At 44.4% G+C, this 71,756-nt stretch overlaps 2 protein-coding genes across 2 annotated transcripts; one reads left to right on the top strand and one right to left on the bottom strand.

Annotated features, from left to right (window-relative positions):
* Window positions 1-29,275: 29,275 nt before the first annotated feature.
* B3gat1 (beta-1,3-glucuronyltransferase 1) lies at window positions 29,276-35,587 on the top strand. Its single transcript, XM_026394684.2, has 4 exons — window positions 29,276-29,417; window positions 33,410-33,918; window positions 34,621-34,917; window positions 35,501-35,587. The coding sequence occupies exons 1-4, from the start codon at window positions 29,306-29,308 to the stop codon at window positions 35,585-35,587; spliced, it is 1,005 nt and encodes a 334-aa protein (XP_026250469.2). The 5' UTR covers window positions 29,276-29,305.
* Window positions 35,588-42,408: 6,821 nt separating this feature from the next.
* LOC113187045 (beta-galactosidase-1-like protein 2) lies at window positions 42,409-68,849 on the bottom strand. The gene is made up of 20 exons (XM_026394680.2): window positions 68,832-68,849; window positions 68,514-68,635; window positions 68,147-68,344; window positions 66,362-66,430; window positions 65,612-65,707; window positions 63,500-63,608; window positions 60,254-60,346; window positions 56,893-56,974; window positions 53,238-53,308; window positions 50,120-50,204; window positions 48,715-48,852; window positions 48,029-48,109; window positions 47,496-47,602; window positions 46,730-46,870; window positions 46,388-46,459; window positions 46,041-46,119; window positions 43,931-44,018; window positions 43,483-43,594; window positions 42,741-42,857; window positions 42,409-42,495 (listed from the first exon to the last, which is right to left on the bottom strand). Exons 1-20 carry the CDS (start codon window positions 68,847-68,849, stop codon window positions 42,409-42,411), a joined length of 1,965 nt encoding a protein of 654 aa, XP_026250465.2.
* Window positions 68,850-71,756: the final 2,907 nt, after the last annotated feature.

Raw genomic sequence — 71,756 nt, 5'->3', positions numbered from 1 at the left:
AACAATGACCTGTGCTACCCTTCTAACTCTGAGACATGAAGTTTCTTTAATTCTATGACTGTTGCCTTGGTTTTATCCAGGGTGCCACTGAAGCCAAAATACATGGTCACTACTATACATGGCTGGTCTTGAGAGAATGTTGCCAAGTACAGATGTAATGGTGGGAGTGGGCAAAGTGAGGCATAATGGCCCGATGTGTTATATTGCTTTCTCCTTCTCCAGAGGTTGTTTCTGAGAAGATCATTGAGCTTATTGCAGTCTTGGAACCCTCCTCTCCCACTCAACTTCACAAGGGCCCTTTTTCCTTTCCTGGTCAAGGGCCTGAATTCTCAATTTAGAAGCTAATTCTCGTTCAAATTAGTCCATCTCGCAGATAGAATTAGAAGCTGGGCGATGATTTGGAAAATACAATCAATTTAGTCCAATTGTTCTTGCATGTCAGCTCCATCCAATAATGAAGAATTTGCTCCTCAGGCTCTAGTATGACAAGGAGCCATTATTCATGGGAGTGAGATTTGTCTGACAGAACACAGGGGACAAATGGGTGGAGGGCTGTTTTCAACCCTAGGACAAGCACCAAGACTAGGACCAGGAGGGAGGAGGGAAGAGAAAATGGTGATTCAGTTCTGCCTACGAAGGAAAGTTTAATCAGGTTAAGTCACAAGATGGGATCCATGACTTAAAAATGCATCTATCTGTGCTTCTGATTCCTTAGGTAGAACCAAGTGGTATTGATACCTTCCTGCCCATTTCAATGAGGTTATACTTACGAACAAAGAAACAATACAACTTACATGCAACCCCATTCATTTCTCATTATTTTCAATAAACATGTACAATATCTGATATTCATTAGACATCAGGCATGTACCCAACTTTGTGATAGGTGAAAGAGCTGCTTTGCTGAAAAAGGTGTCTAAACCTCCACAAAATTTATCTGAAATTATACACTGACTACCACTATTAGAAATGATGAGGATGCTATTGGTTGTGATGAGGATGGTGATAATAATGATGATAGTGGTAGGCATTCACCACTGTTGGCTGGCAACTGTTTTTAATGTGCAGTGAAAGATTGTTCCTCTCTTTGCTCATCTGGGCTATGAGCTAAGAAAGATTAAAATGCTTTTGTATGAAGCAAACAATATGCATATTTTATGAAATGCATTTCTCTGCCTGTTTAATTGTAGAATCTTCAAGAGGCAGGGAGATTCACCATTCACCACTGGGATAAATGAACAGGGCTTCAGTCTCAGTCCTGGGAGGCGCCTGACCACTGCCACGTCCTGGTTCCAGGCCTGCTGCAGTCAGTACCTGCAGTCTTCTGTCACATTGACTGCGTAATGTGACTCTGGCAGCTTACTTTCCTCTCTGGGCCCCAGTGTGTCTAACTGTGGAGCTCAAAGTGTCCACTTTCCCATTGCTTAAAACTTCTAGTGACTGCTTTGTTAGAGATAACTTTGCCAAGGTCTACAAAGATAATGGTTTGGGACCAGAGAATGAAGAGAAAGTTATTGGAAACAGCTATCCTAGGGACACCAAGGATGTCCTAGAAACACCACGATGGCTTTCTAGAAGCATTTCCAATAATCTTACCAAGCACTCACATGTCAGGACATTCCAGTGCTTTCCCCCTAAGTCTTTTTTTTTTTCCCCTAAGTCTTAGTTTAGAATGTGGATTTTGCAGTTCCCCTTTTCATCCCCCAGATATTTGCAGCTCAAAGTTGGGTTCAAACTGGGGACATGCTGGGCCTTCCCATACAGCAACTATGGAGCTCTACTGAGGAGGTGTGTCTGTTTGTGTCCTCATCTAGGCAGGCCTAGGAGAGGGCTTTATGATCACCCAGGCTGCACTAGTTGGCAAATGACATTTAACAAAGTCCTTATCAAAACATTGGTTACCCAGAGCCCAGGTTCTTCTTTCTGGACACCAGAGTTTAACTCTTGAAAATCCCATTTTCAAGTTCTGCCAATTGGGTTGCCATTATATAGAGATCATCATAATGTGATATGGGGAACACATTGGGCCAGGACTTTATCATACCTTCTCTACCTGCAAAGATATATCATCAATCCCACAGAATATTGTCTTTATGCCACTGTTTTGCGTCTCTCTAATTGTTCCTTTTGCCTATTAAACTTTAAGTTTCCTGAACATAAGTAAAATTTACTGGCCAGTAAATCAAGCACTTAATAAATGCTAATTAAATGAATAAGTGAACAAAAGGAGGAAGAATTGAGAGACTACACAGAATTGTTGATTTTTAAAGACATGTAATTCTAGAAATTAAAGAGATCTTATAGATATTTAGTATCATCTAGTTACCAGAAATGGCTCAATCTCTCTCTGAACACACACACACACACACACACACACACACACACACATATACACATAAACACACACACACACACAAAATATCCTACTAGTCTACCACCCATTCAAGGCAGACATCACTAACTGGTCATGGTGCTCTGTCCCATTTACCACAGATGTAGCTTCAGAATATTTCACAGCACTTCACACATCCACAAACAATTTCCTGAAATTGGCATGCAAGACAAAATTGATTTGCTATTCCTGATCTAGTTCAGTCCCCTCATTTGAAATATAGGCACTCTCAGCCTTCTCCAATCCTCCCCTGAATATCCCTTTTTTGCTCATATGTCTTGTCTAGCTGTCACTTTAAAGAAGATCCTGTCTTTTTCAAATAAAAGCACCTCCCACTCTGGAAATAGGCTCCACCGTGTGGGTGTCAGCCTGGCTTCCATAATGTGATGTCCTCCTGCCAAACCCAAGCGGGGTTTCCAGAGTCCTGACACTGCTTCTATCCAGATGTAAGAACATATGCCTCTCATGAGTGGTGCTGGCCTCGGTGCTGAAACAGACATGTATATATGAGACTGTAAAACCTACATGATTGAGGATTTAGGGTGTTTGCTTTGCTGAATGAGGGATTAGAGACCAGAAAGCCCAAAATGACCATCCGTTTGCTGAAAACAGAGCTAGAGAACATGAACTGTCAGATGTGTGCTCAAACTCAGGGGGCCCTTTTAAAGTTATCCCTAACTCCACAGACACTTTCTCACTAGGCCATGTGAGGACAGATCACCAGTTTCCCTTCTGAGACTCTAAATCCTTTTGGCCAGGAAATAGCCATCAGACGAAAATGCAGTTTTCCCAGCTCCAGGCATAGGTATAGCTGCAGAGGAGGTCTGGCCGTCGACCCAAGACTACTATCTTTGGAATCCCAATGACAGCCAATAGCTACATAATTTGTTGAGAAGTACCCAGACTATCAAGTGTCCTTGTCCCATCATATCTTCCTGATATCTGAGGGGGAAAAAAACCAGCTTTGCCCCCAGTATTCAACATGTTTTTCCTTCATGGGTCCATATCTCCTCTTTCTTATTTCTCAGAAATCCCGACAGACTCATGTTTGTCTTATAAAGTTGACAGAGAAATAAATGTTCTTTGGTTCTGTCAGTTTTCCATGATCATAGAGTCTATAAGGGAGTATTTAGTGTGAGTTCTCTCTTCCTATCTGGCATAACACATAGTTCAGGCTGCATGCAATTTGCACTAAGAATTTTAAGGCCCACTTATTCTGAGTATTCTTTTCCCCAACTTCTTACCCTGCCTCATACGCAGAAAAAAAGAAATTATGGGCCTAATGAACCTTGAGAAGGAGAAGAGAGATTTGCTTCCATGACACTGTTTTTTCCTCAAACCATTTGGTACCTTTTTTGTTTGTTCATTTGGTTTTGTTTTGCTTTGTTTTCAGAATATGCCTAGTCAAAAATCACTCCTGGGGAGGCTGAGGATATAATTCAGTTGGTAGAATGCTTGCCTAGCATGCATGAAGCTCTGGGTTTGATCCCTAGTATCAAAAAAAATCATTATTAATTTCTGAACCTTATGTACAACTGTTATAGGTTTCTCTTTCTCCTCTAACCTCTCCAAAGTCATTGTGCCCTGAAAAATCACAAGAAGAATTTGGAGAAAGCTTCCCACTACTTGCTGCACAGCCCCTGCCCAAGTCACCATCACACCTCCACACTCCCCCCCAAAGAAAATCCCTGTGCTCTGCCCTCTTCTCTCTCAGTAGTACAGCACATGGGGAAAGGCAGATGGCGAACCTGAAATAGAGAAACCTCAGGCTTGCAAGACTGGAAACAGGAGCTGGTCTTTAATTTCTGTGTTTTCAGCACCTAGTAAAGCTCCAGGCTGAGTAAATAGCTTTCAAGTATTGGGATGTATTAATGAAATCAAAGCACCCTTAGAGACTCCTAGTTCCTTCTTTGTGTCTTCCAAATTCCAAAATGACAGTATGAGGAGTAATTTCTGCAGAAGCTCTGCTAACACCCAAAGGTCTAGGATCTTTGCCCATCACCCCAGCTGTGAAGAGGAGCTTAGGCAAGAAATTAAACAACTACATCCATCATATTTATTGAACAGCTTCTTTCTGGAAGACGACAGTGTGGGAGGTCAGTCATGCACTTGAATCCTCAAACTCCAAAAAGAGTATCCTTCTCGCCTCACAAGGTTCTCTCTTTCCTTGCTCACCATGCTTCAGCTTTGCTTGCCTTGCTTGGTTTATTCCCTAAATACACCAAACCTCTTCAAAAACCTGGTTTGGATTATCACTGTTCCTCTGGCTGGATTCCCCATTCTTCCAGTGCTGCACATAGATGGCCCTTCTCCAATCTCTGTAAGGAGCCTTTCCCTGATCCTCCCCTCCCAGGATCCTCTCTAGCCAGTGATCCTGGCAATATCTGGACATCCTGTGTATAAATATACATTCTTGATAAACCCTTTCATGATAAAGAGTTGAGTCTTAGTTTTGGTTCGGATAGGAAGAGTTCCTCCAAAGCTCTATGTTAAGGTAAGAGGTGAAAAGATAAGATTTTGAAAGCCATAACCCAATCATTGAATTGATCCATTTGATGAATTAATAATTTGAACAGGCTACTGGGTGATAACTGTAGGCAGGTGGGGGTGGCTGGAGGAGGTAGGTCACTGGGAACATGACTTCAGAGTTTATACTTTAATCCTCAGCTCCTCCTGCTTCTGCTTCCTGGATACCATGAGATGAGGTGTTTTCTTCAGCTACAGCCTTCTGCCATGATGTTCTGCCTTACCTCAGGACCAGAGCAATGGAACTGACCAACCAGGTAGTGAAACTCTTGAAACTGTGAGCCTAAAATAAATGTTTCCTCTTTTAAGTTGTTCTTGTCAGGTAATTTGGTCATTGTGACAAAAAGCAGACTAACACAGTCCTGCAACTTAACCACCTGATCAAAGGCCAATTTTGTCACTTACCAAGCTTATGATATTTGATTAAATTACCTAAATATGCTCCAGTTTTCTGGCCTATAAAGTGTAAACTCTAATAGTACCTCATCATAAATGGCACCTCATAAATAACACCTAATGTCATGAAATTAGTTAAGGCACATGAAGACTTAGAACCTTACCTGGTGTGTGTGTGTGTGTGTGTGTGTGTGTGTGTGTATTTATTTATTTATTTTCTAGTGGTTATCATTCACCATGCTATCTCTGTTTTCTGACATATGATAGTAACTCAATAAATATTTAAGGAATAGACAAAAGCATGCACACACAAATAAGAGTCTCCAGAGAAATCCTGGAAAAGTGCTATGGGACTCAGAGGAAAGGCAGTTGACAGCCTGAAGTCCATCAGAATCAGGACAGGCTGTAGAGAAAAAGTGATAGCCTCAATGTCCATATTGGGAGGAGTTTCAAGGGAGAGAAAGAGTGGTCTCTGCATAACAGTCAGGTTCTTCTTGTTTCCCCAAGAGGACAGAGAACTATCCCATCCTTACTTTAGAAAGATGCTCCCACAAGACGCAGGCCTCTGCTCACATTGCCTCTCAGGCTTCCCTCAGCCACGGAAGAAACCAAAGCACAACAAATTTTGAATAGCAGAAGCATTCCCGTGGGTACAGGAATATGAGAGGCAGCAGCCAGGGAAGAAGAAGAGGGGGAACCTGAGAGTCCTTGTGATCAAAGATCATTTCCAATTTGCTATGGGGAATCAAGGATACCCAAGATCTAAAGATGGGACCAAAGAACTTTTAATAAAATGGAAAAGTTAAAAGGGCTACTCCTCTCTCTCTCTCTCTCTCTCTCTCTCTCTTTCTCTGAACCATGAACTCAACTACTCCAAAGAGCACGTATTCACAACCAGCATGGAGCCACTGAAGGAACATTTCATGAGCCTGCCACACTTTGTAAGGGATGAGAAGGTCCCCAGGGAATTCACCCTGCCTGCTGAAGCAAAGGGCAGCTTTTCTGCCTCTCACTGCTGTCACTCCCTTGTGGAACCTGGATATTCACATGCAAGTGCATGTGCACTGTGCCCCTTGTCTGGGCAATGACAGGTGAGTGTGTATACCATGGGATATGGGACTCCTTATTGGGCTTTACCACTCAGATCGGCGAAATCACTGCTGTAGATTACCAGTGAAAAAGAGGGGATATTGTATGGCTCTCTAAAACTGGAGTCCCAGCAATTAGACAACCAAGATGGCAGAGCCAGGACCTGGGGCTGCTGTAAGGGCAAAAAACAGCTCAGCTGTGTGAGCTCTCTGGAGCCCTTAGCTGAAAAGGAAAGACTGGCCTGAAAAGAAAGCTTTGGTGACAAGTCTGAAGCAGACCAAAGCACTGGATGAAAGAGAGGAGTAGGCTGAGAGAGCCCACTAGGGGAACAATTAACTGATAAGAGTAAACTAATTGTTATTCATATTAAATTAGGGCACAGGTGATTTGAAGAAAACCTACAGACCCTTCCAGATGTTTGAAGGTTTTGCATTGCAGATGATGCTTTTATGGGACCCTTCAGGGATTCAGATTATGGGAACTGGTCCAGGACCAGAGCAGGGGCAGGACTCTTGTCCTGCTTAACTACACAATAAACACATAAAGGCTTGTCCCAGAGGACAGATTGGAGCTTTGCATACTAAGCATTCTCATGGTAAGCTTTGGGGTCTTCTGAGAAGAGAGGCTCACTCCTGGCAGAGATTGAAAAAAGAGGAAAAGATAAGTCATTGAGGAAGACCTGGAGGCTGCTCCAGATGTTTGGAGCAAGGGCCAAGATTCAGGGATGCACTAAATTCAGAAGTAGATTGGGAGGATTTTCATAAACCCTCAGAGGCCAAGCAGGAAGACAGAGAACAGTTGTAGAAAGGTGGCAGCTAGGGTTCATGCTAATTGGTGGAGACTGGTGTCTGGGCAAGTGCAGGTACTTATATGTACGCATGAGGAATGAGAGGATATTTGTCTATTCATTTTGGCACATTCATATGCCTCTGTGCATGTTTTGTATCTACATAGATGTTTGTGTATGTGTGTGGCCATACACTTGGGTGTTGCCCAAATTTCCCACTGAAAAAAAAAATGGCAGGCTGTTGTCTCTTTGCCAAGTCTTCTTGTGCTAATTTTAATCTCATGTTATTGCCTTAAGTTGGCTTTAAAAATTAATATTAAAATTCCATAATCATAGCCTAGGGCTAAATTGCAAGACAGGTCCCTAGAAAGGGGTTTTATGATCACTATTGTTCTTACAAGAATGGTAAGATAAAGCTTGTCATCCTTCTTGTTCCCGCTGGTTGAGTTCCCATGAACTAGAGGGAAGGCACCCTGCAGAACACCTGCAGAAAGCATCCAACAGGCCACAGGGTCTCAGGACCAAATGGAACTCCTGACCACTTAATACAACTCCCTGTTTTATTACCAAAAAAGAGAGGAAAGTCCTTTGCCAGGTCACCTAAGTGCCTTTTGAATTGGCCTGAAACTCGGGCCTCCTCATTGCCATTGCCCCGAGCTCAGCACTTGGGGGCTGGGACCCATCCTGGGGAAAGAGACAAGAAGTGGGTATGAACCCACACACTGAGGAGATTCTAATTTCCCCATTGGTAAAATGCAGGGCTGGAGCTAGATAATCTCCAAGGTCATTTCTCCTGCTATTTGGTGATTCTGTGGCTGGTTCCAGTTGGCTCTGGGAGGAAGACTGAAAGGTATATCCTGCACTTGCCTGTGCTCCTCTTTCCTGCTTCTGTAACTGTCCTCAAGTAGATGAAAATATTAGAAAGAAAATATCATCTTTTAAAAGCTTGGTAGAGTCTAAGTCGGATGCTTTCTGCAGGTGTTCTGCAGGGTGCCCTCCCTCTAGTTCATGGGAGCAAGGGTTATTCCAATAGAGAAAAGAAAAGCACAGCAGGATTTGTGGTAATGATCCTGCACTACAGCAAGAGGTACTCAGGTTAGATTTAATGGAACTTCCTTGCTGGTAAGGAAGGCAGTTGTGCAAGGAGGACAGTTGTGTATGGTAATGGACAAAAGAGTGAGAGGAATGGTCAGCTGTTCCTAGAGACAGTAATTGATTATATTTTAAAGTTTGTAGGATGGTGTGGATGGTGGGACCCCTTCTTTCCATCCAGGTCTTGACCAAAGTGAGTGCTTCTGGAGCCAGTATCCTTCCACTCCTACCACACATACCCAATGGAAGGGCCAAGGTCTGTGAATGTGAATGGAATGTGATCTCAGCCTGGGTCCACAGTCATTGGCAGTACAACTTGGATTCAGTAAAGCCTAGCTGTAGGTCACTGGATCAGTAAAGGAGGTGGCAGATCCTAAGGGTAAGCACTGACTTCCTACAGAAGCCGGTCATCTGGGGGGAGAAACCAGCCCTGACTACAGGTGTTCTGGAGGACCAGCAGGGAATATAAATCTTTGAGTCCAAGGATAGCTCCTAAGTCTCTGGCAAGTAGAAGAAAGATCGTTCGTTTAGAAACCTCTCCACAGCTGCATGCTGCTTCCTCTGTACTTGCACACTTTTGCACATATACACGCTGACTCATCGGCCACACAATCCCCCCAGCCCACCAGCTCACACCAGCAGGACAGCCTGGGAAATTCCTAGATGGAATGCCCTCCCCACCTCTCCACCTCCTCCACAATTCTTGGTTCCTTGCACCCCTGCAGTACTCTTTGTAATTTCCAATGCACTATTCTGGACCAGAGTGGGGGACACTGACAGTTGTTTGACATGCCCTTCGACTAGACAGCAGGTGGGGTCGCCCCACTGATCAGCGCCTCAGGACCCTCTACTAATGTCTCATACAAGCGGCCCTGTGTCCTGGCAAAATATCACCTGCCCCACTAGCCTCCTTCCACTCCTGGGCACCCGAAGCTAAGGAGGGGGCCTCACGCTCCCGGCTCTCCAGCTCGGTCTCTTGGTCCCAGAGAACCGCCCCCCAACAGACCAGCCCGGAAACAATCACCCTTTGAGAAAGGCTGCCAAGCTGGGCGCCAGGAGCAGCCAGGATGGAGGCGGGGTGGGATGGGGGTGCAAGCAGGGGACCCAGCGCGCTTTAACTCTAGAGAGCCAAGGCCCCGAGTACGTTGGGCCCCGCCCGCAGCCCCTGCTCCAGAGCCTAAAGCTGGAGCCGCCTCCGCTGGCGAGGGTGTGTGTGTCGCGGGTAGGGGATGGGGGTAGGTGATACCAATCTCGGGGGGTGGGGGTCTCCTCGTTCGCCTCCCTCCTCGCGCCCCCACTTCAGCTGGCGAGGTTGGTACCGACCATTAGTGGCGCGGGTCCCGCCGGCTCACTGGGGGCGGGGGGAGTGGGGGTGGGGAGCAGGGGTGGGGGCGGGGCGGGAGGCGCTGTCAGTGCCGTGGCTGCACCGGCGCATAGCCGCCACCACCGCTGCCGAGGGGACTGCGCGCCGGCCCGGTCGGCTCGGCTCCGGCCGCGCGCCCGGCCACCTCGCACTTCCCCCTCCGTCTCCTGGGCCTCCGCTCCGCTCCCCTCCACTCCCCTCCCCACCTCTGTCTCCGGCTCCCCGCCCCCCACCGCGACTCCCTGCCTGCGCCCTCCCGCGCGCTCCCAGGCTCTGGCCGCCGCCTCGTTGAGCCCAGAAGGAGCCGGGCCGGGGCAGCTGGACCGGACCGGGGCTGCAGGCAGGCGCAAGGACCCTGAGGCTATGAAGTGGCCCCCGGGGGCCCGAAGCGCGAGAGCTCCCGGAGAGGGACGCGCTCGCGGCCCAAGGCAGCAGCCTGGGGGCGCCGGGGCCGGGGCGTAGGGAGCCGCCGCCCGGGATGGAACGCGCCGGGGACGATCCCGACTCGTCGCCGCAGGTCAGTGTCCCCCCAAGCCCTGCGTTCCCGCGGGAGCCGCTGCCACTCATAGAGCCCCTTTATGCGTCCCCATTTGTACCCACGCCATGTCCTCCCGGGTGCGCGCGTGGTGTGAATGTGTGTGTGTGTGTGTGTGTGTGTGTGTGTGTGAGAGAGAGAGAGAGAGAGAGAGAGAGAGAGAGAGAGAGAGAGAGAGAGAGAGAGAGATGCATGCGCCCAGGTGGGCTGCCGGAAAGGGGACCGGGACTGGAAGGCCCTGCGCTCCAAAGGCTGCGAAACAAAATCTGAGCACCGCTTGCCCTCTTCGGACCCGGATAAAAGGAAGAGCAGGTTTTCAACAGCTTCTAACAATTGAACCGGCTTTTAGCCCATCAATCCCTTGCCATCTCAGCAGGTGGTTCCAGCTGACCCAGAGTCAGGGGCCAACACCCCCACCCTCTACTCCACCCCTGCTCTCCAACAGTCACTCTCAACCGCTCTGCAGCTCAGGGCATTGACAAGTTAACTCTTTTCAGAGGACCAGAGCTGGCAGCTCTGCTGGGGATATTGAGGGGCTAAGAGATGGCAAGGGTAGCAAAGGGTCCTTAAGACCCTCTATTTAGCAAGCAGGAAGGAGGCAGGACTAGTTCATCTCTAGTCCTCTGCACCTGGGCTCAGGCCTGATGTCCTGATCCTCCAGAGCCAGAACATATAACTTCAAAAAACGAAGCTGAGAGTTAAGGCAGGAAAAAAGAAAGAAAGAAGACACCAGATCCAACAGTGCCAGGGAAAGGGAGTGACAGCTTTCTACCAAGCAGCTAAGGTCAAGAGACCAACCCCTCCCCCCCCCCACATACATAAACCTGCTCTTGACCATCTTCCCCTTCCACTTACTCCAGCCCCCTCTCCCCCAGATCTAATCTCAGCCATACACTAGCTAAAGGGTTTGTTGTAGAAATTGGAGCTGAATAACTCTTGAGGTATCTATTGCACAGTAGCCTAGAAAGGGCCTTTTGCTGACAGTGGCTACCCATAACCCAGTCTGCAATGGATGCCAGTCTGGTTGCAGTACTCAGTTACTTTAACCTGGGGTATGTAGTATCCACTGTTAAAATAATTGGAGGTGGATATACAAGTGCATAGCACTGTGACATTACTGTATGAAAATGGCAGGCACACAGCTTCATAAGTTACTGGGCTCAAGGAAGCCGGTGACTGTGTAAGACTTTAACCCTAGGATTTTCTAATAGTTGTTTTCTGCTCTTATATATCCCTGCTTCTGTCAAGAGCCACTACAGAGTTGACACATTTTCTCCCTGAACCTGTGTAGTTGGTGACCATTATTGACCTTATTAGACCAAACATCAAGCCCTTCCTTCTTATGGAATAAAGACCATCCCCCACAGGAAGATTTCCCTTTCTTCCCAGTCCATGCCCAGCACTCTCAAATGTTATGGAGCTGCAATGCCATTTCCTCTGTTCCTTTTTGATGGAAGAAAAATGCTTGCTAGTATTAAATAAAGAGGGAAAGTTAATGTATTTGTGCTCCATTCAGCACTGGAGCCAATGCCTTCCTGTTTGCATTTCTGTAGTTAAACCCTAGGTGCTTGGGAATCAGTTGTGTTCAAACATGTTAGAAGCTCCTGTGTTCTGGATTGAATATGCACATGTATATTCCTGGGTGAGCGGGGCTGTTTCACCTGAATTCTGGGACAGGTAAATCACTGAGGGGGAACAGCTCCAGTGAAGAATGAAAGTCCATGGCAGAGACCAAGGGCTCCAGAAGAGAAGCCCATTTCTTCCTCTCAGCCTTCTGGATAGACTTAGATTTTCCCGTAGTAGTTTTTAAGGGAGAGGAAACCAAGTCAACTATGTTTTCCATAGTTCTGGGGCACAGGCTGATGAGGCAGGTCAGGAGATTTGCTTTCCTGACTGGGAAGCCCAGGCTCTGAGGGAGCCTGGTGGTCCAGTGTGGCTGGAAGAGAGGAATGAGCTGGCACACCGATGTCTGAGCACTCCTGTTTTTTGAGAACTGCCTGGAGAAGAAATCTGAGAGTCTGAGACAGGCAGAGAGAAGGAGACAGAGTGAGACCACAGATAAAGATTATGGAGGGAGGCACACAGGCAGAAGGCAGGGCAGGCAAAGTGGGAAATGGGTTGGGCCAGGTAGGGTCTCTTCTTCCCAAGCCCCCAACATCTGGACATTGGCAGTCATCCTCCCCTGTAGGAGGTCCCTCAGAGTAGACCCAGGGATATTCTACTGAGGAAGGCTCTGATGAATATAGGGGTTCAGAGGGAGGCTCCAAGGCAGAGAGAAAACAGGCCAAGAGCATCGAGAGTGTATGTAAACCCTCAAGGAGACCCTGCAGCTGTGCCTTCTCCCAGTGTTGAGTGCTCTTCTCTACCTTCTGTCCCTGCCCACCTCTTCTGGTCCTGGAATACAGGATGATGGGGGGAAGGATGTGGGTCTGGGCAAGCCTGGGGAGGAGAAAGAGAAGCCTCCTTTATGTATCACTTTTCCTACCCAGACCTCCAGGAAAGAAGATCTCTGGAGATTCTTTTGAAGGCCAGCAAGAGGACATGAGCAGAAGGGTCAGACCAAAGCCAGGCTATCTGACATCCCATTCAGTCCATCTCTGACCACTGACCAGTTGAGTGGACTTTGGAAAAAATCTGATTCCCTCTAAGTTCTTGTTTCTGAATATCTATAAATTGGGGAACCTCTTTCTCACCAGATTTTTTTTTAGGGAAAGTGCTAGACAAATATTTATTCATTTTACACTCTTTCTTTTTCCCCATTCTCCCAGGATCTGGATAGCTCTAGAATTTAGAGTAGCAATTCTATGTCCAAACCAGCCCTGGGAAGATACATTCTGTCCCACATCCAGCCCTCACCACATTTGACTGGCCATACCTCCAGCCCTTCATTATCTAGGACCAAAGAACCCCAAACATTTCTTAGGTAAATAACAACAATAATATTATTTTCATGTCTACTAATTATTAAGTATAGTCATCCTACTTTATCAGCCAATGCTTATCTTAAAAAAAAAAAACCTAAGAAAATTTACAAAAACTCCAAATCTGTGACTGCTTATCATCCATGCTTAAACATGAAAGGATGGTCAAAGATCACTCAAAACTCTCCACTTTCATTGTCACTGATTGAACATATACTGTGTTCTGGCTTCCACGCCCAGTTCTGGGGACATAAAGCGTCAAACCATCCAAAATTAGTGTTTTCTATTTAGCTTTGGAGGGTTATATGAGTTTCTTTCTCTCTCTTTCTCTCTTTCCCACCCCCTCCCTCCCTCTGCAGCTACAGCAAATTTACTTTTCTAATGAGGTTTGGCTCCAGCCAATATTAAAATGAGTCTGTGCTCCTTGCGTACACACCAGCTGACAGCAAGGCAGAAGGCGGCCTCTGCGCCAAGTGCCTGGCAGGGATTAAGGCTTTGCCACCACTGATAAGCCCAGAGTGGAGAGTCTAAGTCTGGATCAAGAGTTGACTAGATTTGAGGACTCACCTTGCCCAAGGGGCTTGTGGGTCCCACAGCTCAGTGTACAGAACCATGGCAGGATATGAGTTTCTAATATGAGCCTTCATCTGTGCACATGAAAAAGAGGGGAAAGGGATGGCAGAAAAGAGAGAGCAGAGACAAGAAGCTATGGTGATGGGATGAGTGTGACCATGGTGAGAGACCAGGCTATGCTTTCCCCACTGGCTTGCTATATGGCACAGGGTGAGCTCCTTCACCTCTTCCCATCTTGCTTCCTTCTTTCTAGGGCAGGTCAGCAATCTGTCCCCTGAGGCCAGGAGTCATACTTTAGGCTCTGGGCTTTTGGCTCTGGGCTATTCATTTGACCATTAATCTGTTAGATTAACACTAGGTTAAATCCCTTACTCTAAGCAGTCCCCAGCCACTCCAGTGTCCATTTTGAAACATTCTCAATAGTGCAGAAAGTTCTAGTGCATGGAGCTGCTGTAGCCCTTTGTCTTCATAGATGGTTTACCATGGTGACTAAGAGTGTAGCTATTATAGCCATACTGACTGGACTCAAATCCCTACTCTGCTGCTTACTAGCTGTGTGGCTTTGGGACTTGCTTAAACTCTGCCTCCAATTTCTCATCTCTAAAATGGGGATAATAATAGGATGTTGATGAGGAGGGAATGAGTCATTACAGTTAATCATGCTCATCGCTCAGAACATATAATAGCAGGTACTTTTAAATTTTTTATTTGAAAATAGAAAGCAATTTGTATTATTCATTTATTTAGCAATTCATTGACTTACTGAACAGTCTACTCTGTGCCAGGCTTTCCTCCATTAGCATGTGACCTTGCTTCTTGTAACTCTGCCCATTTCTGAACCTCAGTTTCCCCCACCCATGACAAGAATGTGACAAATAAAATGAGACTAGGAATGTGTCCTCATTTGTAAATTAAAAGGGTTGGTCATTGGAAGGTAGACACTATGAAAACTGTATTTTATTGGAAATGTAGTCATCAAAAAATATTTCTTAAGTCCCAGAGTTGAAAGAAGCAAGGTAAGTGCCAATCAGATGCCATGACTTCTTGCTGAGTAGAGGTGAAGGAAGGGATTTGAGGGCACTGTTTAGGCTCATCCCTTCTGGTCTTGAGGAGAAGAAAACCAGGAGGCTATGGCCCTGAGCTCAGCAGTGGGAAGCAGCAGGGGGAGGCCCTCGGCTGGACAGAACTTAGAGCTGTCACAGGCCCAGCTGACTGTGCAGCTGGAGCCCCAGGTTATGGTCCCTGCTGTGTCAGCAGCTCATTGTGTGACAGAACCTATGAAGCTTTGGTTTTTTCATCTAAAATATGAAAGGTATGGACCAGTGAATATTTCCACACCCAAGTAAATTATACCGCTGAGCTTCTTCATAAAACACCTCAGGAGCAAGAAGCAAGAGACAAGCTGCCAGAGGTGAAAGGGAGGGGAAAAAATGGATGTAAGGAGCAGGTACTGGTCATGGGGGGCCACGGACTGTGGAATGGACACCCCAGAGTAACTGGTCTGTCAGACTTTTCCCAGAAGTAAAAATCTTTGACTCAAAGTTGCTCCCTTATTTTCATAGATAAGGGAACAGATGCTTAGAGTGGTCCACAGAGCACCCAGACTGTGCCCTGAGTTTCCTGACTCCCTGCTTCTCCCTCTCTAACAGGCACCCTTTTATCTTCTGCCATGGTCAGGGGCCCCTTTTGTCCAGGGGTAGGTTAGGGACAAGAGTGGATCAGGATATGGTGTAAACTCTATCTGACAGGCCCCTAGGGAAGGTCAGCTCCTGCAGGCCACAAACAATGAATCAAAAATACATACAAAACTTTAATTGAGTCAGTGAATCACTAGCCTGCTATGAAATAGCCATGCACACTCTGACCGAGGCAATAAGGTCGGCCTGAAAGAGTCAGGTTGGATGAGCTGTTGGGGTCCCTCAGTGGTTTAAGACTTGGATTTGGGGCCACTTAACTCCCGCTTAGCCTAGACCCAAAGTCCCCTGATTGGGGGTGGTGTCTTCCTGAGCCTGAGGAAATCTGGGGACAATCCTCAGCCACCTCCGCCATGATCACTGTCCTGACACCCTTGCAGAGCTGTCAGTATTATGCCCCCTGGGAGGCACAGTGAATAGAATAACAGGGCCTTATTAGGAACAGGGACATTGTCATCTCGGAGATGCCACCTTCTAGTGGCTATTCTGGGTGTGTATTTCATTGTCCTGACTCAATGCCCCTTGCCCTTTCCTCCTCAGTTCTCTCCCTGTCCTTCACCTTCCCATTATCCACGGACCACAAAGTAGAAGAGACATTGCTTGTTCCAGAGAGAACACTGAGCCTAAGGAAGCCAAAGGATGGGGCCAATTGGCACCCACATTGTGATCTACATTACAGGCCCAGGACCCTTCGCTCTGCTGGCAGCTTGGGGTGACATAGAGCCTCTGGGTGTATGATTCTCTCCCACTATCAGAGAGTTTCTGAACCTAGATGAAGTATTACTCTCCTAACTCTTCACTTGTCGATATTAATTTCTTTTCCTACTCATAAATCTCCTCCTCTCTCTCTCTCTCTCTCTGAGAGCAAGTAAGCCCACTGCTTGTTGTCTCTGCTACTGCCCAGGCACCAGTATGGGAGACAACCAAAGGCTGCCTTGCGTGGGTACACATTCCTCCTAGCGACACATCTGAAACCTCTGAAGGGTGCTTCCTACAGGCATGCCTTGTGCCTGATTTTTCATGAAGATTTTTCCAAATGACAACTCAAGAAGGTACACAGGCAATCTACCTGTGACCAAACACAGGCATTCAGCCCAGCTCTGGGCAGGGAAAGTATCTCCCCTCCAGAATCCAGGCCCTGAGAGGTGTTGTTGACCCTGTCTAAGAAGATTTTCTGGATGACAGGCTTTTTTGTTTTTAATTGTGGTCAAAAAATATATAACATAAAATTTACCATCCTAATCATTGTAAGTGTACAGTTCTGTAGTATTAGCTATATTCACATTGTTGTGAAACAGATGTCCAGAACTTTTTCATCTTTCAAATTGGAAACTCTGTACTTTTTAAACCGCTTCCCAACTCCTCCTTTCCCTGGCCCCTGGCAACCACTGCTCTAGTTTCTCTCTCTATGAGCATGATAACTCCATTTAGCTCATATTTTCAGAATCATGTGATATTTGTTCTAAATGGCTAGCTTGTTTTACTTAGCATATGCCCTCAAGGTTCATCCATTTTGCAGCAGGTGTCAGAATTCCCTCCATTTTAATTGTGTGTATGTACCACATTTTGTTTATCCACTCAGACAGTCGACAGTTTCTTTGATGATAAGTTTATGGAGCAAGAACTGCTCAATCTTTGGTCTCTCTTATCCTTCCCAGTTGGGGGATGTCTAAACAGAGGTGAATCAGAGGAGACTTCTGTGCTTAGAGTGAAGCCCCGCAACAAAAGTCATGGGAGCAGAAAGGAACTCATTTTTATTTGTTATCTGATTGGTACCTCTGGTTGCTCCCTTAATCCGTCCTATGCTGCCTAAATGTCCTCAGGTACCAGGTCCATGTATGACAGCCCTCAGAATGAGTGTATCCTGCCTCAGAAGGTAGAGGACAATGAAGGAGGTAAGACATGACACACTGACCAGTGGAGGGATGCTTGGATCAAACCCTCTCTACCCCGCCACCTTCCTGGGACCCTGAGAGGGAAATCTGTCCTGATATTTCCAGAATCCTTGCCAGAGGTCAAGTGCCTAGGAGATCCTAGAGAGCCCCCCTGTGTATGTAGCAAGCCTGCCTTGAGCACGTGCCTTTGTGATGTGGGTTCAGGCTCCATCTCAGTGATCGATGATCCATAGCCACCCTGAAGCTTGCTGTATAATATATGGCTGTAGAACATACAGATAGTGTCAGCATAATCTACCATCTGCAGACTGAGATTTAAGGACCCCTCCATTCATTACATTCATACCTGCTGTGCTTGCACTGCCCACTCTGGCTCACAAGTATTTGTAGGCTGTGCTCCTCACAACTGCCTTTAGCCCCTTATTTTAACTCTTTCTCATTCAGATAGTAGGCTTAACTGATGCCTCAGAGAAGGGACCTCAGGGGCAGAACAGTTGTAACAGAGGGAGGAAGAAACCTCAGGTTGAAGGTGGTGACAATGATAGTGTTCGGGGTGCCAAGCCCGAGACCCCAGCTGGTATGCAGGACATTCAGTCCTACCATGGCACTATCTTGGCCAACTCAAGGCTCAGATACTTGGTCTGGGGCCAAATCCACATAGATTTCCTGGTATGCTTAGTTCTGGCACCTAGGTCTCACAGGAATTTTGCAGGTATGTCTGTACTAGGTTCCATACTGCAGGTGTGCACCTCCATCATCTGGCTTTAAGAGACCTTTGTTGCAATCAGTGCTTAGTACCTGAGCAGCCCAGTCTTGGGTGGGTGCTATTTCTAGAGTCTGGTGAAATGAGGGTAGCACTCCTCCCACCTTCTCAAGCCCAGAATTCACTGAATCTTGCAGTCTTTCTGGGTTCTAGACTGTTCTCTGCCACTGCTAGTGCATGATAGTCTGGTAGAGGGAGGGGTTGGGCCTTCTGACCAGCTGCCCCTGTGGCCCTTGCTGCTGCTGTTTTGTAAGTAGTTGTAGACTCTGTCTTGCTCCACTAATCCCTGCTCTTAGGTAGCAGGATAGGATGAACCCCTTCTCCACTAAGCAGGTGCTGACCCAGTAGGTGTAAGTAGGAGGTAAAGCTGTGTCTAGAGATGTCCTGAGTGGCTCACAGGCCTCTCACAGTGCCTTGAGCATTTCAGCAAGCTGGAGAGAGTCTCCAAAAACAGGAGAAGCTTTGTGGGTTAAATAAAGAGCATTTTGCTGTAACCATATGTGGAACCTGAGGGCAGGACCTGAATCCTGGCATGGCCTCTTCTTAGAGCGGGGTGAAATGCATTGCCAGTTCTCTGCCTGCCTCCAGAGGGACCTAAGAAGGCTAGGCAGGCAGAGGATGTGGGGGATGTTCCTGCCAGCAGCAAGTCAGAACCACTTGCTCCCAGAGCTCATAATGCAGAAGGAGAAAGGAGCCATTCAGGTTTGTAGTTCATAAAGGTTGTTCAGTGAAGACTGCATGCAGGATTGGAGACTTCCCCTTGGAGGGAGCAGAGAGGAAAAGTGCCCAGTCTTCACTTGGCACTCATTCCCATAGCTGGCGCCTGCACATGGGGTGGCAATGGGCCCTGTTTAGGGGGACCCGATGCCCACTGCACTAGAACAATCCCAGACCATAACAGTTGTTGACCCATTGGCTCTTGTTAATTGTTTTATCACCTCATTACATCTTCAAAAATGTCCTAGTTTGCATAAAATAGTATAAGGTCTCAGTAGCTATGACCAACAAAGGGCAGGGAAGTCTAAGTGGCCAGTTGAGAATGCAGCTTCGGCACACAGCCAAGAGGGACCCCACATTTCTACTGAGCTGAAGGCACAGAGCTGGCTGGCCACAGGTAAGAGACTCCCTGGAGGAAGCCAGCAGGGGACTTCAGCCTAGGAGGGATACAACAGGGTCATTGCCTGGAACATTCATGAAATTCTCTAATGTCTTAATTTCTACAATTATAAAACAGAAACAAAGCTTTAGTATTATAAGGGTTTAATGATTAGTTGAGATAACAAATGGGAAATCATTTTGGAAGCCACACATCACCATTAAGCATGAGCGGTTGTGTTAATGGTAGATTTCAGTGGGGACTGTCTGCCCACCCTAGCACTGCAGAGAAACTGAATTGACATCTTGGCATCATCCCATCTATATTCCAGGACCTGAGGCTGTTGTGTGCCAACAGCACATGAGATAGTCTTTTATTTGAACAGGGATGCAACCATAGGATTCTCTGACAAAGCTCAAAAGCCATAATTGAAACAGCCAAGAGGATGCATACACATGCCCATTAACATACATGTATGTTTGTGCATGTGTGTCGAGAGCTACCTACTCCCCAAAATCACTCAATAGAGAGGCTCTGTGGTTTTCCTGAACAGCTGTATGAATTGTCAGAATGAAAAAAACTCAACCTTAGCCATTTTCCTGAGCTCTGTAGAATTACAAATACCACATCCAGGAGGCTGGGTAGAAAGGCAGGCACCTGTCACCTTTGCCAGACTTACCTAACCTTCCTCTTGAGCCACATCATTGGCTCAAGAGGAAGGTTAGGTAAGAAAGGAAAAGGGCACAATGGTCAGACTAATACTGTGACTTCTAGACAAGGACCTGTGATAGCCACTCAGGTCCAGGTACCACAGGCACACTGAGTAATGGCAGAGGCTAATAGAAGGCAGATTGGAAGCCAAGGCAAGGAGGCAGGCTTGCAGATGGAAGGACATTGGATGGAAACTGGTCTTTGAAAGCCAGTCCTGGCTGTTCTTTGAGCATCTTAACTCAATTTAAGATCCTTTCCCTGGGGTTGGCCCCCAACCTTACTTTGAATGGTAGTGGGGCATTAACATCTGATGTGGACCGTGATGGGTCCACCTGCTGCCAGAGTTCTGACAAATGCCTCATGAAGAAGAACAGGGTTGGAATATAGGAATAGATTCTGGGGTGAGGAGCAAAGGTGTCTACAGAATAGGAGGGGATGAAGTTGGAACAGTGGGACTCTGGGCAGAGGAATGAGAACCTTGAACACCAGGCTAAGTAAGTTGTTGCCCAGGAAATTTACAGAATGATACTGAGCATGAACAAATCTGTATGGTGAATCAGGCAGCTGGGGTACATTTTCAACTGAAGAGGAAAGACAGGAGTCAGATCACAACTGCACACAAGGAATTGTCCTGTTCCCATATCAGAGGGGTGTAGCTTCAGGACTCAGGCAGCACCTAGAAGCTGAGGTCCAGCCATGACAGGGGAATCAAGGACAGCCCTGAGAATCTCATGCTGGCCTCCAAAAGGATGACAAAAAGATCCCTAGATAGGGGTACCCTAGGAAGAAAGATAGTGGTTGGATCTTAGGCATGTCACAATGAAGCATGCCAGGAACAGCACTGCATCAGGATATGGGGGGAGTGAAGCCAAGAAAATTCAAAGGGACTTATCAGTGGCTTCACCCCATGGTGGTAGGGCCAAGGCTAGCTCTTGAGATGTGAAATTATCTCTGACTATCCCAGCCATTCTCTTTCTTCTTACTTCTCCTTTTGAGGTTGATATGGGAGCCCCAGCATCTGCAGCTTCCTTCTTTTTTCCAGCAGCCAGAGTTTAGCTGGAAGGAGAGGAAAGCAAGTCCAAGAATCCCATGCCAGGCCCTTCCAAGCTCTGAGAGTAAGAGCAACAGGAGTGTCTGTTTATTGGCACCAATCACATGCCAGGTAGTTTAGGACGATACTTTTTCCAATTGTCCTAACAACCTAGAGGTGAAAACACTATCTTATTCCCATTTTATAGATGGGAAAGCCAGGCACAGAGAGGTTCCCTTGCCAAAGTCACACAGAGAAGAGAGTTCATAGGGTGTCCAGGGCCCAGGCTCTTCTCAATAGCACTGTCCCTGCATGGATCACTCTTTCTGGGCATAGGAGAGTAAAGGGAAGATGGAAAAGAGGTGGTGGAGGCCATGAGTACAATTGTGCCCCGCTGTGACCCTCAGGAGGGTGGGAGCTGGGCAGGAGCTGAGGAATCGAAGGTGAAGGTGGCCTGTTTGCCTGGTTGTGGTGGGCATATTCTAAAGCATTCCTTGTAGTTTCTTCTGGTGGTCATGCTTCTGTGTAATCCCCTCCCTATAGGTAAGAAAAGCCCTCACTATGAGCCTCTAACCAGTAGAACATGGCAAAAATGGGAGCTCTCACTCACATGATTACTTTGTGTTTGTAGGACTACAGTCTCCTCTGGATTCTGTCATTGCTGGCTTAATAAAGAAAAAGGCCATGTGGGAAGGAGCCATGTGGCAAGGTACTATGAGGTGAGCAGCCCCTACTAGCAGAGTACACTCACAACCAACAGCCAGCAAGCAGATATTGTCCTTAACCTTACCACCCCATTGCGTGGAATCTGCCAGTGATGTGAGTGAGCTTAAAAACAGATCTTTCCCCAGTCAACTCTCTAGATGAGAACACAGCCCAGTTTTTCCTTTGCAGCCTCGTGAGACCTTGTGAAGCCAGGCCTGGATTCCTAACCCATGTAAATTGAAGAGAGCAAATGGGTGCTATTTTAAGCTCCTAAGAATATGATCATTTGTTTGACATCAATAGAAAGTGAATGTGATGTGCTTGTCATGGGAATAGTGGCATCCCCTTCCAAGAGCTGACATGGCTACTAGAATGGGCCTAGGGCAAGGAGAGGGGAGGATAGGATAGTAATGAAGGAGGGTAAAGGAGGTGGGAGAGGCCACTACATTCCAACATCAAACCTCTCCTCTGACCCAGGTTGGGCTGCAGGGTTTTTTTTTTTGTAGGGACTGCTCCCCAGTCTTGCAAACCCCAAAGATATTCACTGTTTCTACATCATGCAGGCAAGGGCTGAATGGTCTGTGCTGTTCTGATCACTGTCCATGTTAATGTTAGATACCTTCATCCTCTCAGCCACAGGGTACCCGATTCCCTGAGACATGGGCTGTCACCCACGATGGCTCTCTACATGGTGGCTTTTCACTGGGAGTCCTCTATGATTCTGCTAACCATTACCCTCTGTGCCCAGTTCTCTATCAGGTTTGTCTTATTAGCTGCCACTTTCTCCCTGACTCTCTTACTCTTGAAGAACTAAGCAGTAAATCATTTGTTTGCTTGTACCCCAGCTCCAGTGATCCCAAAGAGGACAAGAACCTGAGCTGTCCTCACAGGACAAAACACTTGATTTTTGCTTTCAGGTCCTCACACTTGGAAGACTCTAGGGAAAGTGGATGTACTTCTGCCTGGAGACCATTAGTTGCACAACTAAGGGAACATCAGCAAAATCATCTGGGGTCAATATTTATTATGTTCAAATTCCTCCCATGAACTAGAATGGACTTTTACTTGCAGAGAACCACACTAAACTAAAACCCAATTTTAATTTTTCACAGAATCATAATCCAGATCTAATCTGAAGGCTATTGCTAGAAAAGAAAAAGAACAACAAAGGAATTTCTTTAAAAAAAAACTCAGTGGATTACATTTTTTTGACATTGTTGGCCTAGAAGAGAACCAAAACATAAAACTATTCTTTACACCAAGTCTGAATTGACGTAATACTTCCTTTCTGTTTGATTACTTGGCTTGGTTTTTCCCAGTTAGAAAAGAACATGGCAGAAGATCAGGAATACCATCCACAGGTGCCAGCCAGCAGGGGGTCAGGCCTGGAAATCAGGACAGACGTCCCCAGGTCCAGGCCTTCCTCTACTCCTTCATGCAGCACCGTGGGAGCAGGGGGCAAGGGGGGAGTCCTGCAGCCTTAAGAGTCTCATAGACCCTTCCTGGGGGTACTGGACCTGACCATCAGAATGGGGACAGACTCAGCAAGGTCATATCAATCAAACCCTGGGGCAGAAGTCCCCAGAGGGTGGGCCCAAGTGTGGGCCAGGACATCCAGGAAGCCAGATCTAGATGTGTCTGCAGAAGAAGGCAGCAAAGGAGGCAGCTGCATCCAGAGTTTCAGACCTCTGCTCACCCTAAACATTGGGTCTTTGGGTCATGCAGCCTTTCTAAGCTTCTGTCGATTCCTGTGTCCTGCCCCATAGCAGAGCTGTGTGGGCCCCAGGGCAACTGCTGGTGGCTAGAGTGCTAGGGCCAGGTTAATGAAGTATGGATTGACTGTGCTGGGAGCTGATTAGCTCTGGCATCGGGCTTTTTCTGAGCAGTGCCTGCAGAATCAATACTAATCCCTTGATCCCATTAGGGGCTCCTGCAGATTTCTGGGACAAAGTTTGTGTCTCCCTCTGTTTGGGAAAGACCTGAGTAGGACTGGAGGGAGATGCTGGAACCTTGGCCAGCATCCCTCCCCTTATCTTTCTTTAAAATCTCCATTCCTCCTTCCTCCTGTTGTCACAACCCCACTCTCATGCCCAGAGGAATGGGGACCTTCTCCAACCACACCAACTCCCCCAGCAACTTCTGTGATGCTGGTTATGATCCCATGCAAGGAGCCTTCAGCCTCTGCCTCTGTCTGGAAAAACCCAGGCTCCTGAATGATGTGATATTAATGTACTTCTGTGCATGAATAGAGGGTTTTTTGTGTGTTTGTTTTGCAGTGCTGGGGATGGAACTCAGCGCTTCACTTATGCTAGATTCTACCACTGAGCCACATTGCCAGCCCAACTTTCTGAACCAACGTTTCTTTTGTCGACTAACTCAGCAAGTTACCTGTGTACTCCATTTAGTTCATAAAGTACTGAACCATGCCAGTGTGCCAGAGCAATGCAGGGATGGGGGGGGGGGGTCTCCTGGGCTCATAAGCTGCCGAGCACATGCTTACTGAGAGTCAAAACATTTGTCCCCAACCTGTTTATGATGGTAGTGCTTGTTATCATCACAGAACATTAGAGATACCATTGAAATGATGTGTTGAAATAAGTGTGTTCTTTATATGAAAACTAAATAGTATCTCTCAAAAGACCTCGTATGGAGAATGGGAAAAACAGTCTCCAAATTAACTGAAGATTGATGTCATAAGTTATAAGCATTCTAATGGGTATTGCACTCAAACTGCTCACCAAGGGTTTTTCAGTTCTCTAACCACTTCTTTAACCACAATGAGCACTTGCTATGATGAGGTTGATGCCAGTTCAGTGCAAATGTCCCATTGGCTACTTCTTGGCATAGGAGAAGTCCTGGCTGTGTGCTGAAAAAGTGGAAACGTTAAAAGCCATCCAGCAATGGGCAACTTGAATTTTGGAAAAATGATCACAGATTTGTATTCAGGGGAAGCAGCAACATCTGGATCTTCAAAAGTTACTTACCTTGAAATGTGTATGGCATGTATGTATGTATCATCTGAAAGATCCTTACTTTCATGGTTTTCTTGATTAACCAACTAACTACTGCTTCTAATCTTATTAGGTAAAAATTCTTTGATTATCCTCCAGAGATGAGTGGTGTAGATGAGTTCTGAGTTTGTTTGTAACTAGCCTGAAACATGTGTGGACACACATATGCACATGCACACACATCTCTCAAACATTATGTGCACCTCACACATCACTTGCCTTGGAGTGACTTGTGTAAAATCTCCTCTGATTTGGACTAGGAGACCCTTGAGGGAAGTCCCTGTTTTCTTTGACACCCACAGATCTAACAGTGCCTTGCTCACTTTGGATGTGCATAATTTTTGACAAATGGAATTCAATGAGTCCCTTCAGGGATGCTGGGCATTACTGAGGCTTTTTAAAAATTATTTTTTAACAAACATATGTTCAGAAAAAAAGCCTCTCCAGACTGTAGAATTGGTCAGCCTTGAACCAACCTTGCACACTCTCCTGACCCTCTCAGACCCAGCCATTCCTGGCTGTCCAGCCTGATTTGCCCAAATTTTAAATGATCAGAACCTTTCTCTCTGAGTCTCAGGCACGCCCTAGGTCTCATCCACAGCCCAGGGCACTCTAAAACTAATGAATTCCTATAGATAGTTGTTTCCAGATATGATCCATCTCCATAAGTTTATGTGCTTTCATGATGTCCCAATGGACAGCTGTTATTTTGTCCTTCTGGCTTTGTCTCTGGCCTAGATACCCACCTGGATACCATCTGCTTCAAGCAGGATGTTTTAGTCAGCTTTTTTTGCTGCTGTGTCTAAAGGATCTGACCAGAACAATTTTAGAGGAGGAAACGTTTATTTGAGGGCTCATGGTTTCAGAGGTCTTAGTCCATAGAAGGCCGACTTCATTCCTTGGGGCTCAGATGAGGCAGAACATCATGGCAGAAGAGTACGGCAGAGGGAAGTAGCTCACATGGTGGTCAGGAAGCAGAGAGAGAGACTCCACTTGCCAGATACAAATATATACCCCAAAGCCACACCCCAGTTTTGCTTCAGGTACCAGTTAATACTTATCAGGGGATTCATTCGATGATTAGTTTAAGGCTCTCACAGCTCAATCATTTCCCCTCTGAACTCTGTCACGTTGTCTCACACATGAGCTTTTGGGCGATATCTCACATCCAAACCGTAACATAGGACATTTCTTCATTCTCACAGAGCCCCAACTATCTTAGCTTCAATAAACTAAAATGGCGGAACTGAAAATTCTGTAAAACCCTTCTGACCAATCTCAAAGTTTTAAGGATGAAAGCAGAAATCAAGAGGGGCAAGCAGCATAACCATAGTCCCATGTGGAGCCAACCAGGATACTGCTGCCACCAGCTGCTGCTGCTCCTCCTCCAGTGACTGTCCCCCACTGGGCCTCATCCCTGGTAGCTACAATGTAGGCTTTGTCTCTGCCCAGTGGATGCTTTGAGAAATCTCAGGAGAACGGAGCCTCCTCATTTCCTCACTTGCTGAGGGAGAGACAGTGGTGATAGTCAGGGTCTGTCACAGGCATGGGTATGAGTGTAGGGGTGGGGAGACATGGCCACAGCAGAGCCTGGATCTTCACACTTGCTCACACTACATTTCCTCTCTCACTGTAACCCCCCATTCCTCCTTCACCTTGCTCTCCCCACCATTGCCCCCTCTTCTTTCCTGGGCGCGCCTGGCTAGACCAGGCTTCTCTTACCACCTTTGTGTTTATTCTTCTGCCCATCCCAACCAAGGGCCCAGAAGCCATTCTGAGTTCCACAGTGGATACATCGTGCAACCACAGACAACTACCGTCCTTCCTCAAGCAGAAGCTATAGGCTGTGGAGGAGTAACCCACATTGGATATCCCTGCAGCCCTGTCTTGGATTCAGGCATAGGTGCACCCTCCCCCAACCCCACTCCCTACACACACTCAGGCATCATTTCCCATGATTCCACCCCCTGCTGGCCAGATGGCTTTCTCCAAGACTGAGGACTCTCTTGGTTCTACTTAATAACCGCCTGGTAATTAGCTCCACAATTTTGCCACTATGCTTATAATAGCCTCCATTAAAGTTATGGGGTTTTCAAGCCGTAATGGCTTCCAAAGTAATTAATGCACAACTGGGTTTATTGCAAGTTTATTTTTAGAGCTTTTCTCCCTCAATCCCCTCCCTTTCCTCTCATAGAAATTTTGACCAAAAACAAAATGAGTTCAGATGCTGCTGTGGCTTCTTGTACCATGTCCCTATCTTTTCCCTTTTATTTTTGCTTCATTGTCCAGTCAGGTTCTGGGACCTACAACACAAGCAGTTGGGATGGAGGACAGTGGCTCTTGAAAAGGCGTTTGTCCAGGCCAGAGAAAGCCTGTGGCCTGTATGTGTCCCCATGCCTGACTCAGTTCTGAGGGGTTCAGGCGTGCTCCTGATGATAGCATATAGCCACATGGCCCTGATTTAAAACTAACTGCACCATTTTCTAATTATTAACCAGGGGCAAATTACTTTCTCTGATTTCCATGGATCCAACTATAAAATAGGGATCGTGATAATACCCACCTCACAGGGTGGTTGTGAGTACTTCAGGGAGCAGATGTGTGTTAACTGTTGAGCTTAGTCCTTGTACATCCTGGACACTATGGGGAACCTTGTTGTCATTAACAAGAGCCCAAGCAGACCAGTGGGAGGTTGAGCAGGTGTCAGAGGTGGAAGCTGTGGGATAAAATGACTTCCCAAAGGGTAAAGCCTATTAAAAGCAGCAAAGTACTGACATGGAAGCTAGCCCCATATCAACTGAGTGGGTGTGGTGCTCACTTTCTTTCCTCAGTTTTCTCCATCCTGGAATTAAAAGCTTCAGGAAAACCAGGATGTTTAAGAAATCTTCTATGTGAATCTCTAAGAACATAGAATAAATCTTCTCAGATGTTTTGGTAGCCTAAGTCAGGCCTAGCCTCCCCGTTTAGGTCCATTTTCTGTTACTATAACAGAATACCTGAGTCTGAGTGATACAAAAGGAAAGTAGTTTATTTAGCACATGATTCTCTGGAGGTTGGGAAGTCTAAGATTATGGTGCTAGTGAGGGCCTCATGCTGCTTCAACTCATGATAAAGCAGAAGGCCAAGCAAGCACAAATGGAAGAGATAAAACATGATGGATAGCCTTGCTTTATAACAACTTGTTCTTGCAAGGATGAACCCACTCTTGTGAGAAAGGCAATAATCCCTCCTAATAATATCATCACCTCTTAATGGGCCCACCTCTGTATAGTGCCACCACAACCAAGCAAATTTCAACACATTTCAGAGAGGACAAACCATATTAAAACATAGCACTCCCCATCCTTCTTTAGATGTAACATAAGGTCACATCAGCCAGAATATGGCATTTATGTGGAACCCTATAGAGCCCTGCCAGTAGCCTGCACTCTGATTCAGAGGGTGTGGCATAAGGTCACTCTGCTTCTCACACAAGACCCATAGCATTCTTATGTGCCACTAGGTTCTGTCATTTATAGGGTCAGCTAAGGAGTGCTGTAGAGCACAACAGCTCAGAATGATGGTTCCTCCTGCATTGGCCTCTGTTTCCTTTAACCCTAATGTTCTGTCACTTAAGGTAAGGCTGATGCTTGTATCTGCCCTTGCAGACAGATTCTGGAGGCAGTGGACCTTTGGTGGGAAGAGGTGAGCAGAGGCTGACCCAGGAAACCAGAATGGAAAGCAAAGTTTGGTATTCCAAAGGGCATCAGAAGAGAAGAGAAGACCTGAGAAGAACAAAAGCACACTACTTCCAAAACTGGGGACAACAAAATCCTGGTCATCATGTCCAAGTACAGAACCTGGCACTCATCCTGCATGGAGCAGTGCCCCAAAAGAATTTCCTATGGACAATAATAGAGGAATGCATTTACCACATTTCTTCCCAAAACCTAACCCTAAAAGATCTCTTCCTTGTTCTTGAAGGAGCCTCCTAACTCTATTGCAGTACCCAGGCTATGGGGGAAAAAAAATCTGGGCCCACAAACTTGGATATCACAAAAGCAAACGTTTCTTGTACTCTTACATGGGAGACAACCCTAAGAGCTTTATGAACATCAACTCATTTAATTCTAAGAATAGCCTTGAGAAGTAGATACACAATTTTCTAGAAGAGAAATACTAAAGTGCAGTGCAGGGTTGATGTAACTGTGCGAAGATCACAGCTTGTGGATGAAACACTTGGGACTTAAACTAAGGCAGGTATCTCTGAAGCTGTGGCTGTAATGCCTATACCCTATTAACTCTTATTAATGGACCCTCAGCAGAGATGAGGTCTTCAGAGAGAAGATCAAGGAAGACTTCATTGAGAAACTTGATTCTATATGTCCCAGAGTGGGGCCTGACTCTTGCTGGGGGTCCACACCCATGCTTCGGTCTCTGGCCATCCTCTTCTGCTCTCTCTTACAGGTGTCCATCTCTGAGGGTTCCTGACCTTGCCCCTGGACAACTTCCCCTTCTCAGACTCCTATCAGGCTGGACTCTGCAAACCTGCTTCCGCAATGGGTGGGTTGTGAATGCTGGTAAGACCTACTAGCCAGCGTTCAGCTTCTCTGTTCTCTCCATGCCTGGCCGGCTGGCCCATGCCTTTTCTTTTTTCCCCTGTGCTGCCGCTGCCCTGTGGCCACCCCTCTCCTGACCTTACCGCCACTCAGGTAATGAGGAGCTGTGGGCGCAGCCAGCCTTGGAGATGCCGAAGAGACGGGACATCCTTGCGATCGTCCTCATCGTGCTGCCCTGGACTCTTCTCATCACTGTCTGGCACCAGAGCACTCTTGCACCTCTACTTGCTGTGCACAAGGGTGAGCCCTGCCTACCCTCCCTGCCTAGTTCCCTTAGTGAGAGCTCCTTGAAAGAGCTTGTTACTCTCAGTTCCCAAGAGGAGGGGCCATATCATGCTACACAGGGCCACTGGGATTGTTCAGGAAGTAAAAGGGTGAGAGGCAAGCCTGTGGATATGCCTCTATTGTGATTTTGCAGGAAAGAAAGAGCTGAGCAAAACCTCTGAGCAGGCTTGGAATTTTGACAGTTTGAATAATTTCAGTGTGTTCCAAGATATGACAGGTAGCTTTTAATTGTCTGGTACTGGTACTTGGTGATTTAGGATAGGGTAAGATTGGCTTGCAGTTTTTGATAAAGGAGGTGGGTGGGGGGTGTGCCTCTGAGTTGGTTAGTTGGCATATGAAAAGTGGTTTGCAGACAATTGTTTATTATTTCTAGCTAGTCCTGGGAGAGGTAGCCCCTTCTCAGGTCTGTAAGGCCCCAAGAAGCCAAAGCAACAACCAGGTGCCATAGCACACACCTGTAATCCCAGCTACTTGGGAGACTGAGGTAGGAGGATTGCAAGTTCAAGGCTGGTCTTCACAATTTAATGAGAGTCTGTCTCAAAATATAAAATAAAAAGGGCTGGGGATGTAGCTCAGAAGAGCGCCTCTGGGTTCAATCCATAGTACAACAAACAGAAACCCTACACACACACACACACACACACACACACACACACACACATACACACACACAAAATCAAATACAGAAAATTTTAAACAAACAAACATGATTAATACTCACATGCAGAGACAACTACATATACAGTTTTACTTCCTGATCCCATGTGCAAAGAACAGGATCACTTAGTGGGGAGTGAGGAGGAAAGGATAGGATTTCTGGCCTGTACTGTCTGTTTGTTTGTGTGTGTGTGTTTGTGTGTGGTTATTTGTTTTATTTTGGGTTGCTGAAAATCAAATCCAGCATCCTGTGTATACTAGGCAAGCACTCTACCACTGGACCAACAACCTTATCCTGTATTGTGTTATAGCACCTTTAAGAAGAGTATATAACTTGTCCCCTTTTCTTACTTAGAAAACCCTAGTATCTAGTGGCAGTAGGCCTGGAAAGAGGAAGAATCCTATTAGGAGCTAGTGGAAGAACTGGGATTTGAACTACCTTCTCCCAGCTGAGTCCCAAGGTTGCCTTTCCCTCTCACACCTAAACACTTTATACCCCAAAGGCTTCTGTGTGCTCCACATCTGCCCTCATTGCCTAGCCTTCAGTCTCATGTTTTCATGTCCCCTCCCACTCCAGCCCCCAATACACACACACATATGCAACACTTGGGGGAAGCAGCAATTCTACCAAAGCAAAGTGTCTTCTTTTCCCGCCCATGGTGCTAAGAAGGGACTCCAGGGCTTCCCACGTGTTCACATTGCTAGGCAGGCACTCTACTAGTATTGAACTACCCCCTCCCCCCAGCCCAATGTGAATTATCTTACTTGTGATCATGATAAAACAGGAAGGCACCCAAGCCTATCCCAGGGATGAAGATAGTGGTACTGAAGTAGGATCTGGGTTTCCACTGTAGCCTGTACCTTAAGTGACTCAGATGCAGGCCATATCCACAAATCACAGCCTACACTGTGCTGCTTCACACAGATAAACATTTTGCAAACCTCTAGAGTTTCCTGAAGCTTTCAGGAGAAAGAGCTAAGCTTAAGATTGCTGTAGCCTCACTGCCTGTGCTGGACATTTTGGGCTTCTCTGATGTCGTCTTCTGCTGACCCCAATGCCTCTGGTGCTTGTCAGTTTAGAACTGTTGTTATCCTGCCAATACATCATCCCAGAGGGGTTCAAACTACCGTCTAGAAAAATGATGATAGTATGTTCATTGCTGACAGAGCTAGGGTTGGAGACATTAGGCTGTTTTACTTCCCAAGGATGGTAACTTGACATTGTCTTCTCTGAACATTCCAAGAGGGATTGGGTGAAATCTGCAGTTAAATGATGTTAGGGTCACAAGGAGGCCTTTATGTCTCAGAAGTGCAGAATCCTGAAAGCCAGTGGGAAGGGCAGAGTACAGGTACAGAATCCCAATTCATAGAGAACTTTCCCAGGGCAAATATTTGGGATAATCTGGACAGTAGAACACTTGGCAAAATGGTCCTAAATCTCCTTTTCAAACCATGACTTCTAAGACTTTATTGACCATAGGATGAATTAAACCTAATATCTTTGTCAGAATCCTGAACACCCATCCCTCTTAGTTCAACCTAGTTTTCTTTTCACAGTTCTACCCAAAACTTCTCCCAAAAAAACACTTTTGAAGACCTGTACTTGTGCTAGTCTCCCCCTGCCACAATATCTTCTCTGTATCATGGGTAATAGACTCACAGCTCCTGTTATGTGTCTTGTGCCATTGGCCTGTGAGCACTAAGAGCTGGAGCAGGTCCTCTTCTGGGTTGATCCGCATTAGATTCCACACCAGCACCCCCACAGCTTGCATGCTGCTAACGATGGTGGAAGTTGAACAGAGGGAGGGAACAAAATGGTTGATGCCTAGCATCCTCTCTTTGACCTCGCTCCAGCCCTTTCATTTCATCTTTACTGAAACTGTATGGAGCCATGAGGAAGTAGGACAGCTAATGTCCTTCTACACACCAGGAAATGACAGCAAATATGCCTTGCAGTGCTCTGAGTCCTTCAAGTGTCTCGACTCATTAATCTACATAATAACTCAATAAAGTAGATGCTATTATTAGTTCCATTTTACAGTCACTGAAATCAAGGCACTAAAAGCTAAGTAACTTGTTCAAGGACATATAGTTAATAAAGACAGGTTTCTAGGTCTGTCCTCTGACCATGAACCCTCCACTGAGAGTATGTGAGCCACACTATCATTGCTACATGAGTTTTTCAAACAGAATGACATAATTTGGAAAGTAGAAACTCATTGAAAACAAGAATGCCATTGCTCTTGATTTTCCTTCTATAAGACTGTTCAATTCCCCATGGAAGAGGATGTCCAGCATGTAAGAAATACCTAGGTCATTAGAGCTTCCTGCACTTGAAGCAAGTTGCCTGCAGGAAGTAATATCCCCATGTCTGGGACTGTTTACTCAGAGAGCAGGATTTGCAAGTTTCAGTGTCCCTGGTGACATCCTTGAGGTGGAGACAATAACACTAATAGGGTGGTAGTACAGTGGTGTGCAGTTAGTGTCTCAGATAGCTCAGTGAGTATGCCAAGAAGGTGCAGATTAGGAGATTGACACCAAACCCTTGGAAGAAGTTAAACAGGTCTGTTTGTCCTTTTTTTTTTTATACCAAAATGGAGGAATATATGCAATCAGGAATAATATTCAGGTTTCAAAATTATTTTTACAATTATGGGTAAAACTCACTAAAACCCAATGCAATAATTAAATATTAGGTTCTGCACCAAGATTCTAAGAATTGATTATATATGGCCAAGGGGAAAGATTCCCCACTTAACTAAAAGATTTGAAAAAAAAAAATCTGGGGCAAGTTAATATTGGGATCCTTCAGGATCCACAGTGTGCTGCAGCCATGAGATTAATGCTACCCTTGAGTTTTGTGACATCCCCACCACAGAATGTGTCAGTGTCAATCTGCTATGTAGTTAGTTGCACCAGATAAGGAGGGCACTAGGGAAGGGAGGGTCAGGACACCATCATATAAAATCCAATGTGTTTAGGAACTGAGAGTACAAGCTTGGACTATGGCCAGCTGTACTCAAATAATTACAGGACTGTCTAATGTGAAGATACGGGAGAGATTATTTCCGTGTCATCTAGGGAGTTAGGGAAATCCCTGTGAGAATTCCAGGGGTGCAGATTTCAACTTTAATTCTAACAGGTCCCGCAGATAAAGCAGTATCCTGATGATGTTCCTGCAGAAGGGTAGAGAGGGTTGTCTTAGTAGGGTAGTTGGAGTCAGTGTCCAGTAATGGGGCCAGAGTCAGGCCAGCATTTGTCCCCACACTGCCTGTCTCTCATCTCTGCAGATGAGGGCAGCGACCCACGGCGGGATGCGGTGCCAGGCGCAGACTCAAGGGAGTACTGCATGTCCGACCGTGACATCGTGGAAGTTGTGCGCACCGAATACGTATATACTAGGCCCCCGCCTTGGTCCGACACACTACCCACCATCCACGTCGTGACGCCCACCTACAGCCGCCCAGTTCAAAAGGCCGAGCTGACGCGCATGGCCAACACGCTGCTGCATGTTCCTAACCTGCACTGGCTAGTGGTGGAGGATGCACCTCGTCGTACGCCACTGACTGCGCGCCTGCTGCGCGACACCGGTCTCAATTACACTCACCTGCATGTAGAGACGCCCCGCAACTACAAGTTGCGAGGAGATGCCCGTGACCCACGCATCCCACGGGGCACCATGCAGCGCAACCTGGCCCTGCGCTGGCTGCGAGAGACTTTCCCACGTAACTCCACCCAGCCTGGCGTGGTGTACTTTGCTGACGATGACAATACCTACAGTCTGGAGCTCTTTGAGGAGGTGCGGGAGGGATGAAGAGGAAGGAGAGTTGGCAGGCAGAGATTGGAGATGCTGATGGATGCAGGGCCTCTAGCAAGAAGAAAGACGCTGGGGAATTTTGGGTGTGGGTACATACACATAAGGAAACCCAGGAAAGGGGGTCGCCAAACTGGGGTGGGTGAAGACACAAGAGGACCAGGGAAGGGCATAGAAAATACCATATGTTGGCAAAAGCATCCTCCACTGGTTAAAGGCAAGAGTGGTGGTGGCACTCCTAAATGGCCCTGGCCTTAGAGGAGTGGTTTGAGGTCTTTGAGTAGGGCCATTTTATATGACAACCAGAAACCTTTTCAGTGGAACAGTTTGAGTTTCTTTGGAGTCCTGGGTCATGCAAGCCTAGGGGAGGAGTCATCATCATTTCAGACAGATAAATGGCAACAATGAAACGTTTTGTGCAAGGGAGAAAACAGCAATTGGGTCACATTGAGAAGGTGGTCAGCTGGATTGGGAGTTGGGTCCTGCCTGCAGCCTAGAGGAGATTCCCTTTGCAGGAGCCCATCAGTTGCCATCTACAGGATAGCATATAGAGGTAGGGTGGGACTGTATTTCCCCTCCCCAAGACTTTAAATGGACCCCACACATATAATTAATTGATTTCACCTCCCTTGGGGATGGGTGCCATTCAGTAGACTCAGGTGTTCTGACTCTGGCTTCCCCTTGTAGATGCGCAGCACCAGGAGGGTGTCCGTGTGGCCTGTGGCCTTTGTTGGTGGACTTCGATATGAGGCCCCACGGGTGAACGGGGCAGGGAAGGTGGTTGGCTGGAAGACAGTGTTCGATCCCCATCGACCATTTGCCATAGATATGGCTGGATTTGCTGTCAACCTGAGGCTCATTCTACAGCGAAGCCAGGCTTACTTCAAGCTGCGTGGCGTGAAAGGAGGCTACCAGGAAAGTAGCCTCCTCCGAGAACTTGTTACCCTTAATGATTTGGAACCCAAGGCATCCAACTGTACCAAGGTAGGAATCTCTACAGAATTAATGACTGTAATGCAAGTGTTCCTATGACCATTAAGAGCCTCTCTACAGATCAGGGGCAAGGAAACACCTCAAAATGATCTTGCCTGTTTGAAACCCCCACTCAGGAAGATAGTTTATCTTCCGCAATGAAAGTAGGCAGGGACATGGGAGGCGTGGCCATAGGGTCATAACCAAGAATTATTAGCCGTGCATCTAAATAAATGTGCTCTTTGCCCCCCACACACACACAAACATGCACACATCATGGCAGATGCACACACATCTGTGTATGCACACATACATACATGTGCACACATACATACACACTTGTGAAATCTTGGAACTTGTCTATTTTCTGTTCTATATATCTCATTTCCAACAGATATTTTGAATACATCACATGTACAAACAGCAAGAATGAGGGGTTAGGTAGAAATAAAGAACAGCTGAGAAAGTCTTGATGGAACAAGGGTGGCAAGGGAGGGGGCAGGAGGACTACTTGCAGGATGTAGGAGGCAGCAGGGAGGTGGCAGAGTGAGGTTGAAAACCTGCCCTACTTTGTTTTGTGTCTCTGGACACACAGATCCTGGTCTGGCACACACGAACAGAGAAACCGGTGTTGGTGAATGAGGGGAAGAAGGGCTTCACTGACCCCTCAGTGGAGATCTGAGCCTCAGGATGAAGGTAGGAGGGAGACCAGGGAGGGCACTGAACTGCACAGCACAACACCAGGTTTGGGTGCAGCATCAGTCTCTAAGGGGTTTGCTCTCAGTCTTTCATCATGGAAAGACAGGGCAGATGTGGACAAGAGAGGAAGAGGTGTGGCCAAGTCTCCTTCCTTTTTGCCACCTGATGGTTAACAGGTGTCAGCCTTCACCCACATAGCTGGGTCCTTCTGCCACCAGACACTCCAAAAAATGTCCACTGACACACTGCCTCATGACAACTTGTTATGGTTATGCTGGCCACATAACCCCAGCAAGGACTGCTATTTAGACATGCTCAATGCATTCCGTCATCCAAAGGTTATATTTTCTTTTGGTTCCCCCTCAGTCAACTGGCTGTGTCAAGATCCATGCATTGCTCCATGTCAAAGGCACCATGGTTCTGTAGTCAGAGTGTAGCACACAGTGAAAGCATATATCCCAGAGCTCACTTTAGCACCCAGGCCTACCCTTTTCTGTTTGACCTAACTTTGCTTCTCTGTCTCTTTCTTCATCTGTGAAATGAGTTGCCGGGAGTACTGAGAACAATCTGTGGCACATAATAAATACAATATAAGTGTCACCTATGTTGATCTGATTCTTTAAAATCCCTCTATTGAGGTAGTCTACATGATCTACCTACAATTTAGAGGTTCAGAAATGATTTCAGAAAAGCAAAGTAACTTATCCAAGGTGACATACTGGCACAAGTGAATTGTACTCTTGGCCATGCCAAGAATTTTGAGGGACTTTTTTATGATCCTACTTTGCTTCTTGAAAACACCTCTTACTTGGGACTCCCTATTTAGGTCATGCCACACAGAGGTGAGAGCTCAGGCAGTGGACAGACATCTATTCTCTGGCCCCAGAACATTTGTAGACTCCCTGCCCAAAGGGTCTACAGGGTGTCACTCTGCTTGTTTTGTCCCTTGATCTTAAGTCACCTTGGCCAGTATCACTTAGAACAAATCAGTATAGAGCTTGGTATAGGGTTCATTCCCTATTTGTTAGTGGAAGAACCTCCTCAGGAAGATCTCAATTAGGGGCTCAACACTGAGCAGTTTACTACACTGGCTGTTCCCTGTCTGATCCCACCCTGAGCTGACACCTCTTTTGTTCCCCCTCTCCCTTCACAGGAGCCTCCTTCTTTGACACTGTTCTTGGCCTTCCATCCTCTCTCCACAGCTGATGGGCCCTCCAAGGCAGAGTCCTAAGGAACTACCATCACCTCCTTTCTATTCTGGGGGCTTTCAAAGAGAGCCCAGCTTGATGACAGGACAAAGGACAAAATTTAAGCACAGAAATTCCAGACTTATTGTTCTCTCCATCCAATGTGACCAGGGAGCCTGAAAGACCTGAGGGCAAGGGGGTCTGGTTGCCAGCAAAGCCAGTGCTCAGCTCACCTCTATATAAGCAAGTGCCATGGGCATCCACGCCTGCCCCGTAATGTTGCTGGGGCTGGGAGGGAGGTGAGAAGACCCTGCAGTCCAGTGGAGCATGGTCCTCCCTTGCTCCCTGCTCCTTGGCCAAGCACGACCACACAGGATGCTCAGCAGGGAATTCCGAAGATAGAGAGCAACTCCAGGCATTGTGAATGCCCTACTCCTTGGCATCCGCTCCTCCTGAGCACTGCTCCCAAATCAGACATACCTCTGGCTCTCCTCTGGTTCATGTTTACAGAGCATAATAAGGCTGTCTTCTATCTCAACAGGTGCCTGGCCCTGCGTGGGGGGAGCCTAAGCCTGTCAGTGGATTCCTCCTGTACCTCAGGCTGTGGTGGGAATGGACTCCCTTTCTCTTGCCCACTTTCCCCAAGCCTTCTTCTCCAACACTGGCAAAGGAGGTGGGCCTAGAGCCACACAGGTCACTGAATGACCTGGACCAAGAACAACATGACCCCCACTATCCATATACTACCTCCCCACCCTGCCCTGGGCTATAGCCCCTTGCCTGGCCCAGGGTGGGGAGGGAAGAAACCTTCTTCCTGTGGCTACTGAAAACTGCAGGCCTCACGGCTACAGTAAGCAATGATAGGTGAGGCAGACAGCTCCTCCAGCCTTGAGAGTAGAAGGGGCTAGGAGAGTCCCCAACTTCTTTCTGCTCCTATTTTGAGGGATGAGAAATTAGATTGGAGAGATTTAGGGAAAAGGGGCAGGGATCAGTTGGACACTAAGGAAAGGAGACTTGAGCACAAACTGCTCATTCTAATTTAAAATATAAAAGGGGAAATAAAATCTCACTTCTCCTGAAGCTGGGAGCATGCAGAGCCGGCCCACCTCATATCCAGCTGTCCCCTCTCCACTCCAGAGAGAGAACAGAGTTGCAAACTGCTGCCTCTACCCAGGGAGTAGTGGCTCCCTGGTTCTCCCAGGGCCCTAGAGAGGTCCCTGGCTCTCTGACCAGGACAGCCCCTCTGGTGGTGGTCACATGCTCCTGAAAGTTGGAAGCACAATTTTCCTCCCACGTGAAGGAAAAGTAAAGGGCCTGTGCCTACTGCAGAGGTGTTTATTTTTTAACTGCTAACAGCCCCTTCCCTTACTCCATTAAAATTTATAGGACAGGTCTGAGGGCCATGCAGAAACCACTCCTGGATGTGTGCGTGGGATTCAGTCCAGACACCTAACATTCAGAGTATAGCATTGGCTGCCTATTCTGAAATGAATATAACTTCTCACTGTATTCATGAAACCATCTGATTAAATCAGATCCCTGAATCACCTTGCAGAATGTTTTCCCCAACCTCTTATACTTTGGATATTGCTTTGGAAACTGACCCCTTGGCATCAAGTGTGATGGCATGGGACAGAGGAAGGAGGTGGGCATAAGGCATCCATAGATGAGTGAATTTATGTCTGGGCATTCTACTGCCTCATGAAAACTAGCCCTGAATACCAAGGTCAAATTGGCTGGTATGAGAACACCTTCTTAGCCAAAAACCTAGGGCTTATTTTCAGGAAATTAATAATGAACAACAAAATGAGGATTTTTATTTTATTTTTTTGGCAGATTGCTAGTTCAGTTGTTTTCACCTAATATCCTCTCTTAGCTGCATGTATATTTATTTATAATTATAACCCTGGTGGACTGCAGCCTTCATCTTTGTTGGGAATGAGTTTGTTATAAGTCAGAATTGGGTCCACAATGACGACTTGTTTTTCAAACCCAGTCTGTTCCCTGCTCCATTGCTGGTGAGCCCCACCATAAAGAACCGAAGCCAGGGGTTAGGAGTTTCCAGGGCAGTGGCTGGGGTGAGGGGGAGCCCAGGCAGCTGCACCATCTGATCTCTTTTAATTTAACTGTATTTGTTTTCAAAATTAAAAGTCAAATATGGTTTTTAACAGTCCTAATTCTTTTCAGCCCTGCCTTATTTTTATTCTCATTTATTAACGTAACTATCCAACAATTATTTGTCAGGTGCCTACCATGAGCCAGCATTATTCTAGAAGCCAGAAAATGGCAGTGGGGGGGGGGAAGGCCCCTGTCTTCATAGAGCTTACCCTCTACTGAGAAGAGGTGGATCATAGCAAAAAAAAAAAATTATATATATATATATATATATAGTATTTCAGATGGGATCTGCTGAAAGAAGAACAAAGCCAGTTGGGAGAGATGGAGAACATAAGAAGAGAGGCTCAGATTCTTTAGAGGGCAGTCAGAAGGCCTCTGAAAAGGGACTTGTTTTCCCTATTTATTTATTTCTGCTCTTATTAGTATATTTTATAGTTAATAACTATAGTTATACATAATAACTCTTTTGACATGCATGGAGTATAATTTGTTCCTGATAAGGCAATTTTGAGTAAAGCAGGAATACCCCAACATGTAGTGTTCTAAGAAGAAAGAACTCTCCCTAGGTGGAAGAGTGCTTAGCTATGAACATGAACACAAAATGTTCATAGCTAAGCACATCATGTGGCTGCAACAGATTGGACAAGGGAAATGGGTGGAGTAGGTGTGACAGGTATGTGAGGGGGGTGCCCAGAACATGTTAGCTCCAAGATCCAGGGCAAAGCTTTCAGTTTCTACTGAGTGAAACAAGAATGCATTGGAGGGTTTGGAGCAGAGAACCTACATGATCTAACCAAACTTCTTCAAGAACCTTTCTGCTTTTGTGCTGATGACAAATGGAAAGGGCAGGGGCTGGCCAGGGAGGTAGCTTCTGCAACAATTCAGGTATGAGATGATGGTGGGTTGGATAAGGGTTCAAGCTTGGGGGCAGAGAGAATTGACTAAATTCTGGATTTGTTTTAGGATGCAGAGCCAACAGTATTTGCTGAGGGACTGGATGTGGGACATAAAGAGGAGCCAAAAATAATCTAAGCTATAGAATAGAATGGATATTTCTTGATATAGGAAAGAATGCAGGAAGGGCCACATGGGGTAAATCAGAATTCTGTTGCAGATGCTTATACATATACAGAAGATCATGAGAGGACAGCTGCCTGTGTACCTGGAGTGTGGGTATGGATGGACATCAGGGGCTATTGGTGTCAAAGTTGTTCATGACATAAGTCTCACAGTTGAGACCCCATGCAGTAAGTGTGGATAAAAGAAAGATGGAGCCCAATGAGTGAGCCCAGAGACCCCTGGAATTTAGGCTGGGGTAAGAGATGAGGTCTTCCAAAGAAAATAAGATGAGACCATAAAGAGATCTAGAAAAAACTTTTAGTGAATTTTGGAGAATAATTTCTGCCAAGAGGTGCTTTGATAGGGAAACAGATAAAGTCAAGAATAAGAAGTTGCTACAGTAAGATCTCTTTTTAAGAAAGGGCTAATACATAGGTGTGCATAAAAGTGTAATTTAGGGAACTGTTTACTTTCCAAAGGGATTTTCTGTAAGAGTTCCTTAAATTCCAATCTGCTGTCACAATTCCAAGTGTCCAGCTTTGCAGAAATCCACTCTTATGTAATACAAGACAAAGTGACACTGTGACATTGCCCCATGCCTCAGGCCATAATCAAGTAGCCCTCAGATTGTCCACATCTCACTTCAAAGCTTGCTATTTCAAGGAATCACATAAAGAACTGGTAAGCTTGGACAAAATTAGGGACTCTGGCCCTGTCTTTCTCTCCAGTCACTGTCTGCAACCATCATGTTAATAAATTCCACTTCTCTCCTCTTAATGGGACATGCAGGCCATACTGACTGCCACTGATCTTGCTGGGCTCTTTGCTCCATGGTTGCATTACACTATCAGTGCCCCTCTCAATGCAGACCTTGTGCTCACCCACACACAGGATGCAACTGGTCACCCTGTAAGCCTTTTTGCCCTGTCATAACCCACTTTTACTGAACTCCTGTGTGGGTGCTGTGCTCAGAAGGTATGTGCTATTTGACTTTTAACTATTAGTGAAGATAATTAGTTTGGTGCAGTACATGCCAGATGTGGTTCACAAAGAAAAACTGTCCTGCCCCGACACACCCTCCAGCTAATTCACATGCAATACTCTTGGCCATCTGGAAAATTCTTATCCCTGCCCACCAGCATGAGAATGGATTTGTATTTGATCTCTCCTCTCGAGGGGCACTTCCAATCCAGCCACATTTCAAGCAGAATCAAGGTCAGATGAAGTGGTGAGAAGACAGGGGTGTGGACCAACAAACAGTTGGTGTGGTCATAGTCTGGATTCCTGAGGGCCAGGAGGCTAACTATGTTCCTGATCCCAGACTGCCTTCTCCACTGGCTCAGAGTGGCAGAGATGAGACCAGAGACATTGGCAAAGAGAACTTGATTCAAATATATTGCTTTATTGCAATCCAGGAGAGTGAACCTGAGTCAAACAACTGGACTCTAGAATCTCTAAAACAAGAACCTCCAATTTGGACATGGAGACAACTGTGGAGGAAGGTTGCCTCTCCCTCTCACTGCTGGTTAGTTACAGTGGAAGAGAGTTTACCAAGTTGGAGGTAAGGCCTGGGTTAGGCCTGGAGGTTTTGTGACTACCCCCAAATTCCCAGGGAGTGTGGGTCATCTGCCCTATAACATTTAACTGGGCCTTCTGTCCTTCCCCTCCTTGGAAGTTCAGATATGGGCTGTGATTTCCGGTAGGATCTACATTTCCACCTCAACTGATGCTTCTCCCATTGAATATAACTGGAAATGCTATCTAATTCAGGAAAATAAGTGGATAAGTATTTCCATTTCTCTTAAACTCAATTTGTCATCCTATCATATGCAGTGAGTGGGAATGAAAAGGAGAAAAACACAGGTTATTTCTCAAACAGTTCCTTCCAGAATCCCAGAGGCAGCTCGAAGTGGTAAAGAAAAATAAAACTGACTTAGGTGAAATGCCCCTTCTTCTTTCTCATCTACTAATAGCGACAAACCCATGATTTCAGGAACAGAAAGGGGCCATGCAGGATGTGGCCAAGCTCCACAGGGAATATTTGAAGAGCATACCCTATGTCCAGAAGACTAAGCAGCAGGGCTGTGATGACTAGTACAGGGGAGGATGCCCTCCTATCATCAGCACCTTTTCTGAGGGCTCAGGGTTTCATCACTTTGTGATCTAACTAAACATGCCTATCCCCTCAGAGACATCACTCTGGCCTCTTCCAGAAGAGCAGGGAAAGGCTCCATCCACGGAACCAGGCTGAAAAGCCATCCAGGTCTGAGGGCCCCAGGATCATTCCATCTTTCTTTTCAGAATTCCCAGGACTAGAGTTTCAGACTGAAGCACGGAATAAATTAGTTCTGGGCTCCCTGAGGTTGCTACTACCGAGACACTCCTGTAGGGGAGTGGAGGAGGCAGCAGCTCACCAGGCAGGAGGTGCCAGGGCTGCTGCTTAGTGAATGTACTGGTTTCTGCCCAGGTAAGGGGTGTCAGTAAACTGTATCACAGAGCCTGCCATCACCTCCTCAAAAATGATGATCTGTGGGGAAAAGAAGGGCTGAGTTATGAGGTCTGTCCTGGAGCCAGATAAGGAAGCCAGGAGGGATGGAAGGGATGGGTTTGGGAACCAGACTGGGAGGAACTGGAACAACAACTCTGGAAGGAATAGGCTAGCTGAAACTTCTGCCCTCTCCCAAAGGGCTCCCAGGGAGGCAATCTGATGCCAGGTGCAAGGATGGGAAGGAAGTTATGAGTAAAACAGGAGGAGGCTGGAAGTGTGCCCACCTGGTTGTTTCCTCTGAACAGCCAAGGACCTGGTAGGTAGAGGGTCTCCTGGGGTCCAATGTTCCAGTAACGTCCAAGGTTTTGGCCATTGACGAATATAACTCCCTTCTCCCAGCCCTTCAAACAGAGTAGAGAGTGTGTTAGTCTACTATGAGAGCCACTGATGACAAAGTCACACTAGAAGGCAGAGAAGACACATCAGATGTGTTCTTCACGCAGGGCACAGTGGTGCAGGCTTGTAATCCCAGTGGCTTGGGAGGCTAAGGCAGGAGGATCGCGAGTTCAAAGCCAGCCTCAGCAAAAGTGAGGTGCTAAGCAACTCTGTGATACCCTGTCTCTAAAAGAAAATACAAAAATAGGGCTAGGGTTGTGGCTCAGTGGTCGAGTGCCCCTGAGCTCAATCCCTGATACTCACCCACTGCCAAAAAAGATGTGTTCTTCACTCAGTTTCCAAAAGACCAAAGTAAGCCAATGTTCAACAGCCACGGAGACTAACAGGTGGCCTGTTCCACCTCATCTCCACTAGCTCTGAGCCTTCTAGGCAGAACACACAATCCCAGGCTGGATTAGGAAAATGGGCCCTGATAAGTGTCATCAGGTGGTTCTGCTTTGAGCTCCCTCTGCTGCCCTGGAAGGCAGGTGTTATATAGTACTCCATCAAGGCCAAGTGCAATGGTATTTGAATCAGCCCTCTGAGAAAACAGAAGAAAGAATCGCGGAAAGGTAAAGGGGGCTTACAAACCTCCAGTTTCAGAAATGTGTCAGAAGGGGAAGAGCCAATTACAAAGCCACAGAAGAAGAAAGCAGGGAATGTAGGTACATCAGGGATATGAGTCCATTTGTCAATGCTGAACCTAAGGATAGAACAGGGCAGGAAAGGGAGAAAGGGGACTTTCTTAGATCTGTTCAGTTCTGTACCTAATTCCTAAGACATGTCCCTTCTTTGTTTAAAGCTCCCAAGTTCCCTACTTCTTAACCAAAACACAAGGGCAGCAAGGTAGTATAATGAGCATTCTCCTAGTCTGCAAATGCAGGTTCTAATGGTGGTACTGTCCCTTAACTTGGACAAGCCACCTTGGCCTCTGAGTCTTAGAATCTGCAGGATCCTGGTGGGGTGAGGATAGGGCTGTGCTCGCTCTTGCTGCAAATTATTATGAGCTCACACAACTGGTGTGGGGCCAAGGACCTACCTCTGAAAGAAGCTCTTTTTCATGTCTAAGCTGTAGATTCTGAATTTTTTCAAGGGAGAATCATTCAGATAGAGATTTCCAATTATGCCTGTGGGAAGGAGGCAAAGAAACATGAGCAAGTCCAAAGGAAGAGGACCTAGCTATGACCAGGGCCATGCATGGAAAGTTTCTAGAAAGATTGTTCCAGGAAGATTTTTTTCCAGGAAGAGGGAGCTCAAAGCAAGGAAGATTTCTCCTGAAACATATACTACCTAAGGAGCTCAGCAATTGTAGTATAAGCCCCCCACCTCGCCCCCGCCAGAGATGCCAAGGGACATAATAATAAACAAGAATATTATATGCCAGGCCCTAGAATTTACCATGGAAGAATAATACATCTGATGATAGTGACAAAGCTGAGCTCTCACAGGGGTGAAAACAAACTCTGACCTCTCTCTGAGAGAAACTCTACATGAACAAGAGGTGCCAAAGGTTTGGGCCTAGCTTTAAGGTAGTGTCAAATAGGATCTCAGACTAACAAATCTAACAATTTAGTCAGAAATTTTCTACACAACCTTGAACTAAAGACAGGTTTTTCTTGAAATTGTGAGAAAATGGCAATATCATTTGGGTATCCAATACTGAAGAACTGTATACACCCAAATAGTTACGGATCAGCACCTTGGGGTTTGGGTCAGCTCTATAGATTGTGCAGCAGCCCCCAAGGACTCTGGATAGTGGAGCTGCTGAGCTGCTAGGCTAGGAATTTTGAGAATCTGGAAAAGGTAAATAGGCTTCACAGGGACTGCAGATACTCTTAAATGGCCCACAAAGGGGGGGGGGGGAGAGAGAGAGAGAGAGAGAGAGAGAGAGAGAGAGAGAGAGAGAGAGAGAGAGAGAGAGAGAGAGAGAGAGAGACCGCCCACACATTTCTAGAGTGGAAGTCTGTGACTTATAAATATTGTATATGGTCCAGAGGCTAGAACTCCACAATGAGGGTCAGGACACACTTGATGAGCGTCTTGGAGAAGCAAAGACTGGCAACAAGGGTCAGAGTGGAAGGTCCTTCCAACCCCTAGGAGAACAAAGGAAGTACCATGTGCCCAGAGATGAAATGCCAGAAAAGGCACCGAGAGGAATGTTGGGGAACTATTTCAGGAAAAGGAAGGCAAAGTGGGCCTGGATAGTGCTAGAACCTATTCTGAGGCCCTTCCAGAGGAGAAGCCCCAATGTCTCATCACATTATATCCTTGGCAGGCTACCAGAAGGCTCTCTGCTGAAAATCTGACCAAGGGAGAGATGTGCAAATTTCCTCCACTACAAATACAAACGGTTGTGACAGAATTGGAAGGTCATCAGTCCTCCTCAACACAGCAGGATTTATTTCATCTGAGTTCTTTTCTTTTTTCTATAACTTACTTCAAACACCAACATTTAGACAGACAGATAAAAGAAAGAAAGATCTAAATTAAGGCATAAAAGATTAGAAGGCCAGAAAAAGAGAGTGAATTGGTGGGATATTCCTGGAAGAGCATGTGGACAAAAGGCATTTGGTTTATTCTATATCCTGCTTCCTCCTCCTCACCACTGAAAAATGATTTATGGATTTCCCTGAAATGGATGAAGAAAAGAATTTCAGTGTGGAGACCTAAGAAGGCACTGGTGCTATAACCTCCTTTGGATTTCTAGAAATCTCTTTCCTTGATCCTTACCCACTACCCAAAAAAGCAGACTTCAGCCCAGAGAGGGACTAAGGTTAGCTCACTGTTCATGGGGTTTCCTCATGAGCACACAGAAAATACAAGCATGGGGTGTTATAGGGGAAAAGGTCAGCTAGGCTTTTCTGACCCACTTGCCTTGTCTCACATATAGGTCAACTCAGCTTCCACCTCCTGCAGTGTGCCTTCATGATCCACTTCCCTCCAGTGGGCTTCCAAGACCCATTTCCCTGTACTGTGCCTCCCTGGCCCACTTCCTTACAATGTGCCTCCCTGGCTCACCTCCCTGCAGTGTGCCTCCATGGCCCATCTCCCTGTGATGGACCTCTATGGCCTGTTGATGTGCTACATGGAAAGGGGGAAACCCTGTCTGAGAAGCAGTGGCACCTCTTCTCACTTGTGCTAGGACCTACCTTTGCGCTGATCATCAATATTATTCCCGTAGTTGACTCGCCCACGATTCTCCACCAAGATCCTCAGAAAGGTGTAACCCTGCCAGGAACATAGTGGCTGATGATCGCCTGATACCCAACTATGAGGTCACTGCTGCACCTGGGAGTTGGTTTGTGGACCCCAGTTCTTCCCTATGCTCTGAGGATGGGAGTAAGAGCCCCGCTGGTAAGAAAGCATGCTCGTTCCTCTCCATCCACAGCTTGTGGTTAGGAGGCTCCTGTCTTCCAGGCCTTCCTCTTTGACTCCCACCAAACTTCCTTGGAAGCAGCTGGGGCTAGCCATCACCCTGCTCCCTAGGATAACAAACCTGAATCAAGGGGATAACAATCTTCGTTGTTTTATAGTCCATGAATCCTATGGATACTGTGTCCAAAAATACCTGCCAAAGAGAAGATGGAAAGCATCCATGGTCAACAGGATGGAGGATGAAACAAATAGGTTATACCATGTGTGTGCATGCTTAGGAGGAGGCTTAGCCAGGCATGGAGGAAGAAATGTACACGGTCACAGCTGGAAAGTGTCACCGAGATGACAGGGATGGGCAACTTTACATACTGGCAATAGTTGATTCTGAGGGCAGAGAGAATAAGATGTATAATACAGAGGCTGGTCACTAAAAGGTCCAGGAATCAAGAAGAGATGCTCCTACCTGTCCCCGATCACGTACAACACCACTAAGGGTGCCAGATGAGGTGATGATGGTCTCATACAGAATGTACCCAAAGGCCTGTCCATTCCCATCATTTACTGGCAGGTTCTCCATGTTGATGGGCTTTTCAGACTTGATTGGCTGCAATAGAAGATAGCAGAAAAGCATAGGGGCCAGGCTTGCTGCCTTGCCCTGAACCACTGGCACATGAAGTAGCAAACAGGTCTGGCCTGGAAGGGAGCACACTGGAGGAGAAGCTGTAAGAGGAGCTCTAACCTCCTTTTACTATTATGACTTACTGCATTAAACCTATGGCTCTCCAGAGTTATAGGGATGAGAAAACAAGGAAAGGGGAATGCCATGAGAGAAGAAAGCCTTGCAATCTAGTAGATATCTAACTCCTTAAGACACTGTCATTTTTGCATTACAACATCCCTTAGTGAGCTGCAGGAGGTGCCCCCTCTTCACAGAGGAGGATTCAGTGCATTCCTCTGCCTCTTCCCCCGCTTCTGCCCCTAGAGAAATATAGCTCTAGCTCCAAGCTGGAGGAAGACTCCCATTGTTTTCGATTTCTCTTGTTCCTTCCCACTGCACACTCTAGCACCAGTTTGTTTTCTTCACTCAGTTCTTAAGTTGGAAAGGAGATCTCTAAGCCTTCTAGAATTGGCCTTGCTCTTCCCAGCACCTCCCAATCCATTTGGAGAGTTTCTGGGCCCTGCTTACCCTCCCAATGACTGTCCTTGCTTCCCTGGCCCACAGTACTCACCTCCCCTATGAAACTGAGGACATCCCACAGTGATAGGTAGACAACCGGTATCAATGGCTCATAGGTCATCTTGGGAAGAGGTTTAGGAGGGGGAGGTAGAGGGGCATCTACAACAGACAGACAACACAGACATCCCTAAAGGACCCAAATGTCACTGCATCCAACAATCTTTTATCCATGTGTTTCATATGCTCCTTTATCCTGGTACCAGTAGTAACAACAGACTAATTTCAGCATATGCTTAGATGGTTCTAGGAGACAATGCCTAGGGGAAGTGTGGGGCTTTCTCACGTCTTCCATAGGAGATAAGGAGTCTTAATGCCTCTATAATAGAAAGGTGAAACTGGCAAGATGCACACTATATGAAAACAGCCTCTCAAATCCTCCTTGTCTAGAATGTTCCTGCATACAGGTCAACTAGGATTGAGATGAGATTATGAGAAGGTAACTCTTTAAAGGGCTGAGAAAAAGAGCAATTTGCCAAGTGGGAGCTTCATTCCTCTTCTTGCTGGTATTAAACTGCTAGCTGGTACCTGAGAAGGAGCCGAAAAATTCTCGAAGCTTTGAATATTTGGCTGTATAATCTCCAGCTTCTGTCAGCACAGCATCATAGTCTGAAAGATATCCATGAACTGGTCATAGTCATTCCTATCCCTGGAATAATAAACACAGCAGCAAAGAAGAGAGAAGCTGGGGTAGGGTAGTAGGCTTCTTGGCCCAGCCATTTTGAAGGTAAATCACCAATAGTATGAACCACTCAGTCAAAATACTATAAATTCTAGACCCTATAAAATAATACAAAAGTTACCCATAATCACAACATGAACCTAAATTTCTAATTGCAGGTAGATAAAATGAGGCATCTTTCCTACCCTTTGGGGACTCTCAATCTGAAGGGGGGGGATACTTCAGCCACACATTCTCAAAAGCCTGAGCAGTGAGGAGAAGCTGCCCATCACCACAGACCCTTCCCTTCCCTTTCTCTAGTACACTTCCTCCAAAGAGCTGTCTCACAGAGTAACTGGCTCACAAGCACCAAGCATCTTGAGTCTAGTGCTGCTCTGGAACTTTAAAAGTGACAATTCGAACTATGCCTCTACCTTCCCCAAGCACTTTATAATCAAAATCATTAAAGGTGCCAGATATTGTCCCTAAAGGACTCTCTAAAAAGCCCCAGCCCTGAAGATACTGGGAAGAACCAGTATTAGAGAATACTTGCCATAGCTAGTGACATCAGACTTATATTCATGAAAATGCATGGCTCCATTTATAAAGCCAAAATTGGTGCCTCCATGGAACATGTAGAGGTTGACGGATGAGCCAGCATCCACGATGGAGGTCACTGTTTCCAGAACTTCTACAAAAGGAGGGAGAAGGAGGGATGTGTGAGAGTCTAAGACAAGTCCTAACTACTCCCTTTGATACTCTTATTCCTAAGCCTCCTCAAGGTCCACTTCATCTCTCTGCCCTTCAGTTTTAATGCTCCAACTACAGAAGATTAGGAAACAAGGAAGAGAAGTGGGCCTGAATTCATGGTCTGGAGCTTGGGCCTCTAGTTGCATTTAAATTCTAGTTGAGTCTATTAACCACCATAAGAACAACCTACAACACAGGCCTGCATCCCCTGCCAGCCAGTGTGAGTCCCAGAAGTTATTCTTTTGGTAAAAATGCAAAAAGATAGTGCTTATTATCAGAGATACCATTCTGACTGCCTCCCACAGTCCTACCTTAATTAAGAAATGAACCAGTGACATACAGAGATAATATTGAAGAAAAAAATAAATGGTTAGTATGTATTTTATTAATATAAATCAAAGAAATGCAAACTAAACAATAACCTGTCAGACTGGTAAATATTAAAAATTATTTTAATACTGGATGTTGATGAATCTGTAGGATATAAGTACTATCAATTAATAATGGTGAGTAAAAACTGCTACTATCTTTCTGGAGGTCATTTTGACAAATACACATTAAAATTGCATTAATATAATAATTCTATTGATTATCCATAAAAAAAATAATATACCAAGTATACAAAACTGAACGTTCAAGGATGATCAGTGATATGGTGTTCAATTAACCAAAGCCACTGAAAACAACCTAAGCATGTATCAATAAGAGACTAAGTCAATAAATGGTTGTACAGTTATTAATCCAAAGAGGTTCTTTTCATTCTTTAAGCTGGTGATATAAATCTATGTACAATATTATAGAAAGCTGTCAATTTGTGTCATTAACTGGCATAAGTAGGTGACAGGGTCATCAGGATCTGACTACACTGTCTAAACGCTAATCAACTAAAAAACAACTGCAATGTTTTCTCTGGGCTCTGAGATTTTTACTTCTTTATACTTTTCTATAGTTTCTGTGTTTGAAATAGGTATGCATTATTTTTCTAATTACAAAAACATAAAACATACAAAAGCAATGTGGAAAGTCCTACTGTTTATTTCAAATGTCAAACAAATGACTCTGAAATACCAATAGCTGACTATTAACACAAATGATCCTAGAAGTCTTGCACACTACAGCTCCATATATCAACTAGCAGATTATTTAAAACTCATTCTTCCTTCTTAGGTTAACAAACATGCTGGACATAGCCAATGCCAAGTACTCACCAGAGGAATCCAGGATATTGTGTGGGCCTCCCCATGAGTCAAACCACCCTGTCCAGTACTCCATCACCATCTTAGGCTGAATCCCCTGGGTACCACAAAATGAGAGTTAGACAGGCAAGCTGGCCAAAGGGAAAAGAGAAACATCATTCCTGGAGGGGAGCCCAGGACCTCTCTTCTCCCACCTCTTCCCTGGCTTTACACCCCTTGCCTGAGATGCCAGTGGGAGCAGAGCACAGACGAGGATGGTTCACCCACCATGTTTGGCCTCCACACCTCGAGGTGTAGAGTGGAATAGACAACCAAAGTTGACATAGTACATTCTGATGCTTAATATGCTTTTAATAATGCTTACAGTGGATGCTAATGTATTAAAATTAGGACTCACTAGCATTCAGCATCTGTTTTGAAAGACTTTTCCTAGCTTCGGTTGCTTTCTGGATCATGCCAACCTTTGCCTTATCCCCTTCCAGGAAAGGAGAATGTTGTATCCATTATGACTTCATACCTGAGAGGTACCATAGATCCAGACCCCTCTGAGTTGCTGCTTCTTTTTAGCCAGGAGATTCAGGCAGCTGCAGTGTGGGCATTTTTTTAAGGCTTAGCTTAGTTTAAACAGTAGCTGGCAAAACTAGATCAGAAAAACAGAGCCTTACAGCATAGCTAGTCATAGTTCAAGTCACGGAGTATATTCATACTTTGGGTGGGACATTCAGCAAGTCTTAAATATTATTTTAGAATACTGATTTGGATGCATGACTGCTTCAAGCATGCAGAGATCATTTGCAGGACCAGGGGAAATATAAGGACTGATTTGCAAGAATTTCAGGCTCTGTACTAAGGAGTCCTCATTACTCCTTCAGTGACAATTGATCAAATATCCCCTCTGTCAGTTAGAGCAATGAAATCTGATGCAGAGTGATAAAGCAAACTTATAATCCACTGTATATAGCATAACAGCCATTCCCAGATAAAAGCCAAAGTAGTAACAATATTTATTTATTCATTTTTAAAAGCAAGATTGGTGACTTGGCATGGATGGCACAAGTCATCTACCTCCCCAAAAAAGAACATATACTGGGGGCTGGAGTTGTGGCTCAGTGGTGGAGCGTTTGCCTGGCATGTGTGAGGCTCTAGGTTCAATCCTAAGCATCGTATATAAATAAATAAAGATCCATTGACAACTAAACATATTTTGAGAAAGAGAGAGAGAGAGAGAGAGAGAGAGAGAGAGAGAGAGAGAGAACATATACTGTACTATATTTAAGTCACCCAAAAGGAATAAGCAGATACTAAGTCCCACATCTCAGGATTCTCCAATGCCAAGTGTAGACTCCTTGATTCACAAGTGCCAGGAGCAAGGAAGGAGGGTTCCATCATGACCCAGGTCACTGCACTGTAAACATGAAGACCTGGAGATCTTCATCAGACCTATAACTCCTAACCCATCACTTAATGGGTATTTTATCCATTCCAGGTCTATCTCTTAACCGTGAAACAGTAATAACAGTAACTAGTGCCTATGACTAGTGGGAGAGCTGAAAGAGACAGCACACATAAATCCCTTAGTACATAGTGCCTGGCATACAGGAAGTGCTAAATAAACATTTCAAATACCTTCATCATTGGGCATGAACATAAGGATGAGTGAAGTGCTACTGTATGCCCCAGTTAGCCAGAGCTGGGGCTTATAGTGTTCATTCAAGTGAGCCCTTGACTTAAACAAGAAAATACCCAAGGCTACTTCCTTAAGGAAAGCAAACATTCTTTAACTGTACAGAAGAAAGTCCATTAGCAGTGCCATTCTGTTGACAGGGCAACTTGGCATGGATGGCACAGGCATGGCTACCTTTCCAGGATGACCAGCAGAAGGTGCATACTTCTATCAGCTGCCATGAGGTACTTAAAAAAAAAATCTCACTGAATCCACAAACAATTCTATGAGTTGAGACTCTCATTAACCCTACTTAACCAAAGAAGAAAGAGAAACATAGAAGTTAAGTGACTTGCCCATGGTCACATATTAGAGCGGCCAAATGGATGTGGGGGTAGTTCACAGTATAATGCACTCAAGAACACTTCTATTTAGTCATCATGAGATTGCATATTCCATATGTCTCTCTCCTCCCAAGTACAAACTCCATGAGAACAGACCCTGTTGTCTGTCATAGAATGTAATAGATTCTAACAACATTCCAAGCACAGAGCTGGCACTCAGGAAATACTAGAGGAGAAAGGAATTCAACCTCAATCCATCTGTATCCATTATCTCTTCCAACAGAACTCCACCTTGGGTTAGGCCCTATCTATCTCCTCCAAGGAACCTTTCCACCCAATCTGGCTATTATTTATGCTCCAGGAGTAGCCGTACCACACACACATACATATGGCCCTCATCCTACAGGGCCTCATTCTGCCAGCACCATGCTTGAATAGCTGGAACTGAAAAAACTTTGCATCTCCCCAGTGTTGATACAGACATTCTAATAGCTCCACTATTATCTGGGGATCAATGTGAATATGCAACAGATGGGGGTATTCACAACTTCTAATAAGTCAGAGTGAAAGAAGCAGCTTCTCAATTCTGGGGACAGGCCACAGTTTGGACCAGATCACATCAATCTCCTTAGGGGAGATACAAACCCAAGAGATCAATTGTAGCAAATTGAGTTGTACATGACCATCAATCTGACGATGCTCGGATACAGATAGGAACTCTTCTCTCTCCTCCTTACCTGGAATGGATCAGGCTTCTTGCCTTGCAAATGATAATAATCTTTCTAGGTTAAGGTCAGATACCTCATATGGTACAGCACAGGGAAGAGTTTTCTTCCCCCTTAATTTGGAGCAGTCTGGGGCTCGCAGAGTCCACAAATTCAAGGACTACACAAAGGTCCCTTTCTCAAAAGGTAGCAGATCTCACTCATGCTTTATCCACCTGCACAGCAATCCTTTGGAGTAGTTTATGAGCTGCTTCCCTTGAGGTGTGCAGCAACAGAACCAGGAGCTGAAAGACTGAGAAAGCCCAGATCCTTCTCCCCCACTGGGAGAGCAAAGTGGCAGGCATAGAATCTCTGAACTTGCTGAACAATCTATACAGCTCTCCCTGTGCCAGCCTTACCTGGACACTCACGAGAAAAGTGTTCATTAACTGCAGCTCCTCTCGTGTCTGTAAGTTGATGGTGGCCAGTACTATGAAGACAAAAGATGAGAGAGAAAACATTCTTAAAGTCAGGAAGACTTTCTGAAGTACCTCAGACCCTTCTTCATCTACCAGCACAATAAATTAACTAGTCTTGACATTGTTTCCCACCTCTGATGGCAGGAGACCTAGCTCTTTTATCTTGAAAGTTCCTCCACTCAGCACAAGCTGGCAAAGTTAAGTTGCCAAGGCTGGCCTCAAACTAGTGATCCTCCTGCCTCAGCCTATGGAGTCACTGGAATTATATACAGATGTGCACCACTGTGCCTCGAAACAATAAAAATGTAAAAAGGACTTGGAGGTATAGCTTGGTGTTAGAGAACCCCTAGTTCAATCCCCATCAATCCCCAGGACTTAAAAAAAAATGCAGAAATATTAGTAGATAAAAAGTGCCAAGAAAATCTTGGAAAACTGAAAAAGGACAGAGGAATAGTAAATGGCCCAAGAGAGTGAAAGGAGTTTCCACCACCTCCTCAGGCCTCACCCCACTGAGCCCCAAGCTTTGTGCTCCATGCAGGGGGAGAATACCCGTCTGCAACATTGCAACATCATGTCCAGGTCCTTGAGTTTCTTCAGCACCCATGCCCATTGGCTCAGTGGGGTTCGTGTACTCTTAGAAAATTGTTCTCAAGGAGTGTGGAGTGAGAGGTGGGAGAGAAGACCAAATACTGCTCTGTAGAAATACCAAGGGTACAAAAGAAGGGCCATAAACAGGCCATTTTGACCAGACCACTATAGCCCCATAATGGACTACAGGGAAGGATGCCTTTCTGTAGTCTTACCCCACCCTCTGAGCTCCAAAAGGCTGTTTAGTACCCTTTTTTTTTTTTCTTTTTTACTGCTTTGTAAGAGCCAGACAATTGAGAATATCCCCTCACCTGGAAGACTGGGCAGAGCAGAAAAAAAGAAAAACCAGGTAAGCAGAACCAATGAAAGGAACAAATAAAATGTTAAAAATAAAAAAGATGAAAATATTCTCAGAAAGAGTTAAGAAAGACAGTACACATTTTTAAAGTATGCTAAGAGAAAAGAAACTTATTTAAGAAAAATATGATCTAGGAAGTAATAGAAGGATTAGAAAAAAAAAGTTGAGGAAATACCTATAAGCAGAAAGAAGTAGAACTAAATAAAGAGACGAGAAATGGAAAAACCAAAGACAGAGAGAATCAAAATGAGAGTTCATATACAAATAACAGGAATGAACAAAAGATCAGGAAAAAAGATGATAAAGCATTATGAAAGAAACCCAAGGCCCAAATGAATGTCCCATCCTCAATGGACATAACTATGCTAATTCAAATACATCTCCAAAATGCCACAAAAATAAGAAGTATCATAACAAAGCGCATCATTATGAAAAAAACAGAATATCAAGAATAAAAAGAAAATTCTAAAATGTCTTACAAATGAGGGTGAGAGAGAAAATAGGATATACTAAAAGATTATTAGCCAGAATGTCTCTGGGCTTCAATGCAGCAGTGGTTGCTAGAAAATGATAGAACAATGTCCAGAATTCCAGTAAGCGGGATCCAATACAAGAGAAACACACAAGTCAGTCTCAGGATGAAAACTGTATGGTAGGTCACCAGCAGATCAGAAACCAGACCTCCAGATAGCCAGATAGGACCTGATGTGGGATCTGATATGCACAGGCATTTGAAAAATACCAATGATGGGTGTCTAGAAGATTTTAGAAAAGACTGTGTTAAAAAAAATAAAAAGGGTGCAAAGGTTGGGAATGGCAGAAGGAATAAAAGAGAAAAATTGAAATGAAAAGACAAATAAATAAGAAACTACTACCTTGCAAGTGAAAACTAAGCACATTGAAAAGCCAGTTGAAGTAAGAGAATCTTAAATCAATTAATGTAGAGTTCTATATACACGTTATTTAGATACAGTAAGAAAAGTACAGGAAGAAAAAACTTAAGAATTTAAAATGGTCATTCTGGGGAACAGGATGGAAAGGCAGGCAATGCTGTATTTTTAGATAAATATTTTCTATTGTTTTTACTTTTAGCCTGTGTGAATGAATTGCTTTAATTCATTTTGTAAACTAAAAAGCATCTTTCCCAGTAGCAGGAGTCACTAGGGGATTGACGGGTGGAGCCTACAGAGGAGGGGAGGAAATGGAAAGATCAGTGACTCCCTATCTTCTTCCCAAGGCCTTTAATTAGTAGACTAACCAGCACTAAAAATGTACGCTAGCATCAGAGGAACCAGAGCTCCTCTCAAGGATGGTGATTGGGTCACAAAAAGCTCTGGACATCCTTGTAGCAGCCATGAGGAGACAGCATCACCTCGTGGAAACAATGGGAATCGCTACTGGCCCTGGTCACACCCCCAAGGCTCAGGATCCTGTTCACTCACTATCCTCTCCATGCACCCAAGCAGTAATTCCCTGAGCTCACGACCTTCCTGGTTCTGTTGGGTGATATTAAAGATAAAATTCCCTACCTACAGATCAGCCCTATGGAAGGAAATGCAAAAGAAACAAAGTGGAGTACAAGTATAATAGCAAAGGCAAGCACAGTTGTAGGAGCCTAGAAAAAGAGTCCCACTACATCTGAAAGGAGAGATACACCATATCTGGACAGGAAAGCACAGCTGGAATAAGACACAAAAAACCCAACCTCTACAGAGCTTAGTGCTGTGGTGAAACAGAGATTTCCCCTAATGTTAGAAGACAAAATAGAGCAAGGGAGAGGAATGGGTGATCCTTGGGAGGAGGTGCAATTTCCACCAGGTACTAAGGTACTTGCTGCAAAGGTGACCCTGGAGAATAGCCATACAGGTCTCTGAAAGATATATGAAGTCTTTGAGATTGGCATGTCCGGTGTGTTTGAGGAAGAGCAATAAGGCCAAAGTGGGTGAGGGGAGCTCAGCAGAGGATAAGGTCAGCCAGTCCTGCAGGCTGTGTTGGAAAGTCCTACAAGGTCAGTCTCAAAACTTGGGCTTTCCTCTGGGGCACCTAGAGCATAAGCAGAACAGTAAGGTAACCTGGGTTATATTTATAAGGCACACTACTATGTTGAGGAAATGTTGAAAATGTTGGCTGCTACGTTGAGAAAATGTTGCTGGAGAAGTCAGGCGGGGAAAAAGGGAGGTCAGTCAAAATGCTATTGCAGTAATGCACATAAGAAATGATGGTGACAGCTGAGAGAGTAAAACATGTTTGGATTCTTTAGGTATTTTGAAGATAAAGCTAAAAATAAAAAGAATGTGCCCATGGCTTGTGTATCAGGCATACAGGAGAGAAGCTAAGAATGAGGACAAGGTTTGGGGCATGTGCAATAGAGGGAAAATGGAGCTGCAATTTTCTAATTAAAGGAAGCCTTCATGTGGGGAAGCATCTACCAAAAGCTTTTACTGACCAGAGAGTACAGCAGGAACAGTAGACCAGACATAGAGCTGGTCATGGTATATCTATCTCTGACATGGGCCTGCCACCTACTGCAGCTCAGAACTCCCAGGCTGGTGCCATGCGGAACAAATGAGAAAGACTCCTGCTTCTGCCTCAGTCCTGCCTGGACGAATATGAATCGTAGGGCCCCTCACACAGGCTCCTTGCAAGTACCTCCATGGACCATTCCCTTCTTTAGGCCATCCTTGTTGTCTGAAGTCAAGAGCAGTTCTATGATACCACGGTCCTCTAAGGCCTGTTGGGAATAAAGGAAAAAATCAAAGTCTATCCCCATTCTCCAAAGCTTCTGCAGTGTAATACTGCTGAGAATGAGGTAGCCTGAAGAGCAAGAGGAAAAAAATAAAAGGAAGCATATATCTACAGAAAACAGAGGAAAGCCCATTTTGTCTGCACCTGTCAGATTCAGCAAACTCCAATAAACTTGATTTCTAGTTGTAGCAGAGGACAGGGCTGTTGATCTTTGGCAGCCCATGGATGTTTCTGAAGGTCTGGTCAATTTGTTGTTCTCAGATGGACCTCTCAGTGGCCAGCTATGGCTCAGGAGTCTGCTGGGCTCCAGCAAGTAGATCAGACCTCCAGGACAGCACCACATCTTTCACTTCACCCACACTATGAACAAGATCACTGTCTTTTCCCCACATTGAGCCAGTGTGAGTGTGATCAAAAGCAAGAGCATGATGCCCAGCAGTGCCTCAGTGATGTGACTATGGTGCACTACCCAGACTGAGCAGAGCAGAAAGCACTCCTGGAGTTTGTAAACCAGAGAATGAATAAGTAAAAGGAAGAAGCTATAGTTGAGGGGCAATAAGGATTGTTACTACCAGATAATAGCTAACATTTATACAGTATTTACTATCACACCAGGCCTTCTGATAAGCACTTTGTAGACTGTCCCATTGCATCTTCAGAATTAATATCTTAACAGTAGAGACCAAGAGCTTCAGTAAGGCTGAATAAAGTATGATGAGAGAGTATGTGCTAAACCCAGAATCTGCCCACTTTCAAAGGTTCTCTTCTAGGACTCTGGGTTCACTGGGAACAGAAACCACTGCAAAGGTGATCTTCCTATCATTTTCACTGCAGATATTATGAAAATAAGACTGCATATTTCAACTGAATTTTTTTGGAAATAGGGGAGGCAGAGAGATTATCTAGTCAGTGAATAAAGTGGATCTGACCTCCAAGAACAAATCCCATAGGTTGATAAGAAAAGAGCAGAATGGGGTTATAGTTCCCAGGGATGACAGATGCTGAAGAGTTCAATCCATGAAGCCAGATAAGATCTTTATCAGCAACCCTGGATCAACCCCCTTGAACTATCCACCCAGTCATTCACTATATATAACAAACATTTACTTAAAGTCCTACAATATGCACATGCTTAAATTTTCATGGTCATTAATTCATTGACTCTACCCGGTAAAAGATGATTATCAATTTCCTGACACCAGTCACAGGCCATGCACAGTTAAGTGCTTTGTGTCTTATCTCATATTCTTAGAGAAATGACTCAGCCTTAGAAAAAGCCAGGCCCCAAAATGGCTATAGTTAAACTCCCTCACCGAGACTTCTGGCGGGCTATGTTATGTTTTTAGTATGTAGCCAGGGCTGGCACCTGGCTACATTATGATTAGTCAAGGCCAGAAACACTGTGATTCAGCATATAGATTCAAGGTCATAAATATTAAGTATGAGCATATGCCCTCCCTTTATATATAATTTGTTGGCATTGTGCCTTCTTTGTTTGGCCTGCATATCAAAAGATCCTTCAGAATTAATATCTTAACATATATTAATTAATATCTTAACTATATATAAGTATATATAACTTAACTATATATGACTAAGAAGGAAGGAGCTAAAATGGAACTGGCTGGGGGCTGAAGCTGAGGCTGGGGGCTGGCTAATGGCTGTGGCCACCACTGAATAAAGCATGTCTACTATCCTAACTATGTCTTGGATCTTCCACCTGCCGAAGCCCAAGTCTGTTTCCTGGGTCAGAGGCCCCACACAACAGCCATTCATGTCTCCATTTTGCACATGATGAAACTAAGACTCAGAAAGGAGAAAGGGGTCTTGCCCACCGTCAAGCGATGCTGGCAATGTCCACAACTCAGCTACTGCCTCCCACACTGCCCCCCCAGGGAAAGTTGCATGGCAGTTCATAAGGGGATTTTCCTAAGAGCTTTAGGATGACAAGAGGCTGGGTGCCATGCACCAGTAAAGCATGAATGAACAGGAGAGGTTTCTGAGAAAGCTATATTCTCATCTCTTGCAGCTCATGAAACATTCCTTCTCTGCAGCTGAATCAAGTAAAAAATTACTGGAGAAGCCACAGGTTATAAGAGATAGTCTGAGGGAATAAGGTATAGAAGACGAAGCTCTCAAGTCCTGTGTTTGCAGTAGGATTATTCTAGGTAATTCAAAGGTGAAAAGGAAGCTAGATGTGACTCTATTTCAGGCTGTGGTTGGCCTTGACTATCAGGTCTGAACTTGCCCCTTTCCAGCTTAAGGAATGTCACCATTCCTGAACACAGGCTTAGACTCTACTAAGACAGCTTTCTGCACACAAGAAGTGAAAGTCTGTAAGAATCTACAAGCTGAAGTGCTTGAGCCTTGGTCCCCACTCTACAGAGGACCCAGATAAAAAAATGAATCTGTGTGTGACAGCAGAAGAGATACTGCACAGGCCATCAAAATCCAAAGCCATCCAGCTTCCAATTAGATGCATTCACAGAGGCCATTTATCATTTCAAGTCACACCACGGCTGACCCTTCAAAGTACTCTGAAACAAATGCCAAAGATTCCATCAAAGTCTTATTTACTGAAAAATTTACTATTTGTCTAGAATAGCGTTGATCTGTATGATCTCACATAATACAGTTAAGAGGCAGAGACTCTTTGTAATCCTATTGTATAGAAGAAAAATAAGAGGTTTAGAAAAATGAAGGCATTTGTTCAAGGTCTCAGCTACAATTTGACAGAAACCAGATTTTAATATTAGCCTATTCTTTTATATGTTACCTTAGTCCTTTCCCTCCATGATTTGCTGTATATTAAATCAGTAGTTCTCAACCTCCCCCATACAATGGGATTGGACGTCTGAGAACCACCCCAGAGATTCTTATATATATGACTGGGGCATTCAAATTTTTAAAAACTCTCAAGGGAAAGCCAACCTGTAGCTAAAGATCGGAGCCATGGCTTTAGGCACTGGAATGAAGGCAGACTCTTGAGGAAACCTTCCCTAATCACTGCCACACAATTAAATCAATTCCATATTCTTAGCTCCTGCAACACACATATGTACTGCAATCCCCAAATTAATCCCACTCAATAAAGGGAAAATAAGTGAAAACCCTGTTAAAATAAAATTTGGAGACAAATTCATTAATTGATAAATGAAGTTGGGAGACATGGTATTAATATGAGGAAAATATTAGATCCATACATCACAACTTTTAAGACATTCTGGAGGAAGGAATATGAAGAATGAACCAAGCTGACTCTTACCTTCCTGATGTAAGGCATGTAAGCAGGATCTCTGTCATAGGAACCATATTCATTCTCTACTTGCACAGCAATGATGGGTCCTCCATGCTTATACTGGGGAAAAGAGATAAATAATCCGAAGCTGAGTTTGTAGTAAGAGCCATATTATCTAAATTCATCATACTTATCTCTAATTACTATCAATGTATCCAAAAACAAGTCTCAAAGGTTTGGAATGTAATTGAGAAAACTATAATCAAGATGGTGGAATAGGAAGCATCAGGCCTTTGTTCTCCATGGAAACACCAAATAACTACAAACTGACTAAATAAGCTTATAGGGGCTCTGGAAACCAGTCAAATATCAAAGCAAGAAAATGACTACACAATCAAGATAATCACATGCAAGAGGATAGGAAATTTCTTTATGTTTTTACTAAAATCTTGCTACACATCCCTACCCCTCCCATCTCTCCTCAGTGTAACATGGTGTGGTTGGGATAAAGTGTCCCAAATTTCCAGTTCCCTCCACCAGGATGGAAGGGGCAGAAGGGCACTTGTTTGCAATTCTCTAGTTTGACTGTGAGCTGCCCAGAGAACTTGTTTCTGTCTCATCTGACTTGAAACATCAACAGGAAACATCAAGTTTGGAAGCTTCAGAATTCAGTTAGAGATATTATAGCATGTGAAACTACAGAAGACTACAGACTTGTGGATGGCTGTGGGCAAGAAATTATGAGCAGCAGAATATGACAGAACACCCAAGAAACTCTGATGAGACTCTTTGTGAAATGAATATATGTAAAAGCAAACAGGATGTGAAAAAAGTGTATAGACAGGTGCAAACAGAAGATATTCTCAGAAAATATCTGTAATCTTGTGTCTTTACTCTGGCCTGATCTCTAGGTTCAGAAGCCCATTAATTGAGAAAGATCTTCCTAAGTGGTCTGCATAAAAGACAGGGTGAGATAAGTTTTTTCCCCCCAAATGCCCAAAGATTCACAAAAAAAAAACCCACAAGGCTTATAAAAAGAATAATAGAGAAACATAGTTTGTTCAAAAGAACAAAATAAATCCAGAATAGTTTCTAAAAACATACACACATACACATAACCAGACATATTAGACAAAAATGTTATAACTGTCAAAAATACATTTAAAGAGCAAAAGAAAAAATAAGACAAAAATTAAAGGAAATCAACAAAATGACATACAAACAAATAAGAATATAAATGAAGACATGGAAATTTTAAAAAAGAAACAAAACAGAAATTCTGGTGCTGAAAGAATTCAGTATATAAACAAAAAAAAATCCACTAGAGAAGTTCAACAGCAGATTCACACAGGAAATAGAAATAATAAGTGAGCTTGAAAACAGATCATTTGGAAGAAATAATGGCTGAAAACTTCTCAAATCTGGGAAGAGACATGAATATGTACATTCAGGAAGCCAAAAAATTCCAAACAGGATAACCCAGAAACCTACACAGAGACACTTTATATAACAAACAAAATTGTTGAAATATAAAGACAAAGATTCTTGAAATGCAGAAAGAGAAAAGTGACTTGTCACATAGAAGGGATCCTCAGTAATACTATCAGGTATATCTCAGCAGAAATCTTGAAGGCCAGAAAGTATCTGGAATGACATATTCAACATTGTAAGGAAAAAATGTCTCAACTAAAAATTTTGTATTTGAGGTAACTTTTTCAAAAATGAGAGAGAAATTAAGACATTTCCAGACAAAGAAAAGTTGAGGGAGATCATTACCCCTGAACTTTCTCTGTGATAAATGCAACAAATTGAAATAAAAGAATACTAGACTGTAACTTGAAGTTGTATAAAAATATAATGTTCTCCAGTAAAACTAAAAATGTGAAAAAAATGTAAAGCAATATTATTGTAATTTTAATGTACAATGACACTTTATTTTCTACAAGATTTAAAACATAAAAACCAGAATAAAGATTATTGAGTACAACATATAAAAAGATATAATTTGCTATATCAATTAAGTAGGGAAATAGAAATATAAAGAAGTAGTTTTTTATGTAATCAAAGTTAAGTTGTTATCATTTTAAGATCAGATATCATAAATTTAGGATATTATATATAATCCTTAAGAAATGAATAAAATAATTATAACCAGGAAAAAAAACCCTCGGTTATGCCACTTCCATGACCAAGAATGCCTCTGAACTATGTTCCCATAATGGCCTTGATAGTGCTCCCACCTCTCTTCCACCACCCAACCTATCAGCACCACCTGCTGAATCTCCTCAGTAACTCCATCTTCCGTACAAAGATCTAGGCTAATAACTTCCAAGCTTCTTGCTTCTTTCATGATTAGGTCTGCCAAATTTAGTAAATAAAAATATAAGATGCCCAGTTACATTTGCATTTCATAATGAAGACATTTTTATATTAACAATGAATAAGTTTTCTAAATGTAAAAACTTACATGCTATTTGGGCAATATTTCACTAAGAAAAAATTCCTTGCTTACCTGAAATTCATATTTAATTGACATCTGTTCTTTAGCTGGCTGTTCTCTTTGATTTATGTATGCTATGAACATTCCAAAGAATTAACTCAAGAGCAATTTTTTATTGATACATTAATTTTGATGTACTAATTCCTTAATGCCATTCTTCATGGTTTTCTTAAGCAACTTTAATTATTCCCATTCTCCTTTTTTATTGCTTCTAATTATTACATAAAATATTACATAAAATATTAAATACTCCCTCCAAGACTCATTTTAACATATTTGTTTAAATAGTAAATGCATACCAAACAGTACCTTTTTGGTTAGCAGAGGGAAGTACCTTGAAAAGTCCTTAAAATTTAATTTTAAAAAAATCATCTGTTTAGTACACAAGGCCTAACCATGTCCACTCTGCAGAACTGAGCCACAGTGCTATTGGGACATTGACACATGGTGTTTTCAGTTATTAAGACATCCTACTTACCCATCATGAGTCATGAATCTGGAACTATACAGAGAAATGTGAGTCCTGACACCTGTCTGTCCATTTAACTTTGGCTGATACCACACTGAAATACACAGCTCTTTGAAAAGATAACTATCACCACAGCTCTTTGAAAAGATAACTATCATGAGTCCCTCTGATTCTAAAACTCAGGCAGTCAGGAAGAGTGTGTTCCTGTGTTGAAAAGGACTGTGGACCCCTTGGTCTGAGAACTTATTTGGATTACCTACTACCTAGAAGAAAGATAAGTAAAATATCAAAGAGTCCGTTTTACCTGGAGGGGCACCACCCTGGACATTAGGTGATCAAAGTAAAGGTCCACTGCCTCAGTGAAGCCCTTGTAAGTTGTTCTCAGTTTCATGCCAGAGTCCTGGAGTAGCCAGCTTAGAAAGAAAAGGGAGAGGACAGGATCATTAGAATCAGGATCTGTGGGTTTTCCTGGGGCAGGCTCACGGTGCCGAGAAGGTAGTAGCTCCAGAGAACTCAGGGATGACTCTGGAGACCAGCATGAGCTAAGAGTCATTCCTATCTCACTACCTCCACTCAACCAGGATGTTAGGTGAAGTACAGACAGATTCAAGGGCAAGCAACAGAGTCAGCCTGCACTCTCCACTGCTTCCCTAGCCACTAGCACAACTCTGGAGGTCATTTCCAGCTTTCCAGCTATAGACCTCTACCTATCACTGCCACACAGTAAGAAAAGCTTTTCATGGGACCCAAGACCAAGGTTGCAAGCATTTCCATCACTATTCCCCAACAAAATGGTGAAGCCAAAGGGTTAGGAATCATCACTGGGGCTGGAGAAGGACACAGTAACAATCTTCCAGGGTCACCCAGAAAAATGAGCCAGCATAGCCCGTGAAAGGTGACTACAGTCTAGCTGTGTCCCTGCTGACCACAGACTTCTTTGCATGAGCCACATCAGCCCTGCAGAGCTTGGCCAGTGGCAGCAGCAGTAGATTCAATTTCTTTCTCTACCCTGACTGCTGTGATGACAATTTCCCCCAAAGAAACACAGCACTATGGCTTGGTTCTAGTACTTCCTTCCCACTTGAAATTCTAAAAAAAAAAAAAAAAACCATATTTTCTAACAAAAGGCTCTGGGGCATCCCTTGTCCTGATTCCAAAGCCCTGAACAAGGTCAGAGAAGACATGAATGGTATGACTCTGCTTTGTATACAACCAGAGATATGAAAAATTGTACTCTATATGTGTAATATGAACTGTAATGCATTCTGCTGTGATATATAACAAAGTAGAATAATTTTTTTTTTTTTAATGGAGGAGACCTGGGCCTCTTAGTGCTTAACCTCCACATTCCCCATCACATCAAAGGTATAGTTTATCACTTGCACTGTGGCTTCACCCTCCCCTGCTGTGCCTCAAGGGACACCCTAGTAAATGCAAAGGTGCCACATAGAGCCTGGCAGAAGGTCTGAGGTCCAGAGCTTCTTGCTGCTTCTAAGATTATTAAATCCTATCTTCCTCTAGCTGAGTTCCAGGAAATCACTGACCCTGTAATCCATAGGGACTTGGGACTCCACTCTGGCTGTGTTCACAGCCTTGTTCCAAACACAATGCCAACTCAGAGAGAGGCTGAGCCCCTAAGGGAAGGGCTGATGGAGCTGGAAACTTAAGAGAGAAAACAAAGTAGGGCCTTGGAGCTTGTGCTGTGGGAAGAAAGTTCCCCGGGAGACTCTGGGAAAATGAGATCAGTCTTTTCTCTTGGGGCAGCATAGGGTGGGGAGCCTGGGTCTAACCATCTGGTACAGTATGAGGCTAGGAAAGATTATACCTATTATAACAAAGAAAATCTTTTTTTTTTTTTTTTACTGGAAAATAATGGTAGTAATGACTAGGATAAGGAAATGAATGGGATCCCACCTGATCCTTGCCCAGATTTGTAGTTCAACAAATTACATTTTGAAAGATCAGACATTAGAAAAATTGAAGACAAAACAGAAACAAAAGCTTCTCTTATACTTTACCAAAATACTGAACTTTAAAAAAAAATGATTGGTAATATCCTTAAAAAATAGGGCAGGTTTGATTTTTCCATTTGTAGTGAGGGAAAGTTAAGCCAAGGGCAGACAAATGATCTGAGTTTCAACTTCACAGTTGGGCCCAGAAGAATAAAAAGCTACAGAATGTCCAATCCTCTTGTTGCTGTTTGCCACTTAACACAGTATCCAATGGAATTTTACAAGGCCAATAACTGCAACATCATTCAAAATTACCCCTTTTGGATGCTACTTATTCTGAAAAGGAAATTTAGCACAGAATAGAAACTATACCTTGAAAACCAAACTAAATCAATATTCTTTGAATATTTTGTATTAGCACAGAGATCCCTTAAGCCACACTGGCCTCTCTCAGCCAGGCTTACCTGGGTAAGCCTCCAAGGTCAATCTCACTGCAGATGTAAGGGCCTGGACGCAGAATCACCCACAGCCCAATTTCTGCAGCCATCAGGACAAAGGCCCTGGGGAGATAAACAAAGTCAGGCCCTCTCATGAGAGTCCACAGGGAGGTGGCATGAAGAGGGGCCTCACACCTGACAGTGTGTCAGAGTTACGTAGCTTCTCATTCCCTTTCTTCTCTTAACCAGGAAGACTGGGGGCGGGGGAGGGGGGGGAGAGGGTCAGCCCAGCCTACCAGAAAAGGGAATCCTTCTGGTCAGAGGCCAGTGGCCCTGGGAGCTGCATTTGTACTGGCTCCCAGAATCAGGATCAGCTCAGCCCTACTGGCAGCATAAGGAATAAAGGCATCAGGGTGCAGAGCCTCTTACCCAGCAATACCCCTGAGAGCTCACAGAGTATCTCTGACCCCAGCCAGGTGGCTGGATCCCACTTAGAGTCAGGTAGCACCAAGGATCTTGGCCCCTCTAGGCTGCAATAGAGAGGCTGGGTCAAAGGCTGCAACCCAGCACCCCTGGGTAACACATCATTGCTGGAGAACAACTGAGTTCTGGGTACAGAGCCACTCAGAGCATCCTCAGAACAAGGCTCCAGATCTTGGTTCCTGTCTGGTTCTCAAACCACAGCCCAGATACCACTAGGGTTCTTAGTCTAAACTAAGCGGCCATGTGTCTGTCACCCACTCTGGGCCTGGTCACAGAAGCAGCAGTACCACATACTCTAAGTCCAGATTCCCAGAGAAGTTGAATTTGCCTCTTTCTGGCTCATGGAGGTTCCATGGGACATAGCTGTAATAGAAAATACAATTATAGGCAAGACTTTGTCAATTATTCCACTTCACCTCCTAGATTACCTTTCTTGTCCCTAAAAGAAGATATATTTCTTTTATGATGGCTGAAGATATGCTTCTTAATGGGTTCAGGACCAGAACCAAGAACTAACTGAACAGATCTGGGACAGAAGAGAATGCAAGGCAACCCCCAGGGGACTAACATTGCATCTCCTTAGGAAAAGAAGAAGCTCAACAACATTTAGGTAAAGCATGAGACACGCAGAGTAAAAAGTCAGGCTCAATGAGCACAGGTCAGCTTGCCATCCCTACCCCTTGTCAGTGAGAAAGAAGTAAGTATGTTGGAAAAAGAGATAAAAGTAGGGCAGAAAGAAACTTCAGTTATTAATCCTATTTTACTAAAGCATCCATATTTCCAAAACTTGCAATAGAATGGGGCTTCTAATGGGAAGATAATGGCACTCAGTAAGCTGTTAAAGGAGGCCAACTCAAGAGATGGGAGATAACACTCATGCACTATAATAGTTAAGAAAGTTGCTCTCCTCCCTGACCACCACATCATGGGCATCATGGGCCTAACAGAACCTTCTCCAACTGCAAAGAATATTCACAGGTGAAGGGAGGCTTTATGGCTTCCAATTCATTCTCAAGAGTTTCATGTTTCAGCAAATGTAGATTGTATCCTGCAGTATTCCCATAATCTTCAGGAGTTCTGAGATGCTATCCACATTTCTTTCAAAATGCAGTCACATCTCAGAACACTCCTATAACTCCTCAAAGCCAGTTCATAAACCAGCAAAGAAAATCCATCTTTTTGATTTATAATAATGTATTTTTTCTCAAAAATGGAACAATCCAGCCTGATAACCCACTTTATTTTATAGACATACATCCAAGTATCTGTTGGAAATTGGGGGGAAAAAATCCATGAAAAGATCAATATTATTCACAAATGAATCTATTTTAAAAATGATTTGCACATTCAACATCGTATTGCATACCCATCATGTGCCAAAATCACACTAGGTACTGAAATGGTAACCACAGCAATCAGGATCATGACAAAAAAGGAATGTGGAACATTGCTTCTCAGATTGTTCCCTGAAGAAGACTCTGTTCATTTGCTGTACAAACTGAGGTTGGGCAGGTTGCTTGTTAAAAATTTATTTATTGGGTCATTATAAGAAGAGGAAGAGATACCCAGAACATGGATCCAGAGAGGAAAGGACATGCAAGGACATAGGAAGAGGATAGCTCTCTATAAGCCAAGCAGAAGGCCACAGGATAGGCCAAACATGTTCACAACTTGATCTTGGACTTCTAGCATCCAAAATTGTGATAAAACAAAATTCAGTTGTTCAACTGTCCCCTCTCCCTGCCCCACCCCCACCAGCTGCCCCACAACATACATAAGAAAAAAAAAAAAACGAAAAAAAGAAAAACCCTCCTACATGTACACTTACCTACCTTTCTCACTCTATTCTTTTGTTCAACATTGTTACCTGGTCATTCTAGACTCTATAGTCATTTCACAACTTTTTGTGCTTATTAATAGGGAGTTCTGTAGAGATTAGGAAGAAGGGAGACTCTTACCCCATAGACCTAAGCAGAAAGCTTAGGCTGGATCCTCCTCTTATATTTTTCCTCCTGCAGACACCAGGAACCCCTATTTGGTAACCAGGTTTGGTGGCAGGGGAGGGGGCACAGCACTCACGTGGTGAGGGTATTCAAGCCACAGGCTCTCATCTTGAGCAATCGATCCCTCCAGTATTCCCGAGGCACACGGAAATAGTGTATGGAGCCCCCAAAGATCCAGAAGATGGAATCCTCTAGCATAAAGTGTTGGCCTTTCGTGTGCAACCCTAACTGCCGATGTCGGAGCCATGCAGGGATCAGAGTACTCCACTCCAACCTGGAAAGAGAAAATGCCCTGATGGAGCCTTGGAGCTCACTGGCAGCAGCGAGCAGGGCAGCAGAGAGGCAACTGGCTCCCTTGCCTTCTTCACAGGCCCTCAGCATCTCTGAAAAGGGTCTGCTCCCAGGCAGTCAGGCCCAGCTCCCACCCTCCAACTTGGTCAAACCTTGGAAGGTATCTTTCTTCAGCAACACTCACAGGGCTGGGCCCCACTGCAGGAGGAGAGCAAGGTGACGCTGCAGTCAGGAACAAGACAAACACAATGTTCAACATGAAGATGTGTATGTGCTAGAAGGAGAGAGGATGAAGCAGGGTCATGCTACATGGGAAGGGGCTGCTCTCTAGCATTAGGGTCTGGAGAGCAGCTATAGCTCACAGGCTCCTAATATGGCCAGGTGTTCTAGGCCACCTGACTAAACATTAAAGCAGCAGCTACTAGGAATAGTACTTCTGAGCCTTCTCACCTGACTTGAGTTACAGATACCTGGAAAGAGGCATCCATGTTAAACAGCATCTATTCATTGGTCATACTTCAGGTATTAAGTTATTTTTTGAAGATCAAGCACCAGTCAAGAGATAATCCAGCATAACTCAGATTGGAAGACTGTTTGACAGTTATAATCCATGAAAAAGTATCTCTGGGGTTGGCCAAAAGGACTTCTTTTAATTGTTCCCAATGACCCCAGAGTTCCCAGGATTCCCCCTCTCCTCCACCTAGGCGCCTAAAGATCAGGAGAGAAAGCTGGCCAGAACACCTGGGAAACTGGAAATGTGTGGCCGTAAATTTTAGAAAAGTTAAAGACAGAAAAAAATGAAAAGTAAGTTTGCGGCAAAAGCAAATTTTAACTGGTGCCTTTTCTCTTCTCAGTACAGTTCTTGACACCAGAGGGCATATTGCTGGGCATATTTTATGCTCCTCTGCATAAAATAGTTCCCTGAGTTTACAGGAGGAAGAGGCCCAAGTTTGAGGGGGCTGATGGCCACAGACAAAGGAACAGGATGCAAAGATGGTCATTACTGACCTTTTGTTTTCTGGGCCACTCATGGAATGTGGAAAATATATATATATATATATATATATTTATATTTATATATAAAACTATATATATTTTTATATTATATATATAATATTAAAATATATATATATATTATTTTAACCTGCCTCTTCCTGCTTTGCAAGCCCACAGCTTTGAAACTTACACTGAAGCTACAGGACTACATATAGGCTATGTTCTCTGTCACCTAAGACCTAATCACCATTTTTTTTTTCTCTAAAGGGAAAAGTTTCTTGTTCCAACAAGTGACTTGCAAATGACATTTTAGGACTTATTTTTTCCAAAGGACCAACTAAATGGGGGAATAAAGACAGAATATTTGGAAGTGGATGATCTGGTCATGAATCCTTGAGTAGCACTGTCACCTTGGATTAATGACACTGTAGACATGAGTTTGATCCTCTAAAATATGGCTAATGCCCATTCCAACTTCTCAGAAAGGCTACTATGAGGATCAGGTAGAAATTAAATACCCTATAATGTGCAATGAAGAAGTATTATCACTATACAAAAGAAATTTATGTTAGCATTTGCTTTCACAATTATATTGCAAAGACTAGCCTCAGTTGGTTTTATGTTGCTAATATGATATAATCCTTCCCCCTCCCATTTTAGTGTATAATATTTTATGTATTAGATTTTGTGCCAAGTTGTGTAATAATTTCTAAAATTTTATAATGGATCTGTATCCTGAAACTCTATCAGACCAATCCAACCCCTTTGACAGGGGTTAACCAATTCTAGCCAGAGGACAAATCCTACTTGCCACCTGTCTTTGTAAGGCTTGTAAGCTGAGAATAGTTTCACATTTTTAAGCAGCTGGGAAAAAAATCATAATAATAATATTTTGGGACACATAAAAAATTACATGAAATTCATATTTCAGCATTCATAAATTGTTGTATTGGTAAACTGCCACATCTACCATCTACATACAGCTGCTCTGGGGAACAGATAAACAGTTTTTACAGAAATATGTCTATAAAGCTGCAAAGCTGAAAATATTTCATATCTGGCCCTTTTCAAAAAATCCTACTGACCTCTATCCTAGCAGATAAAGCACTAGATTACTCAACAGAGGCCTCAGTGTTTCCCTAGGGCCCCATCTAGATCCTCCTTTACAACCCCTTGTTCTCAGCTGGCTATAAGCTCATGACCATATTGGCTATCTCAAGCCTCCCACACTCCAGACAATTTCCCTTGATTTTGACCATACCTACTCCAAAGAACACACTTTCCTTTCTGTTCAGCCCTCCCTGCTTGAAGTATTCATCAGGCCCCTTCCCCAGGCACCTGCTGGACCCACCCCAAGCTAATTGGAGCAAAAAATGGATGGACAGATTCTTCAAAACAGAGGCATTTTGATAGTCTGATAAAGAAAATGGCCTTACACATGTAATCTCATTGTTTTCAAAGATAAAGATGACACAATTCAACAATCACTCCAGCACGGAGCAAAATTTATTCCCTGGCCAGAACTTAGAAACCACAATCTCCAATTTTTGACTTAGCACACATCACATCACTGATTCTAATGATTATTTCCCCACCCTACTAAGTGCAGAGAAGTCAATAAGGATGGATATGGGCTCTTTTTGAACTTCATGCTAACATAGTCCCTGCCACTACCAAATATCCCAAATCTATTCCTTTGTGGATGACCAATCAGCTGACTTCTCCATGTGTGGTTGTAGACAGCAGAGTATCTTCATCTACAGCTTGTTAGAAAAGCCCAAAACCGTGCTTAATTTAAACCTGCTGAATCAAAATCTGCATTTTAACCTAATCCTACAGTTAAAGCTTGAGAAGCAACCATATACTATATATATATATATATATATATATATTTACATATATATTTATATTTATATATACACACACATATATATATATACATATATATACACACATATATACACACACATATATACACACACACATATATACACACATACACATATACATATAGTTTCTCTCTAGTTAGAATTTCTCCTTGCTACTGTATTTATGTTCTGCCATTTTCTAGATTTTATTAAAAACTATTTCTTCTCAGTCTTATTAAAAGGCAGGAAATAAACATCACATACAAAAAAAATGTTAGCCGTTATCAAATTCCAGAGAATTCAACTATTTCTTTTCTGGAAATTTTCTGGTAGGTTAATAGCATGTCCTCAAAGCCTTGCTAAAAAGATATATTCAGTGAGAAAATGAGAATGATAAATGTTGGGTTTCTCAAAGGAATTCACTATGAGAAAATGAAATGATGCAATTCACAGCTTCATGTATCAAATGAGAAAGCACCATGAAAATGGTTATTAACACTAATCATGATCATTAATACTAATGATTATCAT

This window comes from Urocitellus parryii, chromosome 4 (assembly GCF_045843805.1).
Source record: "Urocitellus parryii isolate mUroPar1 chromosome 4, mUroPar1.hap1, whole genome shotgun sequence".
Lineage (NCBI taxonomy): Eukaryota > Metazoa > Chordata > Mammalia > Rodentia > Sciuridae > Urocitellus > Urocitellus parryii.
This window is presented reverse-complemented; position numbering and strand designations above follow the sequence as displayed.

Excerpts from the sequence above, each read along its gene's own strand:
- B3gat1 (XM_026394684.2), top strand. The coding sequence starts at position 29,306 with ATGCCGAAGAGACGGGACATCCTTGCGATCGTCCTCATCGTGCTGCCC. Across the intron at positions 29,418-33,409 it reads TCTACTTGCTGTGCACAAGG|ATGAGGGCAGCGACCCACGG; the intron begins GTGAGCCCTGCC and ends TCATCTCTGCAG. Across the intron at positions 33,919-34,620 it reads GTCTGGAGCTCTTTGAGGAG|ATGCGCAGCACCAGGAGGGT; the intron begins GTGCGGGAGGGA and ends TTCCCCTTGTAG.
- LOC113187045 (XM_026394680.2), bottom strand. Across the intron at positions 50,205-53,237 it reads CTTTTCTCGTGAGTGTCCAG|GGGATTCAGCCTAAGATGGT; the intron begins GTAAGGCTGGCA and ends TGTGGTACCCAG. Across the intron at positions 47,603-48,028 it reads ATTTTTCGGCTCCTTCTCAG|ATGCCCCTCTACCTCCCCCT; the intron begins GTACCAGCTAGC and ends TGTCTGTTGTAG.